This window comes from Eleutherodactylus coqui, chromosome 8 (genome assembly GCF_035609145.1).
Source record: "Eleutherodactylus coqui strain aEleCoq1 chromosome 8, aEleCoq1.hap1, whole genome shotgun sequence".
In the NCBI taxonomy this organism is placed as follows: domain Eukaryota; kingdom Metazoa; phylum Chordata; class Amphibia; order Anura; family Eleutherodactylidae; genus Eleutherodactylus; species Eleutherodactylus coqui.
In genome coordinates, this window is record NC_089844.1 from 188,738,536 (window position 1) to 188,810,023 (window position 71,488).

The following is a 71,488-nucleotide window of genomic DNA, read 5'->3' on the forward strand; positions in this document are numbered from 1 at the left end:
GGGAGCGCAAGCTTATTGCTTTTTCAAACACGGTCTACATCTCTCAGGTGCCGAGTTACAGGACGGTGAAAACAGTGAGTTTGTGTTAGACGCGAATCGTGCTCTGATTCATGCTCTAGGCTGGGAGCGCAAGCTTATTGCTTTTTCAAACACGGTCTACATCTCTCAGGTGCCGAGTTACAGGACGGTGAAAACAGTGAGATTGTGTTAGACGCGAATCGTGCTCTGATTCATGTTCTAGGCTGGGAGCGCAAGCTTATTGCTTTTTCAAACACGGTCTACACCTCTCAAGTGCCGAGTTACAGGACGGTGAAAACAGTGAGTTTGTGTTAGACGCGAATCGTGCTGGGATTCATGCTCTAGGCTGGGAGCGCAAGCTTAATGCTTTTTCAAACACGGTCTACACCTCTCATGTGCCGAGGTACAGGACTTTGAAAACAGTGAGTTTGTGTTAGACGCGAATCGTGCTCTGATTCATGTTTTAGGCTGGGAGCGCAAGCTTATTGCTTTTTCAAACACGGTCTACACCTCTCAAGTGCCGAGTTACAGTACAGTGAAAACAGTGAGTTTGTGTTAGACGCGAATCGTGCTCTGATTCATGCTCTAGGCTGGGAGCGCAAGCTTATTGCTTTTTCAAACACGGTCTACACCTCTCAGGTTCCGAGTTACAGGACGGTGAAAACAGTGAGTTTGTGTTAGACGCGAATCGTGCTCTGATTCATGCTCTAGGCTGGGAGCGCAAGCTTATTGCTTTTTCAAACACGGTCTACACCTCTCAGGTGCCGAGTTACAGGACGGTGAAAACAGTGAGTTTGTGTTAGACGCGAATCGTGCTCTGATTCCTGCTCTAGGCTGGGAGCGCATGCTTATTGCTTTTTCAAACACGGTCTACACCTCTCAGGTGCCGAGGTACAGGACGGTGAAAACAGTGAGTTTGTGTTAGACGCGAATCGTGCTCTGATTCATGCTCTAGGCTGGGAGCGCAAGCTTATTGCTTTTTCAATCACGGTCTACATCTCTCAGGTGCCGAGTTACAGGACGGTGAAAACAGTGAGATTGTGTTAGACGCGAATCGTGCTCTGATTCATGTTCTAGGCTGGGAGCGAAAGCTTATTGCTTTTTCAAACACGGTCTACACCTCTCAAGTGCCGAGTTACAGGACGGTGAAAACAGTGAGTTTGTGTTAGACGCGAATCGTGCTCTGATTCATGCTCTAGGCTGGGAGCGCAAGCTTATTGCTTTTTCAAACACGGTCTACACCTCTCAGGTGCCGAGTTACAGGACGGTGAAAACAGTGAGTTTGTGTTAGACGCGAATCGTGCTCTGATTCATGCTCTAGGCTGGGAGCGCAAGCTTATTGCTTTTTCAAACACGGTCTACATCTCTCAGGTGCCGAGTTACAGGACGGTGAAAACAGTGAGTTTGTGTTAGACGCGAATCGTGCTCTGATTCATGCTCTAGGCTGGGAGCGCAAGCTTATTGCTTTTTCAAACACGGTCTACATCTCTCAGGTGCCGAGTTACAGGACGGTGAAAACAGTGAGATTGTGTTAGACGCGAATCGTGCTCTGATTCATGTTCTAGGCTAGGAGCGCAAGCTTCTTGCTTTTTCAAACACGGTCTACACCTCTCAAGTGCCGAGTTACAGGACGGTGAAAAGAGTGAGTTTGTGTTAGACGCGAATCGTGCTCTGATTCCTGCTCTAGGCTGGGAGTGCATGCTTATTGCTTTTCCAAACACGGTCTACACCTCTCAGGTGCCGAGGTACAGGACGGTGAAAACAGTGAGTTTGTGTTAGACGCGAATCGTGCTCTGATTCATGCTCTAGGCTGGGAGCGCAAGCTTATTGCTTTTTCAATCACGGTCTACATCTCTCAGGTGCTGAGTTACAGGACGGTGAAAACAGTGAGTTTGTGTTAGACGCGAATCGTGCACTGATTCTTGTTCTAGGCTGGGAGCGCAAGCTTATTGCTTTTTCAAACACGGTCTACACCTCTCAGGTGCCGAGTTACAGGACGGTGAAAACAGTGAGTTTGTGTTAGATGCGAATCGTGCTCTGATTCATGTTCTAGGCTGGGAGCGCAAGCTTATTGCTTTTTTAAACACGGTCTACACCTCTCAAGTGCCGAGTTACAGGACGGTGAAAACAGTGAGTTTGTGTTAGACGCGAATCGTGCTCTGATTCATGCTCTAGGCTGGGAGTTCAAGCTTATTGCTTTTTCAAACACGGTCTACACCTCTCAGGTGCCGAAGTACAGGACGGTGAAAACAGTGAGTTTGTGTTAGACGCGAATCGTGCTCTGATTCATGCTCTAGGCTGGGAGCTCAAGCTTATTGCTTTTTCAAACACGGTCTTCATCTCTCAGGTGCCGAGTTACAGGACGGTGAAAACAGTGAGTTTGTGTTAGACGCAAATCGTGCTCTGATTCATGTTTTAGGCTGGGAGCTCAAGCTTATTGCTTTTTCAAACACGGTCTACATCTCTCAGGTGCCGAGTTACAGGACGGTGAAAACAGTGAGTTTGTGTTAGACGCGAATCGTGCTCTGATTCATGTTCTAGGCTGGGAGCTCAAGCTTATTGCTTTTTCAAACACGGTCTACACCTCTCAGGTTCCGAGTTACAGGACGGTGAAAACAGTGAGTTTGTGTTAGACGCAAATCGTGCTCTGATTCATGTTTTAGGCTGGGAGCGCAAGCTTATTGCTTTTTCAAACACGGTCTACACCTCTCAAGTGCCGAGTTACAGGACGGTGAAAACAGTGAGTTTGTGTTAGACGCGAATCGTGCTTTGAATCATGCTCTAGGCTGGGAGCGCAAGCTTATTGCTTTTTCAAACACGGTCTACACCTCTCAGGTTCCGAGTTACAGGACGGTGAAAACAGTGAGTTTGTGTTAGACGCGAATCGTGCTCTGATTCATGCTCTAGGCTGGGAGCGCAAGCTTATTGCTTTTTCAAACACGGTCTACATCTCTCAGGTGCCGAGTTACAGGACGGTGAAAACAGTGAGATTGTGTTAGACGCGAATCGTGCTCTGATTCATGTTCTAGGCTGGGAGCGCAAGCTTATTGCTTTTTCAAACACGGTCTACACCTCTCAAGTGCCGAGTTACAGGACGGTGAAAACAGTGAGTTTGTGTTAGACGCGAATCGTGCTCTGATTCATGCTCTAGGCTGGGAGCGCAAGCTTATTGCTTTTTCAAACACGGTCTACACCTCTCAGGTGCCGAGTTACAGGACGGTGAAAACAGTGAGTTTGTGTTAGACGCGAATCGTGCTCTGATTCATGCTCTAGGCTGGGAGCGCAAGCTTATTGCTTTTTCAATCACGGTCTACATCTCTCAGGTGCCGAGTTACAGGACGGTGAAAACAGTGAGATTGTGTTAGACGCGAATCGTGCTCTGATTCATGTTCTAGGCTGGGAGCGAAAGCTTATTGCTTTTTCAAACACGGTCTACACCTCTCAAGTGCCGAGTTACAGGACGGTGAAAACAGTGAGTTTGTGTTAGACGCGAATCGTGCTCTGATTCATGCTCTAGGCTGGGAGTTCAAGCTTATTGCTTTTTCAAACACGGTCTACACCTCTCAGGTGCCGAAGTACAGGACGGTGAAAACAGTGAGTTTGTGTTAGACGCGAATCGTGCTCTGATTCATGCTCTAGGCTGGGAGCTCAAGCTTATTGCTTTTTCAAACACGGTCTACATCTCTCAGGTGCCGAGTTACAGGACGGTGAAAACAGTGAGTTTGTGTTAGACGCAAATCGTGCTCTGATTCATGTTTTAGGCTGGGAGCTCAAGCTTATTGCTTTTTCAAACACGGTCTACATCTCTCAGGTGCCGAGTTACAGGACGGTGAAAACAGTGAGTTTGTGTTAGACGCAAATCGTGCTCTGATTCATGTTTTAGGCTGGGAGCGCAAGCTTATTGCTTTTTCAAACACGGTCTACACCTCTCAAGTGCCGAGTTACAGGACGGTGAAAACAGTGAGTTTGTGTTAGACGCGAATCGTGCTTTGAATCATGCTCTAGGCTGGGAGCGCAAGCTTATTGCTTTTTCAAACACGGTCTACATCTCTCAGGTGCCGAGTTACAGGACGGTGAAAACAGTGAGTTTGTGTTAGACGCGAATCGTGCTCTGATTCATGTTCTAGGCTGGGAGCTCAAGCTTATTGCTTTGTCAAACACGGTCTACACCTCTCAGGTTCCGAGTTACAGGACGGTGAAAACAGTGAGTTTGTGTTAGACGCGAATCGTGCTCTGATTCATGCTCTAGGCTGGGAGCGCAAGCTTATTGCTTTTTCAAACACGGTCTACATCTCTCAGGTGCCGAGTTACAGGACGGTGAAAACAGTGAGTTTGTCTTAGACGCGAATCGTGCTCTGATTCATGCTCTAGTCTGGGAGCGCAAGCTTATTGCTTTTTCAAACACGGTCTACACCTCTCAGGTTCCGAGTTACAGGACGGTGAAAACAGTGAGTTTGTGTTAGACGCGAATCGTGCTCTGATTCATGTTCTAGGCTGGGAGCGCAAGCTTATTGCTTTTTTAAACACGGTCTACACCTCTCAAGTGCCGAGTTACAGGACGGTGAAAACAGTGAGTTTGTGTTAGACGCGAATCGTGCTCTGATTCATGCTCTAGGCTGGGAGTTCAAGTTTATTGCTTTTTCAAACACGGTCTACACCTCTCAGGTGCCGAGGTACAGGACGGTGAAAACAGTGAGTTTGTGTTAGACGCGAATCGTGCTCTGATTCATGCTCTAGGCTGGGAGCTCAAGCTTATTGCTTTTTCAAACACGGTCTACATCTCTCAGGTGCCGAGTTACAGGACGGTGAAAACAGTGAGTTTGTGTTAGACGCAAATCGTGCTCTGATTCATGTTTTAGGCTGGGAGCGCAAGCTTATTGCTTTTTCAAACACGGTCTACACCTCTCAAGTGCCGAGTTACAGGACGGTGAAAACAGTGAGTTTGTGTTAGACGCGAATCGTGCTTTGAATCATGCTCTAGGCTGGGAGCGCAAGCTTATTGCTTTTTCAAACACGGTCTACATCTCTCAGGTGCCGAGTTACAGGACGGTGAAAACAGTGAGTTTGTGTTAGACGCGAATCGTGCTCTGATTCATGTTCTAGGCTGGGAGATCAAGCTTATTGCTTTTTCAAACACGGTCTACACCTCTCAGGTTCCGAGTTACAGGACGGTGAAAACAGTGAGTTTGTGTTAGACGCGAATCGTGCTCTGATTCATGCTCTAGGGTGGGAGCGCAAGCTTATTGCTTTTTCAAACACGGTCTACATCTCTCAGGTGCCGAGTTACAGGACGGTGAAAACAGTGAGTTTGTGTTAGACGCGAATCGTGCTCTGATTCATGCTCTAGGCTGGGAGCGCAAGCTTATTGCTTTTTCAAACACGGTCTACATCTCTCAGGTGCCGAGTTACAGGACGGTGAAAACAGTGAGATTGTGTTAGACGCGAATCGTGCTCTGATTCATGTTCTAGGCTGGGAGCGCAAGCTTATTGCTTTTTCAAACACGGTCTACACCTCTCAAGTGCCGAGTTACAGGACGGTGAAAACAGTGAGTTTGTGTTAGACGCGAATCGTGCTCTGATTCATGCTCTAGGCTGGGAGCGCAAGCTTATTGCTTTTTCAAACACGGTCTACATCTCTCAGGTGCCGAGTTACAGGACGGTGAAAACAGTGAGTTTGTGTTAGACGCGAATCGTGCTCTGTTTCATGTTCTAGGCTGGGAGCTCAAGCTTATTGCTTTTTCAAACACGGTCTACACCTCTCAGGTTCCGAGTTACAGGACGGTGAAAACAGTGAGTTTGTCTTAGACGCGAATCGTGCTCTGATTCATGCTCTAGGCTGGGAGCGCAAGCTTATTGCTTTTTCAAACACGGTCTACATCTCTCAGGTGCCGAGTTACAGGACGGTGAAAACAGAGAGTTTGTGTTAGACGCAAATCGTGCTCTGATTCATGTTTTAGGCTGGGAGCGCAAGCTTATTGCTTTTTCAAACACGGTCTACACCTCTCAAGTGCCGAGTTACAGGACGGTGAAAACAGTGAGTTTGTGTTAGACGCGAATCGTGCTCTGAATCATGCTCTAGGCTGGGAGCGCAAGCTTATTGCTTTTTCAAACACGGTCTACATCTCTCAGGTGCCGAGTTACAGGACGGTGAAAACAGTGAGTTTGTGTTAGACGCGAATCGTGCTCTGATTCATGTTCTAGGCTGGGAGCTCAAGCTTATTGCTTTTTCAAACACGGTCTACACCTCTCAGGTTCCGAGTTACAGGACGGTGAAAACAGTGAGTTTGTGTTAGACGCAAATCGTGCTCTGATTCATGTTTTAGGCTGGGAGCGCAAGCTTATTGCTTTTTCAAACACGGTCTACACCTCTCAAGTGCCGAGTTACAGGACGGTGAAAACAGTGAGTTTGTGTTAGACGCGAATCGTGCTTTGAATCATGCTCTAGGCTGGGAGCGCAAGCTTATTGCTTTTTCAAACACGGTCTACACCTCTCAGGTTCCGAGTTACAGGACGGTGAAAACAGTGAGTTTGTGTTAGACGCGAATCGTGCTCTGATTCATGCTCTAGGCTGGGAGCGCAAGCTTATTGCTTTTTCAAACACGGTCTACATCTCTCAGGTGCCGAGTTACAGGACGGTGAAAACAGTGAGTTTGTGTTAGACGCGAATCGTGCTCTGATTCATGCTCTAGGCTGGGAGCGCAAGCTTATTGCTTTTTCAAACACGGTCTACATCTCTCAGGTGCCGAGTTACAGGACGGTGAAAACAGTGAGATTGTGTTAGACGCGAATCGTGCTCTGATTCATGTTCTAGGCTGGGAGCGCAAGCTTATTGCTTTTTCAAACACGGTCTACACCTCTCAAGTGCCGAGTTACAGGACGGTGAAAACAGTGAGTTTGTGTTAGACGCGAATCGTGCTCTGATTCATGCTCTAGGCTGGGAGCGCAAGCTTATTGCTTTTTCAAACACGGTCTACACCTCTCAGGTGCCGAGTTACAGGACGGTGAAAACAGTGAGTTTGTGTTAGACGCGAATCGTGCTCTGATTCATGCTCTAGGCTGGGAGCGCAAGCTTATTGCTTTTTCAAACACGGTCTACACCTCTTAGGTGCCGAGTTACAGGACGGTGAAAACAGTGAGTTTGTGTTAGACGCGAATCGTGCTCTGTTTCATGCTCTAGGCTGGGAGCGCAAGCTTATTGCTTTTTCAAACACGGTCTACACCTCTCAGGTGCCGAGGTACAGGACGGTGAAAACAGTGAGTTTGTGTTAGACGCGAATCGTGCTCTGATTCATGCTCTAGGCTGGGAGCGCAAGCTTATTGCTTTTTCAAACACGGTCTACATCTCTCAGGTGCCGAGTTAAAGAAGGGTGAAAACAGTGAGTTTGTGTTAGACGCGAATCGTGCTCTGATTCATGCTCTAGGCTGGGAGCGCAAGCGTAATGCTTTTTCAAACACGGTCTACACCTCTCAGGTGCCGAGGTACAGGACGGTGAAAACAGTGAGTTTGTGTTAGACGCGAATCGTGCTCTGATTCATGCTCTAGGCTGGGAGCGCAAGCTTATTGCTTTTTCAAACACGGTCTACACCTCTCAGGTGCCGAGTTACAGGACGGTGAAAACAGTGAGTTTGTGTTAGACGCGAATCGTGCTGGGATTCATGCTCTAGGCTGGGAGCGCAAGCTTATTGCTTTTTCAAACACGGTCTACACCTCTCAGGTGCCGAGTTACAGGACGGTGAAAACAGTGAGTTTGTGTTAGACGCGAATCGTGCTCTGATTCATGTTCTAGGCTGGGAGCGCAAGCTTATTGCTTTTTTAAACACGGTCTACACCTCTCAAGTGCCGAGTTACAGGACGGTGAAAACAGTGAGTTTGTGTTAGACGCGAATCGTGCTCTGATTCATGCTCTAGGCTGGGAGTTCAAGCTTATTGCTTTTTCAAACACGGTCTACACCTCTCAGGTGCCGAAGTACAGGACGGTGAAAACAGTGAGTTTGTGTTAGACGCGAAACGTGCTCTGATTCATGCTCTAGGCTGGGAGCTCAAGCTTATTGCTTTTTCAAACACGGTCTACACCTCTCAGGTGCCGAGGTACAGGACGGTGAAAACAGTGAGTTTGTGTTAGTCGCGAATCATGCTCTGATTCATGCTCTAGGCTGGGAGCGCAAGCTTATTGCTTTTTCAAACACGGTCTACACCTCTCAGGTGCCGAGTTACAGGACGGTGAAAACAGTGAGTTTGTGTTAGACGCGAATCGTGCTCTGATTCATGCTCTAGGCTGGGAGCGCAAGCTTATTGCTTTTTCAAACACGGTCTACATCTCTCAGGTGCCGAGTTACAGGACGGTGAAAACTGAGTTTGTGTTAGACGCGAATCGTTCTTGGATTCATGCTCTAGGCTGGGAGCTAAAGCTTATTGCTTTTTCAAACACGGTCTACACCTCTCAGGTGCCGAGGTACAGGACGGTGAAAACAGTGAGTTCGTGTTAGACGCGAATCGTGCTCTGATTCATGCTCTAGGCTGGGAGCGCAAGCTTATTGCTTTTTCAAACACGGTCTACATCTCTCAGGTGCCGAGTTAAAAAACGGTGAAAACAGTGAGTTTGTGTTAGACGCGAATCGTGCTTGGATTCATGCTCTAGGCTGGGAGCTAAAGCTTATTGCTTTTTCAAACACGGTCTACACCTCTCAGGTGCCGAGGTACAGGACGGTGAAAACAGTGAGTTTGTGTTAGACGCGAATCGTGCTCTGATTCATGCTCTAGGCTGGGAGCGCAAGCTTATTGCTTTTTCAAACACGGTCTACATCTCTCAGGTGCCGAGTTACAGGACGGTGAAAACAGTGAGTTTGTGTTATACGCGAATCGTGCTGGGACTCATGCTCTAGGCTGGGAGCGCAAGCTTTTTGCTTTTTCAAACACGGTCTACACCTCTCAGGTGCCGAGGTACAGGACGGTGAAAACAGTGAGTTTGTGTTAGACGCGAATCGTGCTCTGATTCATGCTCTAGGCTGGGAGCACAAGCTTATTGCTTTTTCAAACACGGTCTACACCTCTCAGGTGCCGAGTTACAGGACGGTGAAAACAGTGAGTTTGTGTTAGACGCGAATCGTGCTCTGATTCATGCTCTAGGCTGGGAGCGCAAGCTTATTGCTTTTTCAAACACGGTCTACATCTCTCAGGTGCCGAGTTAAAGAACGGTGAAAACAGTGAGTTTGTGTTAGACGCGAATCGTGCTCTGATTCATGCTCTAGGCTGGGAGCGCAAGCGTAATGCTTTTTCAAACACGGTCTACACCTCTCAGGTGCCGAGGTACAGGACGGTGAAAACAGTGAGTTTGTGTTAGACGCGAATCGTGCTCTGATTCATGCTCTAGGCTGGGAGCGCAAGCTTATTGCTTTTTCAAACACGGTCTACACCTCTCAGGTGCCGAGTTACAGGACGGTGAAAACAGTGAGTTTGTGTTAGACGCGAATCGTGCTCGGATTCATGCTCTAGGCTGGGAGCGCAAGCTTATTGCTTTTTCAAACACGGTCTACATCTCTCAGGTGCCGAGTTAAAGAACGGTGAAAACAGTGAGTTTGTGTTAGACGCGAATCGTGCTCTGATTCATGCTCTAGGCTGGGAGCGCAAGCTTATTGCTTTTTCAAACACGGTCTACACCTCTCAGGTGCCGAGTTACAGGACGGTGAAAACAGTGAGTTTGTGTTAGACGCGAATCGTGCTCTGATTCATGTTCTAGGCTGGGAGCGCAAGCTTATTGCTTTTTCAAACACGGTCTACATCTCTCAGGTGCCGAGTTACAGGACGGTGAAAACAGTGAGTTTGTGTTAGACGCAAATCGTGCTCTGATTCATGTTTTAGGCTGGGAGCTCAAGCTTATTGCTTTTTCAAACACGGTCTACATCTCTCAGGTGCCGAGTTACAGGACGGTGAAAACAGTGAGTTTGTGTTAGACGCAAATCGTGCTCTGATTCATGTTTTAGGCTGGGAGCGCAAGCTTATTGCTTTTTCAAACACGGTCTACACCTCTCAAGTGCCGAGTTACAGGACGGTGAAAACAGTGAGTTTGTGTTAGACGCGAATCGTGCTGGGGTTCATGCTCTAGGCTGGGAGCGCAAGCGTAATGCTTTTTCAAACACGGTCTACACCTCTCATGTGCCGAGGTACAGGACGGTGAAAACAGTGAGTTTGTGTTAGACGCGAATCGTGCTCTGTTTCATGTTTTAGGCTGGGAGCGCAAGCTTATTGCTTTTTCAAACACGGTCTACACCTCTCAAGTGCCGAGTTACAGGACAGTGAAAACAGTGAGTTTGTGTTAGACGCGAATCGTGCTCTGAATCATGCTCTAGGCTGGGAGCGCAAGCTTATTGCTTTTTCAAACACGGTCTACACCTCTCAGGTGCCGAGTTACAGGACGGTGAAAACAGTGAGTTTGTGTTAGACGCGAATCGTGCTCTGATTCATGTTCTAGGCTGGGAGCGCAAGCTTATTGCTTTTTCAAACACGGTCTACATCTCTCAGGTGCCGAGTTACAGGACGGTGAAAACAGTGAGTTTGTGTTAGACGCAAATCGTGCTCTGATTCATGTTTTAGGCTGGGAGCTCAAGCTTATTGCTTTTTCAAACACGGTCTACATCTCTCAGGTGCCGAGTTACAGGACGGTGAAAACAGTGAGTTTGTGTTAGACGCAAATCGTGCTCTGATTCATGTTTTAGGCTGGGAGCGCAAGCTTATTGCTTTTTCAAACACGGTCTACACCTCTCAAGTGCCGAGTTATAGGACGGTGAAAACAGTGAGTTTGTGTTAGACGCGAATCGTGCTGGGATTCATGCTCTAGGCTGGGAGCGCAAGCGTAATGCTTTTTCAAACACGGTCTACACCTCTCATGTGCCGAGGTACAGGACGGTGAAAACAGTGAGTTTGTGTTAGACGCGAATCGTGCTCTGTTTCATGTTTTAGGCTGGGAGCGCAAGCTTATTGCTTTTTCAAACACGGTCTACACCTCTCAAGTGCCGAGTTACAGGACAGTGAAAACAGTGAGTTTGTGTTAGACGCGAATCGTGCTCTGATTCATGCTCTAGGCTGGGAGCGCAAGCTTATTGCTTTTTCAAACACGGTCTACACCTCTCAGGTTCCGAGTTACAGGACGGTGAAAAGAGTGAGTTTGTGTTAGACGCGAATCGTGCTCTGATTCCTGCTCTAGGCTGGGAGCGCAAGCTTATTGCTTTTTCAATCACGGTCTACACCTCTCAGGTGCCGAGGTACAGGACGGTGAAAAGAGTGAGTTTGTGTTAGACGCGAATCGTGCTCTGATTCCTGCTCTAGGCTGGGAGCGCAAGCTTATTGCTTTTTCAATCACGGTCTACACCTCTCAGGTGCCGAGGTACAGGACGGTGAAAACAGTGAGTTTGTGTTAGACGCGAATCGTGCTCTGATTCCTGCTCTAGGCTGGGAGCGCAAGCTTATTGCTTTTTCAATCACGGTCTACACCTCTCAGGTGCCGAGGTACAGGACGGTGAAAACAGTGAGTTTGTGTTAGACGCGAATCGTGCTCTGATTCATGCTCTAGGCTGGGAGCGCAAGCTTATTGCTTTTTCAATCACGGTCTACATCTCTCAGGTGCTGAGTTACAGGACGGTGAAAACAGTGAGTTTGTGTTAGACGCGAATCGTGCTCTGATTTTTGTTCTAGGCTGGGAGCGCAAGCTTATTGCTTTTTCAAACACGGTCTACACCTCTCAGGTTCCGAGTTACAGGACGGTGAAAACAGTGAGTTTGTCTTAGACGCGAATCGTGCTCTGATTCATGTTCTAGGCTGGGAGCGCAAGCTTATTGCTTTTTCAAACACGGTCTACATCTCTCAGGTGCCGAGTTACAGGACGGTGAAAACAGTGAGTTTGTGTTAGACGCAAATCGTGCTCTGATTGATGTTTTAGGCTGGGAGTTCAAGCTTATTGCTTTTTCAAACACGGTCTACACCTCTCAAGTGCCGAGTTACAGGACGGTGAAAACAGTGAGTTTGTGTTAGACGCGAATCGTGCTCTGAATCATGTTCTAGGCTGGGAGCTCAAGCTTATTGCTTTTTCAAACACGGTCTACACCTCTCAGGTTCCGAGTTACAGGACGGTGAAAACAGTGAGTTTGTGTTAGACGCAAATCGTGCTCTGATTCATGTTTTAGGCTGGGAGCGCAAGCTTATTACTTTTTCAAACACGGTCTACACCTCTCAAGTGCCGAGTTACAGGACGGTGAAAACAGTGAGTTTGTGTTAGACGCGAATCGTGCTTTGAATCATGTTCTAAGCTGGGAACGCAAGCTTATTGCTTTTTCAAACACGGTCTACACCTCTCAGGTGCCGAGTTACAGGACGGTGAAAAGAGTGAGTTTGTGTTAGACGCGAATCGTGCTCTGATTCCTGCTCTAGGCTGGGAGCGCATGCTTATTGCTTTTTCAAACACGGTCTACACCTCTCAGGTGCCGAGGTAAAGGACGGTGAAAACAGTGAGTTTGTGTTAGACGCGAATCGTGCTCTGATTCATGCTCTAGGCTGGGAGCGCAAGCTTATTGTTTTTTCAATCACGGTCTACATCTCTCAGGTGCTGAGTTACAGGACGGTGAAACAGTGAGTTTGTGTTAGACGCGAATCGTGCTCTGATTCTTGTTCTAGGCTGGGAGCGCAAGTTTATTGCTTTTTCAAACACGGTCTACACCTCTCAGGTGCCGAGTTACAGGACGGTGAAAACAGTGAGTTTGTGTTAGACGCGAATCATGCTCTGATTCATGTTCTAAGCTGGGAGCGCAAGCTTATTGCTTTTTTAAACACGGTCTACACCTCTCAAGTGCCGAGTTACAGGACGGTGAAAACAGTGAGTTTGTGTTAGACGCGAATCGTGCTCTGATTCATGCTCTAGGCTGGGAGTTCAAGCTTATTGCTTTTTCAAACACGGTCTACACCTCTCAGGTGCCGAAGTACAGGACGGTGAAAACAGTGAGTTTGTGTTAGACGCGAATCGTGCTCTGATTCATGCTCTAGGCTGGGAGCTCAAGCTTATTGCTTTTTCAAACACGGTCTACATCTCTCAGGTGCCGAGTTACAGGACGGTGAAAACAGTGAGTTTGTGTTAGACGCAAATCGTGCTCTGTTTCATGTTTTAGGCTGGGAGCGCAAGCTTATTGCTTTTTCAAACACGGTCTACACCTCTCAAGTGCCGAGTTACAGGACAGTGAAAACAGTGAGTTTGTGTTAGACGCGAATCGTGCTCTGATTCATGCTCTAGGCTGGGAGCGCAAGCTTATTGCTTTTTTAAACACGGTCTACACCTCTCAGGTGCCGAGCTACAGGACGGTGAAAACAGTGAGTTTGTGTTAGACGCGAATCGTGCTCTGATTCATGCTCTAGGCTGGGAGCGCAAGCTTATTGCTTTTTCAAACACGGTCTACACCTCTCAGGTGCCGAGTTACAGGACGGTGAAAACAGTGAGTTTGTGTTAGACGCGAATCGTGCTCTGTTTCATGTTTTAGGCTGGGAGCGCAAGCTTATTGCTTTTTCAAACACGGTCTACACCTCTCAAGTGCCGAGTTACAGGACAGTGAAAACAGTGAGTTTGTGTTAGACGCGAATCGTGCTCTGATTCATGCTCTAGGCTGGGAGCGCAAGCTTATTGCTTTTTCAAACACGGTCTACACCTCTCAGGTTCCGAGTTACAGGACGGTGAAAACAGTGAGTTTGTGTTAGACGCGAATCGTGCTCTGATTCATGCTCTAGGCTGGGAGCGCAAGCTTACTGTTTTTTCAAACACGGTCTACACCTCTCAGGTGCCGAGTTACAGGACGGTGAAAAGAGTGAGTTTGTGTTAGACGCGAATCGTGCTCTGATTCCTGCTCTAGGCTGGGAGCGCAAGCTTATTGCTTTTTCAATCACGGTCTACACCTCTCAGGTGCCGAGGTACAGGACGGTGAAAACAGTGAGTTTGTGTTAGACGCGAATCGTGCTCTGATTCATGCTCTAGGCTGGGAGCGCAAGCTTATTGCTTTTTCAATCACGGTCTACATCTCTCAGGTGCTGAGTTACAGGACGGTGAAAACAGTGAGTTTGTGTTAGACGCGAATCGTGCTCTGATTCTTGTTCTAGGCTGGGAGCGCAAGCTTATTGCTTTTTCAAACACGGTCTACACCTCTCAGGTGCCGAGTTACAGGACGGTGAAAACAGTGAGTTTGTGTTAGACGCGAATCGTACTCTGATTCATGTTCTAGGCTGGGAGCGCAAGCTTATTGCTTTTTTAAACACGGTCTACACCTCTCAAGTGCCGAGTTACAGGACGGTGAAAACAGTGAGTTTGTGTTAGACGCGAATCGTGCTCTGATTCATGCTCTAGGCTGGGAGTTCAAGCTTATTGCTTTTTCAAACACGGTCTACACCTCTCAGGTGCCGAAGTACAGGATGGTGAAAACAGTGAGTTTGTGTTAGACGCGAATCGTGCTCTGATTCATGCTCTAGGCTGGGAGCTCAAGCTTATTGCTTTTTCAAACACGGTCTACATCTCTCAGGTGCCGAGTTACAGGACGGTGAAAACAGTGAGTTTGTGTTAGACGCGAATCGTGCTCTGATTCATGCTCTAGGCTGGGAGCGCAAGCTTATTGCTTTTTCAAACACGGTCTACACCTCTCAGGTTCCGAGTTACAGGACGGTGAAAACAGTGAGTTTGTGTTAGACGCGAATCGTGCTCTGATTCATGCTCTAGGCTGGGAGCGCAAGCTTGTTGCTTTTTCAAACACGGTCTACACCTCTCAGGTGCCGAGTTACAGGACGGTGAAAAGAGTGAGTTTGTGTTAGACGCGAATCGTGCTCTGATTCCTGCTCTAGGCTGGGAGCGCATGCTTATTGCTTTTTCAAACACGGTCTACACCTCTCAGGTGCCGAGGTAAAGGACGGTGAAAACAGTGAGTTTGTGTTAGACGCGAATCGTGCTCTGATTCATGCTCTAGGCTGGGAGCGCAAGCTTATTGTTTTTTCAATCACGGTCTACATCTCTCAGGTGCTGAGTTACAGGACGGTGAAAACAGTGAGTTTGTGTTAGACGCGAATCGTGCTCTGATTCTTGTTCTAGGCTGGGAGCGCAAGCTTATTGCTTTTTCAAACACGGTCTACACCTCTCAGGTGCCGAGTTACAGGACGGTGAAAACAGTGAGTTTGTGTTAGACGCGAATCGTGCTCTGATTCATGTTCTAAGCTGGGAGCGCAAGCTTATTGCTTTTTTAAACACGGTCTACACCTCTCAAGTGCCGAGTTACAGGACGGTGAAAACAGTGAGTTTGTGTTAGACGCGAATCGTGCTCTGATTCATGCTCTAGGCTGGGAGTTCAAGCTTATTGCTTTTTCAAACACGGTCTACACCTCTCAGGTGCCGAAGTACAGGACGGTGAAAACAGTGAGTTTGTGTTAGACGCGAATCGTGCTCTGATTCATGCTCTAGGCTGGGAGCTCAAGCTTATTGCTTTTTCAAACACGGTCTACATCTCTCAGGTGCCGAGTTACAGGACGGTGAAAACAGTGAGTTTGTGTTAGACGCAAATCGTGCTCTGATTCATGTTGTAGGCTGGAGCTCAAGCTTATTGCTTTTTCAAACACGGTCTACATCTCTCAGGTGCCGAGTTACAGGACGGTGAAAACAGTGAATTTGTGTTAGACGCAAATCGTGCTCTGATTCATGTTTTAGGCTGGGAGCGCAAGCTTATTGCTTTTTCAAACACGGTCTACACCTCTCAAGTGCCGAGTTACAGGACGGTGAAAACAGTGAGTTTGTGTTAGACGCGAATCGTGCTTTGAATCATGCTCTAGGCTGGGAGCGCAAGCTTATTGCTTTTTCAAACACGGTCTACATCTCTCAGGTGCCGAGTTACAGGACGGTGAAAACAGTGAGTTTGTGTTAGACGCGAATCGTGCTCTGATTCATGTTCTAGGCTGGGAGCTCAAGCTTATTGCTTTTTCAAACACGGTCTACACCTCTCAGGTTCCGAGTTACAGGACGGTGAAAACAGTGAGTTTGTCTTAGACGCGAATCGTGCTCTGATTCATGCTCTAGGCTGGGAGCGCAAGCTTATTGCTTTTTCAAACACGGTCTACATCTCTCAGGTGCCGAGTTACAGGACGGTGAAAACAGTGAGTTTGTGTTAGACGCAAATCGTGCTCTGATTGATGTTTTAGGCTGGGAGCGCAAGCTTATTGCTTTTTCAAACACGGTCTACACCTCTCAAGTGCCGAGTTACAGGACGGTGAAAACAGTGAGTTTGTGTTAGACGCGAATCGTGCTCTGAATCATGTTCTAGGCTGGGAGCTCAAGCTTATTGCTTTTTCAAACACGGTCTACACCTCTCAGGTTCCGAGTTACAGGACGGTGAAAACAGTGAGTTTGTGTTAGACGCAAATCGTGCTCTGATTCATGTTTTAGGCTGGGAGCGCAAGCTTATTACTTTTTCAAACACGGTCTACACCTCTCAAATGCCGAGTTACAGGACGGTGAAAACAGTGAGTTTGTGTTAGACGCGAATCGTGCTTTGAATCATGCTCTAGGCTGGGAGCGCAAGCTTATTGCTTTTTCAAACACGGTCTACATCTCTCAGGTGCCGAGTTACAGGACGGTGAAAACAGTGAGTTTGTGTTAGACGCGAATCGTGCTCTGATTCATGTTCTAGGCTGGGAGCTCAAGCTTATTGCTTTTTCAAACACGGTCTACACCTCTCAGGTTCCGAGTTACAGGACGGTGAAAACAGTGAGTTTGTGTTAGACGCGAATCGTGCTCTGATTCATGCTCTAGGCTGGGAGCTCAAGCTTATTGCTTTTTCAAACACGGTCTACACCTCTCAGGTGCCGAGTTACAGGACGGTGAAAACAGTGAGTTTGTGTTAGACGCGAATCGTGCTGGGATTCATGCCCTAGGCTGGGAGCGCAAGCGTAATGCTTTTTCAAACACGGTCTACATCTCTCAGGTGCCGAGGTACAGGACGGTGAAAACAGTGAGTTTGTGTTAGACGCGAATCGTGCTCTGATTCATGCTCTAGGCTGGGAGCGCAAGCTTATTGCTTTTTCAAACACGGTCTACATCTCTCAGGTGCCGAGTTACAGGACGGTGAAAACTGAGTTTGTGTTAGACGCGAATCGTGCTTGGATTCATGCTCTAGGCTGGGAGCTAAAGCTTATTGCTTTTTCAAACACGGTCTACACCTCTCAGGTGCCGAGGTACAGGACGGTGAAAACAGTGAGTTCGTGTTAGACGCGAATCGTGCTCTGATTCATGCTCTAGGCTGGGAGCGCAAGCTTATTGCTTTTTTAAACACGGTCTACATCTCTCAGGTGCCTTGTTACAGAACGGTGAAAACAGTGAGTTTGTGTTAGACGCGAATCGTGCTGGGATTCATGCTCTCGACTGGGAGCTAAACCTTATTGCTTTTTCAAACACGGTCTACACCTCTCAGGTGCCGAGTTACAGGACGGGGAAAACAGTGAGTTTGTGTTAGACGCGAATCGTGCTTGGATTCATGCTCTAGGCTGGGAGCTAAAGCTTATTGCTTTTTCAAACACGGTCTACACCTCTCAGGTGCCGAGGTACAGGACGGTGAAAACAGTGAGTTTGTGTTAGACGCGAATCGTGCTCTGATTCATGCTCTAGGCTGGGAGCGCAAGCTTATTGCTTTTTCAAACACGGTCTACACCTCTCAGGTGCCGAGTTACAGGACGGTGAAAACAGTGAGTTTGTGTTAGACGCGAATCGTGCTCTGATTCATGTTCTAGGCTGGGAGCGCAAGCTTATTGCTTTTTTAAACACGGTCTACACCTCTCAAGTGCCGAGTTACAGGACGGTGAAAACAGTGAGTTTGTGTTAGACGCGAATCGTGCTCTGATTCATGCTCTAGGCTGGGAGTTCAAGCTTATTGCTTTTTCAAACACGGTCTACACCTCTCAGGTGCCGAAGTACAGGATGGTGAAAACAGTGAGTTTGTGTTAGACGCGAATCGTGCTCTGATTCATGCTCTAGGCTGGGAGCTCAAGCTTATTGCTTTTTCAAACACGGTCTACATCTCTCAGGTGCCGAGTTACAGGACGGTGAAAACAGTGAGTTTGTGTTAGACGCAAATCGTGCTCTGATTCATGCTCTAGGCTGGGAGCGCAAGCTTATTGCTTTTTCAAACACGGTCTACACCTCTCAGGTTCCGAGTTACAGGACGGTGAAAACAGTGAGTTTGTGTTAGACGCGAATCGTGCTCTGATTCATGCTCTAGGCTGGGAGCGCAAGCTTATTGCTTTTTCAAACACGGTCTACACCTCTCAGGTGCCGAGTTACAGGACGGTGAAAAGAGTGAGTTTGTGTTAGACGCGAATCGTGCTCTGATTCCTGCTCTAGGCTGGGAGCGCATGCTTATTGCTTTTTCAAACACGGTCTACACCTCTCAGGTGCCGAGGTAAAGGACGGTGAAAACAGTGAGATTGTGTTAGACGCGAATCGTGCTCTGATTCATGCTCTAGGCTGGGAGCGCAAGCTTATTGTTTTTTCAATCACGGTCTACATCTCTCAGGTGCTGAGTTACAGGACGGTGAAAACAGTGAGTTTGTGTTAGACGCGAATCGTGCTCTGATTCTTGTTCTAGGCTGGGAGCGCAAGCTTATTGCTTTTTCAAACACGGTCTACACCTCTCAGGTGCCGAGTTACAGGACGGTGAAAACAGTGAGTTTGTGTTAGACGCGAATCGTGCTCTGATTCATGTTCTAGGCTGGGAGCGCAAGCTTATTGCTTTTTTAAACACGGTCTACACCTCTCAAGTGCCGAGTTACAGGACGGTGAAAACAGTGAGTTTGTGTTAGACGCGAATCGTGCTCTGATTCATGCTCTAGGCTGGGAGTTCAAGCTTATTGCTTTTTCAAACACGGTCTACACCTCTCAGGTGCCGAAGTACAGGACGGTGAAAACAGTGAGTTTGTGTTAGACGCGAATCGTGCTCTGATTCATGCTCTAGGCTGGGAGCTCAAGCTTATTGCTTTTTCAAACACGGTCTACATCTCTCAGGTGCCGAGTTACAGGACGGTGAAAACAGTGAGTTTGTGTTAGACGCAAATCGTGCTCTGATTCATGTTGTAGGCTGGAGCTCAAGCTTATTGCTTTTTCAAACACGGTCTACATCTCTCAGGTGCCGAGTTACAGGACGGTGAAAACAGTGAATTTGTGTTAGACGCAAATCGTGCTCTGATTCATGTTTTAGGCTGGGAGCGCAAGCTTATTGCTTTTTCAAACACGGTCTACACCTCTCAAGTGCCGAGTTACAGGACGGTGAAAACAGTGAGTTTGTGTTAGACGCGAATCGTGCTTTGAATCATGCTCTAGGCTGGGAGCGCAAGCTTATTGCTTTTTCAAACACGGTCTACATCTCTCAGGTGCCGAGTTACAGGACGGTGAAAACAGTGAGTTTGTGTTAGACGCGAATCGTGCTCTGATTCATGTTCTAGGCTGGGAGCTCAAGCTTATTGCTTTTTCAAACACGGTCTACACCTCTCAGGTTCCGAGTTACAGGACGGTGAAAACAGTGAGTTTGTCTTAGACGCGAATCGTGCTCTGATTCATGCTCTAGGCTGGGAGCGCAAGCTTATTGCTTTTTCAAACACGGTCTACATCTCTCAGGTGCCGAGTTACAGGACGGTGAAAACAGTGAGTTTGTGTTAGACGCAAATCGTGCTCTGATTGATGTTTTAGGCTGGGAGCGCAAGCTTATTGCTTTTTCAAACACGGTCTACACCTCTCAAGTGCCGAGTTACAGGACGGTGAAAACAGTGAGTTTGTGTTAGACGCGAATCGTGCTCTGAATCATGCTCTAGGCTGGGAGCGCAAGCTTATTGCTTTTTCAAACACGGTCTACATCTCTCAGGTGCCGAGTTACAGGACGGTGAAAACAGTGAGTTTGTGTTAGACGCGAATCGTGCTCTGATTCATGTTCTAGGCTGGGAGCTCAAGCTTATTGCTTTTTCAAACACGGTCTACACCTCTCAGGTTCCGAGTTACAGGACGGTGAAAACAGTGAGTTTGTGTTAGACGCAAATCGTGCTCTGATTCATGTTTTAGGCTGGGAGCGCAAGCTTATTGCTTTTTCAAACACGGTCTACACCTCTCAAGTGCCGAGTTACAGGACGGTGAAAACAGTGAGTTTGTGTTAGACGCGAATCGTGCTTTGAATCATGCTCTAGGCTGGGAGCGCAAGCTTATTGCTTTTTCAAACACGGTCTACATCTCTCAGGTGCCGAGTTACAGGACGGTGAAAACAGTGAGTTTGTGTTAGACGCGAATCGTGCTCTGATTCATGTTCTAGGCTGGGAGCTCAAGCTTATTGCTTTTTCAAACACGGTCTACACCTCTCAGGTTCCGAGTTACAGGACGGTGAAAACAGTGAGTTTGTGTTAGACGCGAATCGTGCTCTGATTCATGCTCTAGGCTGGGAGCTCAAGCTTATTGCTTTTTCAAACACGGTCTACACCTCTCAGGTGCCGAGTTACAGGACGGTGAAAACAGTGAGTTTGTGTTAGACGCGAATCGTGCTGGGATTCATGCCCTAGGCTGGGAGCGCAAGCGTAATGCTTTTTCAAACACGGTCTACACCTCTCAGGTGCCGAGGTACAGGACGGTGAAAACAGTGAGTTTGTGTTAGACGCGAATCGTGCTCTGATTCATGCTCTAGGCTGGGAGCGCAAGCTTATTGCTTTTTCAAACACGGTCTACATCTCTCAGGTGCCGAGTTACAGGACGGTGAAAACTGAGTTTGTGTTAGACGCGAATCGTGCTTGGATTCATGCTCTAGGCTGGGAGCTAAAGCTTATTGCTTTTTCAAACACGGTCTACACCTCTCAGGTGCCGAGGTACAGGACGGTGAAAACAGTGAGTTCGTGTTAGACGCGAATCGTGCTCTGATTCATGCTCTAGGCTGGGAGCGCAAGCTTATTGCTTTTTCAAACACGGTCTACATCTCTCAGGTGCCTTGTTACAGAACGGTGAAAACAGTGAGTTTGTGTTAGACGCGAATCGTGCTGGGATTCATGCTCTAGACTGGGAGCTAAACCTTATTGCTTTTTCAAACACGGTCTACACCTCTCAGGTGCCGAGTTACAGGACGGGGAAAACAGTGAGTTTGTGTTAGACGCGAATCGTGCTTGGATTCATGCTCTAGGCTGGGAGCTAAAGCTTATTGCTTTTTCAAACACGGTCTACACCTCTCAGGTGCCGAGGTACAGGACGGTGAAAACAGTGAGTTTGTGTTAGACGCGAATCGTGCTCTGATTCATGCTCTAGGCTGGGAGCGCAAGCTTATTGCTTTTTCAAACACGGTCTACATCTCTCAGGTGCCGAGTTACAGGACGGTGAAAACAGTGAGTTTGTGTTAGACGCGAATCGTGCTCTGATTCATGCTCTAGGCTGGGAGCGCAAGCTTTTTGCTTTTTCAAACACGGTCTACACCTCTCAGGTGCCGAGTTACAGGACGGTGAAAACAGTGAGTTTGTGTTAGACGCGAATCGTGCTCTGATTCATGCTCTAGGCTGGGAGCGCAAGCTTATTGCTTTTTCAAACACGGTCTACATCTCTCAGGTGCCGAGTTAAAGAACGGTGAAAACAGTGAGTTTGTGTTAGACGCGAATCGTGCTCTGATTCATGCTCTAGGCTGGGAGCGCAAGCGTAATGCTTTTTCAAACACGGTCTACACCTCTCAGGTGCCGAGGTACAGGACGGTGAAAACAGTGAGTTTGTGTTAGACGCGAATCGTGCTCTGATTCATGCTCTAGGCTGGGAGCGCAAGCTTATTGCTTTTTCAAACACGGTCTACACCTCTCAGGTGCCGAGTTACAGGACGGTGAAAACAGTGAGTTTGTGTTAGACGCGAATCGTGCTCTGATTCATGCTCTAGGCTGGGAGCGCAAGCTTATTGCTTTTTCAAACACGGTCTACATCTCTCAGGTGCCGAGTTACAGGACGGTGAAAACTGAGTTTGTGTTAGACGCGAATCGTTCTTGGATTCATGCTCTAGGCTGGGAGCTAAAGCTTATTGCTTTTTCAAACACGGTCTACACCTCTCAGGTGCCGAGGTACAGGACGGTGAAAACAGTGAGTTCGTGTTAGACACGAATCGTGCTCTGATTCATGCTCTAGGCTGGGAGCGCAAGCTTATTGCTTTTTCAAACACGGTCTACATCTCTCAGGTGCCGAGTTAAAAAACGGTGAAAACAGTGAGTTTGTGTTAGACGCGAATCGTGCTTGGATTCATGCTCTAGGCTGGGAGCTAAAGCTTATTGCTTTTTCAAACACGGTCTACACCTCTCAGGTGCCGAGGTACAGGACGGTGAAAACAGTGAGTTTGTGTTAGACGCGAATCGTGCTCTGATTCATGCTCTAGGCTGGGAGCGCAAGCTTATTGCTTTTTCAAACACGGTCTACATCTCTCAGGTGCCGAGTTAAAGAACGGTGAAAACAGTGAGTTTGTGTTAGACGCGAATCGTGCTCTGATTCATGCTCTAGGCTGGGAGCGCAAGCGTAATGCTTTTTCAAACACGGTCTACACCTCTCAGGTGCCGAGGTACAGGACGGTGAAAACAGTGAGTTTGTGTTAGACGCGAATCGTGCTCTGATTCATGCTCTAGGCTGGGAGCGCAAGCTTATTGCTTTTTCAAACACGGTCTACACCTCTCAGGTGCCGAGTTACAGGACGGTGAAAACAGTGAGTTTGTGTTAGACGCGAATCGTGCTCTGATTCATGCTCTAGGCTGGGAGCGCAAGCTTATTGCTTTTTCAAACACGGTCTACATCTCTCAGGTGCCGAGTTACAGGACGGTGAAAACTGAGTTTGTGTTAGACGCGAATCGTTCTTGGATTCATGCTCTAGGCTGGGAGCTAAAGCTTATTGCTTTTTCAAACACGGTCTACACCTCTCAGGTGCCGAGGTACAGGACGGTGAAAACAGTGAGTTCGTGTTAGACGCGAATCGTGCTCTGATTCATGCTCTAGGCTGGGAGCGCAAGCTTATTGCTTTTTCAAACACGGTCTACATCTCTCAGGTGCCGAGTTAAAAAACGGTGAAAACAGTGAGTTTGTGTTAGACGCGAATCGTGCTTGGATTCATGCTCTAGGCTGGGAGCTAAAGCTTATTGCTTTTTCAAACACGGTCTACACCTCTCAGGTGCCGAGGTACAGGACGGTGAAAACAGTGAGTTTGTGTTAGATGCGAATCGTGCTCTGATTCATGCTCTAGGCTGGGAGCGCAAGCTTATTGCTTTTTCAAACACGGTCTACATCTCTCAGGTGCCGAGTTACAGGACGGTGAAAACAGTGAGTTTGTGTTATACGCGAATCGTGCTGGGATTCATGCTCTAGGCTGGGAGCGCAAGCTTTTTGCTTTTTCAAACACGGTCTACACCTCTCAGGTGCCGAGGTACAGGACGGTGAAAACAGTGAGTTTGTGTTAGACGCGAATCGTGCTCTGATTCATGCTCTAGGCTGGGAGCACAAGCTTATTGCTTTTTCAAACACGGTCTACACCTCTCAGGTGCCGAGTTACAGGACGGTGAAAACAGTGAGTTTGTGTTAGACGCGAATCGTGCTCTGATTCATGCTCTAGGCTGGGAGCGCAAGCTTATTGCTTTTTCAAACACGGTCTACATCTCTCAGGTGCCGAGTTAAAGAACGGTGAAAACAGTGAGTTTGTGTTAGACGCGAATCGTGCTCTGATTCATGCTCTAGGCTGGGAGCGCAAGCGTAATGCTTTTTCAAACACGGTCTACACCTCTCAGGTGCCGAGGTACAGGACGGTGAAAACAGTGAGTTTGTGTTAGACGCGAATCGTGCTCTGATTCATGCTCTAGGCTGGGAGCGCAAGCTTATTGCTTTTTCAAACACGGTCTACACCTCTCAGGTGCCGAGTTACAGGACGGTGAAAACAGTGAGTTTGTGTTAGACGCGAATCGTGCTGGGATTCATGCTCTAGACTGGGAGCTAAACCTTATTGCTTTTTCAAACACGGTCTACACCTCTCAGGTGCCGAGTTACAGGACGGGGAAACAGTGAGTTTGTGTTAGACGCGAATCGTGCTTGGATTCATGCTCTAGGCTGGGAGCTAAAGCTTATTGCTTTTTCAAACACGGTCTACACCTCTCAGGTGCCGAGGTACAGGACGGTGAAAACAGTGAGTTTGTGTTAGACGCGAATCGTGCTCTGATTCATGCTCTAGGCTGGGAGCACAAGCTTATTGCTTTTTCAAACACGGTCTACACCTCTCAGGTGCCGAGTTACAGGACGGTGAAAACAGTGAGTTTGTGTTAGACGCGAATCGTGCTCTGATTCATGCTCTAGGCTGGGAGCGCAAGCTTATTGCTTTTTCAAACACGGTCTACATCTCTCAGGTGCCGAGTTAAAGAACGGTGAAAACAGTGAGTTTGTGTTAGACGCGAATCGTGCTCTGATTCATGCTCTAGGCTGGGAGCGCAAGCGTAATGCTTTTTCAAACACGGTCTACACCTCTCAGGTGCCGAGGTACAGGACGGTGAAAACAGTGAGTTTGTGTTAGACGCGAATCGTGCTCTGATTCATGCTCTAGGCTGGGAGCGCAAGCTTATTGCTTTTTCAAACACGGTCTACACCTCTCAGGTGCCGAGTTACAGGACGGTGAAAACAGTGAGTTTGTGTTAGACGCGAATCGTGCTGGGATTCATGCTCTAGACTGGGAGCTAAACCTTATTGCTTTTTCAAACACGGTCTACACCTCTCAGGTGCCGAGTTACAGGACGGGGAAAACAGTGAGTTTGTGTTAGACGCGAATCGTGCTTGGATTCATGCTCTAGGCTGGGAGCTAAAGCTTATTGCTTTTTCAAACACGGTCTACACCTCTCAGGTGCCGAGGTACAGGACGGTGAAAACAGTGAGTTTGTGTTAGACGCGAATCGTGCTCTGATTCATGCTCTAGGCTGGGAGCGCAAGCTTATTGCTTTTTCAAACACGGTCTACATCTCTCAGGTGCCGAGTTACAGGACGGTGAAAACAGTGAGTTTGTGTTAGACGCGAATCGTGCTCTGATTCATGCTCTAGGCTGGGAGCGCAAGCTTATTGCTTTTTCAAACACGGTCTACATCTCTCAGGTGCCGAGTTAAAGAACGGTGAAAACAGTGAGTTTGTGTTAGACGCGAATCGTGCTCTGATTCATGCTCTAGGCTGGGAGCGCAAGCGTAATGCTTTTTCAAACACGGTCTACACCTCTCAGGTGCCGAGGTACAGGACGGTGAAAATAGTGAGTTTGTGTTAGACGCGAATCGTGCTCTGATTCATGCTCTAGGCTGGGAGCGCAAGCTTATTGCTTTTTCAAACACGGTCTACACCTCTCAGGTTCCGAGTTACAGGACGGTGAAAACAGTGAGTTTGTGTTAGACGCGAATCGTGCTTGGATTCATGCTCTAGGCTGGGAGCTAAAGCTTATTGCTTTTTCAAACACGGTCTACACCTCTCAGGTGCCGAGGTACAGGACGGTGAAAACAGTGAGTTCGTGTTAGACGCGAATCGTGCTCTGATTCATGCTCTAGGCTGGGAGCGCAAGCTTATTGCTTTTTCAAACACGGTCTACATCTCTCAGGTGCCGAGTTAAAAAACGGTGAAAACAGTGAGTTTGTGTTAGACGCGAATCGTGCTTGGATTCATGCTCTAGGCTGGGAGCTAAAGCTTATTGCTTTTTCAAACACGGTCTACACCTCTCAGGTGCCGAGGTACAGGACGGTGAAAACAGTGAGTTTGTGTTAGACGCGAATCGTGCTCTGATTCATGCTCTAGGCTGGGAGCGCAAGCTTATTGCTTTTTCAAACACGGTCTACATCTCTCAGGTGCCGAGTTACAGGACGGTGAAAACAGTGAGTTTGTGTTATACGCGAATCGTGCTGGGATTCATGCTCTAGGCTGGGAGCGCAAGCTTTTTGCTTTTTCAAACACGGTCTACACCTCTCAGGTGCCGAGGTACAGGACGGTGAAAACAGTGAGTTTGTGTTAGACGCGAATCGTGCTCTGATTCATGCTCTAGGCTGGGAGCACAAGCTTATTGCTTTTTCAAACACGGTCTACACCTCTCAGGTGCCGAGTTACAGGACGGTGAAAACAGTGAGTTTGTGTTAGACGCGAATCGTGCTCTGATTCATGCTCTAGGCTGGGAGCGCAAGCTTATTGCTTTTTCAAACACGGTCTACATCTCTCAGGTGCCGAGTTAAAGAACGGTGAAAACAGTGAGTTTGTGTTAGACGCGAATCGTGCTCTGATTCATGCTCTAGGCTGGGAGCGCAAGCGTAATGCTTTTTCAAACACGGTCTACACCTCTCAGGTGCCGAGGTACAGGACGGTGAAAACAGTGAGTTTGTGTTAGACGCGAATCGTGCTCTGATTCATGCTCTAGGCTGGGAGCGCAAGCTTATTGCTTTTTCAAACACGGTCTACACCTCTCAGGTGCCGAGTTACAGGACGGTGAAAACAGTGAGTTTGTGTTAGACGCGAATCGTGCTCTGATTCATGCTCTAGGCTGGGAGCGCAAGCTTATTGCTTTTTCAAACACGGTCTACACCTCTCAGGTGCCGAGTTACAGGACGGTGAAAACAGAGTTTGTGTTAGACGCGAATCGTGCTCTGATTCATGCTCTAGGCTGGGAGCGCAAGCTTATTGCTTTTTCAAACACGGTCTACATCTCTCTGGTGCCGAGTTACAGAACGGTGAAAACAGTGAGTTTGTGTTAGACGCGAATCGTGCTCTGATTCATGCTCTAGGCTGGGAGCGCAAGCGTAATGCTTTTTCAAACACGGTCTACACCTCTCAGGTGCCGAGGTACAGGACGGTGAAAACAGTGAGTTTGTGTTAGACGCGAATCGTGCTCTGATTCATGCTCTAGGCTGGGAGCGCAAGCTTATTGCTTTTTCAAACACGGTCTACACCTCTCAGGTGCCGAGGTACAGGACGGTGAAAACAGTGAGTTTGTGTTAGACGCGAATCGTGCTCTGATTCATGCTCTAGGCTGGGAGCGCAAGCTTATTGCTTTTTCAAACACGGTCTACATCTCTCAGGTGCCGAGTTAAAGAACGGTGAAAACAGTGAGTTTGTGTTAGACGCGAATCGTGCTCTGATTCATGCTCTAGGCTGGGAGCGCAAGCGTAATGCTTTTTCAAACACGGTCTACACCTCTCAGGTGCCGAGGTACAGGACGGTGAAAACAGTGAGTTTGTGTTAGACGCGAATCGTGCTCTGATTCATGCTCTAGGCTGGGAGCGCAAGCTTATTGCTTTTTCAAACACGGTCTACACCTCTCAGGTGCCGAGTTACAGGACGGTGAAAACAGTGAGTTTGTGTTAGACGCGAATCGTGCTCTGATTCATGCTCTAGGCTGGGAGCGCAAGCTTATTGCTTTTTCAAACACGGTCTACATCTCTCAGGTGCCGAGTTACAGGACGGTGAAAACTGAGTTTGTGTTAGACGCGAATCGTTCTTGGATTCATGCTCTAGGCTGGGAGCTAAAGCTTATTGCTTTTTCAAACACGGTCTACACCTCTCAGGTGCCGAGGTACAGGACGGTGAAAACAGTGAGTTCGTGTTAGACGCGAATCGTGCTCTGATTCATGCTCTAGGCTGGGAGCGCAAGCTTATTGCTTTTTCAAACACGGTCTACATCTCTCAGGTGCCGAGTTAAAAAACGGTGAAAACAGTGAGTTTGTGTTAGACGCGAATCGTGCTTGGATTCATGCTCTAGGCTGGGAGCTAAAGCTTATTGCTTTTTCAAACACGGTCTACACCTCTCAGGTGCCGAGGTACAGGACGGTGAAAACAGTGAGTTTGTGTTAGACGCGAATCGTGCTCTGATTCATGCTCTAGGCTGGGAGCGCAAGCTTATTGCTTTTTCAAACACGGTCTACATCTCTCAGGTGCCGAGTTACAGGACGGTGAAAACAGTGAGTTTGTGTTATACGCGAATCGTGCTGGGATTCATGCTCTAGGCTGGGAGCGCAAGCTTTTTGCTTTTTCAAACACGGTCTACACCTCTCAGGTGCCGAGGTACAGGACGGTGAAAACAGTGAGTTTGTGTTAGACGCGAATCGTGCTCTGATTCATGCTCTAGGCTGGGAGCACAAGCTTATTGCTTTTTCAAACACGGTCTACACCTCTCAGGTGCCGAGTTACAGGACGGTGAAAACAGTGAGTTTGTGTTAGACGCGAATCGTGCTCTGATTCATGCTCTAGGCTGGGAGCGCAAGCTTATTGCTTTTTCAAACACGGTCTACATCTCTCAGGTGCCGAGTTAAAGAACGGTGAAAACAGTGAGTTTGTGTTAGACGCGAATCGTGCTCTGATTCATGCTCTAGGCTGGGAGCGCAAGCGTAATGCTTTTTCAAACACGGTCTACACCTCTCAGGTGCCGAGGTACAGGACGGTGAAAACAGTGAGTTTGTGTTAGACGCGAATCGTGCTCTGATTCATGCTCTAGGCTGGGAGCGCAAGCTTATTGCTTTTTCAAACACGGTCTACATCTCTCAGGTGCCGAGTTACAGGACGGTGAAAACTGAGTTTGTGTTAGACGCGAATCGTTCTTGGATTCATGCTCTAGGCTGGGAGCTAAAGCTTATTGCTTTTTCAAACACGGTCTACACCTCTCAGGTGCCGAGGTACAGGACGGTGAAAACAGTGAGTTCGTGTTAGACGCGAATCGTGCTCTGATTCATGCTCTAGGCTGGGAGCGCAAGCTTATTGCTTTTTCAAACACGGTCTACATCTCTCAGGTGCCGAGTTAAAAAACGGTGAAAACAGTGAGTTTGTGTTAGACGCGAATCGTGCTTGGATTCATGCTCTAGGCTGGGAGCTAAAGCTTATTGCTTTTTCAAACACGGTCTACACCTCTCAGGTGCCGAGGTACAGGACGGTGAAAACAGTGAGTTTGTGTTAGACGCGAATCGTGCTCTGATTCATGCTCTAGGCTGGGAGCGCAAGCTTATTGCTTTTTCAAACACGGTCTACATCTCTCAGGTGCCGAGTTACAGGACGGTGAAAACAGTGAGTTTGTGTTATACGCGAATCGTGCTGGGATTCATGCTCTAGGCTGGGAGCGCAAGCTTTTTGCTTTTTCAAACACGGTCTACACCTCTCAGGTGCCGAGGTACAGGACGGTGAAAACAGTGAGTTTGTGTTAGACGCGAATCGTGCTCTGATTCATGCTCTAGGCTGGGAGCACAAGCTTATTGCTTTTTCAAACACGGTCTACACCTCTCAGGTGCCGAGTTACAGGACGGTGAAAACAGTGAGTTTGTGTTAGACGCGAATCGTGCTCTGATTCATGCTCTAGGCTGGGAGCGCAAGCTTATTGCTTTTTCAAACACGGTCTACATCTCTCAGGTGCCGAGTTAAAGAACGGTGAAAACAGTGAGTTTGTGTTAGACGCGAATCGTGCTCTGATTCATGCTCTAGGCTGGGAGCGCAAGCGTAATGCTTTTTCAAACACGGTCTACACCTCTCAGGTGCCGAGGTACAGGACGGTGAAAACAGTGAGTTTGTGTTAGACGCGAATCGTGCTCTGATTCATGCTCTAGGCTGGGAGCGCAAGCTTATTGCTTTTTCAAACACGGTCTACACCTCTCAGGTGCCGAGTTACAGGACGGTGAAAACAGTGAGTTTGTGTTAGACGCGAATCGTGCTGGGATTCATGCTCTAGACTGGGAGCTAAACCTTATTGCTTTTTCAAACACGGTCTACACCTCTCAGGTGCCGAGTTACAGGACGGGGAAACAGTGAGTTTGTGTTAGACGCGAATCGTGCTTGGATTCATGCTCTAGGCTGGGAGCTAAAGCTTATTGCTTTTTCAAACACGGTCTACACCTCTCAGGTGCCGAGGTACAGGACGGTGAAAACAGTGAGTTTGTGTTAGACGCGAATCGTGCTCTGATTCATGCTCTAGGCTGGGAGCGCAAGCTTATTGCTTTTTCAAACACGGTCTACATCTCTCAGGTGCCGAGTTACAGGACGGTGAAAACAGTGAGTTTGTGTTATACGCGAATCGTGCTGGGATTCATGCTCTAGGCTGGGAGCGCAAGCTTTTTGCTTTTTCAAACACGGTCTACACCTCTCAGGTGCCGAGGTACAGGACGGTGAAAACAGTGAGTTTGTGTTAGACGCGAATCGTGCTCTGATTCATGCTCTAGGCTGGGAGCACAAGCTTATTGCTTTTTCAAACACGGTCTACACCTCTCAGGTGCCGAGTTACAGGACGGTGAAAACAGTGAGTTTGTGTTAGACGCGAATCGTGCTCTGATTCATGCTCTAGGCTGGGAGCGCAAGCTTATTGCTTTTTCAAACACGGTCTACATCTCTCAGGTGCCGAGTTAAAGAACGGTGAAAACAGTGAGTTTGTGTTAGACGCGAATCGTGCTCTGATTCATGCTCTAGGCTGGGAGCGCAAGCGTAATGCTTTTTCAAACACGGTCTACACCTCTCAGGTGCCGAGGTACAGGACGGTGAAAACAGTGAGTTTGTGTTAGACGCGAATCGTGCTCTGATTCATGCTCTAGGCTGGGAGCGCAAGCTTATTGCTTTTTCAAACACGGTCTACATCTCTCAGGTGCCGAGTTACAGGACGGTGAAAACTGAGTTTGTGTTAGACGCGAATCGTTCTTGGATTCATGCTCTAGGCTGGGAGCTAAAGCTTATTGCTTTTTCAAACACGGTCTACACCTCTCAGGTGCCGAGGTACAGGACGGTGAAAACAGTGAGTTCGTGTTAGACGCGAATCGTGCTCTGATTCATGCTCTAGGCTGGGAGCGCAAGCTTATTGCTTTTTCAAACACGGTCTACATCTCTCAGGTGCCGAGTTAAAAAACGGTGAAAACAGTGAGTTTGTGTTAGACGCGAATCGTGCTTGGATTCATGCTCTAGGCTGGGAGCTAAAGCTTATTGCTTTTTCAAACACGGTCTACACCTCTCAGGTGCCGAGGTACAGGACGGTGAAAACAGTGAGTTTGTGTTAGACGCGAATCGTGCTCTGATTCATGCTCTAGGCTGGGAGCGCAAGCTTATTGCTTTTTCAAACACGGTCTACATCTCTCAGGTGCCGAGTTACAGGACGGTGAAAACAGTGAGTTTGTGTTATACGCGAATCGTGCTGGGATTCATGCTCTAGGCTGGGAGCGCAAGCTTTTTGCTTTTTCAAACACGGTCTACACCTCTCAGGTGCCGAGGTACAGGACGGTGAAAACAGTGAGTTTGTGTTAGACGCGAATCGTGCTCTGATTCATGCTCTAGGCTGGGAGCACAAGCTTATTGCTTTTTCAAACACGGTCTACACCTCTCAGGTGCCGAGTTACAGGACGGTGAAAACAGTGAGTTTGTGTTAGACGCGAATCGTGCTCTGATTCATGCTCTAGGCTGGGAGCGCAAGCTTATTGCTTTTTCAAACACGGTCTACATCTCTCAGGTGCCGAGTTACAGGACGGTGAAAACTGAGTTTGTGTTAGACGCGAATCGTTCTTGGATTCATGCTCTAGGCTGGGAGCTAAAGCTTATTGCTTTTTCAAACACGGTCTACACCTCTCAGGTGCCGAGGTACAGGACGGTGAAAACAGTGAGTTCGTGTTAGACGCGAATCGTGCTCTGATTCATGCTCTAGGCTGGGAGCGCAAGCTTATTGCTTTTTCAAACACGGTCTACATCTCTCAGGTGCCGAGTTAAAAAACGGTGAAAACAGTGAGTTTGTGTTAGACGCGAATCGTGCTTGGATTCATGCTCTAGGCTGGGAGCTAAAGCTTATTGCTTTTTCAAACACGGTCTACACCTCTCAGGTGCCGAGGTACAGGACGGTGAAAACAGTGAGTTTGTGTTAGACGCGAATCGTGCTCTGATTCATGCTCTAGGCTGGGAGCGCAAGCTTATTGCTTTTTCAAACACGGTCTACATCTCTCAGGTGCCGAGTTACAGGACGGTGAAAACAGTGAGTTTGTGTTATACGCGAATCGTGCTGGGATTCATGCTCTAGGCTGGGAGCGCAAGCTTTTTGCTTTTTCAAACACGGTCTACACCTCTCAGGTGCCGAGGTACAGGACGGTGAAAACAGTGAGTTTGTGTTAGACGCGAATCGTGCTCTGATTCATGCTCTAGGCTGGGAGCACAAGCTTATTGCTTTTTCAAACACGGTCTACACCTCTCAGGTGCCGAGTTACAGGACGGTGAAAACAGTGAGTTTGTGTTAGACGCGAATCGTGCTCTGATTCATGCTCTAGGCTGGGAGCGCAAGCTTATTGCTTTTTCAAACACGGTCTACATCTCTCAGGTGCCGAGTTAAAGAACGGTGAAAACAGTGAGTTTGTGTTAGACGCGAATCGTGCTCTGATTCATGCTCTAGGCTGGGAGCGCAAGCGTAATGCTTTTTCAAACACGGTCTACACCTCTCAGGTGCCGAGGTACAGGACGGTGAAAACAGTGAGTTTGTGTTAGACGCGAATCGTGCTCTGATTCATGCTCTAGGCTGGGAGCGCAAGCTTATTGCTTTTTCAAACACGGTCTACATCTCTCAGGTGCCGAGTTACAGGACGGTGAAAACTGAGTTTGTGTTAGACGCGAATCGTTCTTGGATTCATGCTCTAGGCTGGGAGCTAAAGCTTATTGCTTTTTCAAACACGGTCTACACCTCTCAGGTGCCGAGGTACAGGACGGTGAAAACAGTGAGTTCGTGTTAGACGCGAATCGTGCTCTGATTCATGCTCTAGGCTGGGAGCGCAAGCTTATTGCTTTTTCAAACACGGTCTACATCTCTCAGGTGCCGAGTTAAAAAACGGTGAAAACAGTGAGTTTGTGTTAGACGCGAATCGTGCTCTGATTCATGCTCTAGGCTGGGAGCGCAAGCTTATTGCTTTTTCAAACACGGTCTACATCTCTCAGGTGCCGAGTTAAAGAACGGTGAAAACAGTGAGTTTGTGTTAGACGCGAATCGTGCTCTGATTCATGCTCTAGGCTGGGAGCGCAAGCGTAATGCTTTTTCAAACACGGTCTACACCTCTCAGGTGCCGAGGTACAGGACGGTGAAAACAGTGAGTTTGTGTTAGACGCGAATCGTGCTCTGATTCATGCTCTAGGCTGGGAGCGCAAGCTTATTGCTTTTTCAAACACGGTCTACATCTCTCAGGTGCCGAGTTACAGGACGGTGAAAACTGAGTTTGTGTTAGACGCGAATCGTTCTTGGATTCATGCTCTAGGCTGGGAGCTAAAGCTTATTGCTTTTTCAAACACGGTCTACACCTCTCAGGTGCCGAGGTACAGGACGGTGAAAACAGTGAGTTCGTGTTAGACGCGAATCGTGCTCTGATTCATGCTCTAGGCTGGGAGCGCAAGCTTATTGCTTTTTCAAACACGGTCTACATCTCTCAGGTGCCGAGTTAAAAAACGGTGAAAACAGTGAGTTTGTGTTAGACGCGAATCGTGCTTGGATTCATGCTCTAGGCTGGGAGCTAAAGCTTATTGCTTTTTCAAACACGGTCTACACCTCTCAGGTGCCGAGGTACAGGACGGTGAAAACAGTGAGTTTGTGTTAGACGCGAATCGTGCTCTGATTCATGCTCTAGGCTGGGAGCGCAAGCTTATTGCTTTTTCAAACACGGTCTACATCTCTCAGGTGCCGAGTTACAGGACGGTGAAAACAGTGAGTTTGTGTTATACGCGAATCGTGCTGGGATTCATGCTCTAGGCTGGGAGCGCAAGCTTTTTGCTTTTTCAAACACGGTCTACACCTCTCAGGTGCCGAGGTACAGGACGGTGAAAACAGTGAGTTTGTGTTAGACGCGAATCGTGCTCTGATTCATGCTCTAGGCTGGGAGCACAAGCTTATTGCTTTTTCAAACACGGTCTACACCTCTCAGGTGCCGAGTTACAGGACGGTGAAAACAGTGAGTTTGTGTTAGACGCGAATCGTGCTCTGATTCATGCTCTAGGCTGGGAGCGCAAGCTTATTGCTTTTTCAAACACGGTCTACATCTCTCAGGTGCCGAGTTACAGGACGGTGAAAACTGAGTTTGTGTTAGACGCGAATCGTTCTTGGATTCATGCTCTAGGCTGGGAGCTAAAGCTTATTGCTTTTTCAAACACGGTCTACACCTCTCAGGTGCCGAGGTACAGGACGGTGAAAACAGTGAGTTCGTGTTAGACGCGAATCGTGCTCTGATTCATGCTCTAGGCTGGGAGCGCAAGCTTATTGCTTTTTCAAACACGGTCTACATCTCTCAGGTGCCGAGTTAAAAAACGGTGAAAACAGTGAGTTTGTGTTAGACGCGAATCGTGCTTGGATTCATGCTCTAGGCTGGGAGCTAAAGCTTATTGCTTTTTCAAACACGGTCTACACCTCTCAGGTGCCGAGGTACAGGACGGTGAAAACAGTGAGTTTGTGTTAGACGCGAATCGTGCTCTGATTCATGCTCTAGGCTGGGAGCGCAAGCTTATTGCTTTTTCAAACACGGTCTACATCTCTCAGGTGCCGAGTTACAGGACGGTGAAAACAGTGAGTTTGTGTTATACGCGAATCGTGCTGGGATTCATGCTCTAGGCTGGGAGCGCAAGCTTTTTGCTTTTTCAAACACGGTCTACACCTCTCAGGTGCCGAGGTACAGGACGGTGAAAACAGTGAGTTTGTGTTAGACGCGAATCGTGCTCTGATTCATGCTCTAGGCTGGGAGCACAAGCTTATTGCTTTTTCAAACACGGTCTACACCTCTCAGGTGCCGAGTTACAGGACGGTGAAAACAGTGAGTTTGTGTTAGACGCGAATCGTGCTCTGATTCATGCTCTAGGCTGGGAGCGCAAGCTTATTGCTTTTTCAAACACGGTCTACATCTCTCAGGTGCCGAGTTAAAGAACGGTGAAAACAGTGAGTTTGTGTTAGACGCGAATCGTGCTCTGATTCATGCTCTAGGCTGGGAGCGCAAGCGTAATGCTTTTTCAAACACGGTCTACACCTCTCAGGTGCCGAGGTACAGGACGGTGAAAACAGTGAGTTTGTGTTAGACGCGAATCGTGCTCTGATTCATGCTCTAGGCTGGGAGCGCAAGCTTATTGCTTTTTCAAACACGGTCTACATCTCTCAGGTGCCGAGTTACAGGACGGTGAAAACTGAGTTTGTGTTAGACGCGAATCGTTCTTGGATTCATGCTCTAGGCTGGGAGCTAAAGCTTATTGCTTTTTCAAACACGGTCTACACCTCTCAGGTGCCGAGGTACAGGACGGTGAAAACAGTGAGTTCGTGTTAGACGCGAATCGTGCTCTGATTCATGCTCTAGGCTGGGAGCGCAAGCTTATTGCTTTTTCAAACACGGTCTACATCTCTCAGGTGCCGAGTTAAAAAACGGTGAAAACAGTGAGTTTGTGTTAGACGCGAATCGTGCTTGGATTCATGCTCTAGGCTGGGAGCGCAAGCTTATTGCTTTTTCAAACACGGTCTACATCTCTCAGGTGCCGAGTTACAGGACGGTGAAAACAGTGAGTTTGTGTTATACGCGAATCGTGCTGGGATTCATGCTCTAGGCTGGGAGCGCAAGCTTTTTGCTTTTTCAAACACGGTCTACACCTCTCAGGTGCCGAGGTACAGGACGGTGAAAACAGTGAGTTTGTGTTAGACGCGAATCGTGCTCTGATTCATGCTCTAGGCTGGGAGCACAAGCTTATTGCTTTTTCAAACACGGTCTACACCTCTCAGGTGCCGAGTTACAGGACGGTGAAAACAGTGAGTTTGTGTTAGACGCGAATCGTGCTCTGATTCATGCTCTAGGCTGGGAGCGCAAGCTTATTGCTTTTTCAAACACGGTCTACATCTCTCAGGTGCCGAGTTAAAGAACGGTGAAAACAGTGAGTTTGTGTTAGACGCGAATCGTGCTCTGATTCATGCTCTAGGCTGGGAGCGCAAGCGTAATGCTTTTTCAAACACGGTCTACACCTCTCAGGTGCCGAGGTACAGGACGGTGAAAACAGTGAGTTTGTGTTAGACGCGAATCGTGCTCTGATTCATGCTCTAGGCTGGGAGCGCAAGCTTATTGCTTTTTCAAACACGGTCTACATCTCTCAGGTGCCGAGTTACAGGACGGTGAAAACTGAGTTTGTGTTAGACGCGAATCGTTCTTGGATTCATGCTCTAGGCTGGGAGCTAAAGCTTATTGCTTTTTCAAACACGGTCTACACCTCTCAGGTGCCGAGGTACAGGACGGTGAAAACAGTGAGTTCGTGTTAGACGCGAATCGTGCTCTGATTCATGCTCTAGGCTGGGAGCGCAAGCTTATTGCTTTTTCAAACACGGTCTACATCTCTCAGGTGCCGAGTTAAAAAACGGTGAAAACAGTGAGTTTGTGTTAGACGCGAATCGTGCTTGGATTCATGCTCTAGGCTGGGAGCTAAAGCTTATTGCTTTTTCAAACACGGTCTACACCTCTCAGGTGCCGAGGTACAGGACGGTGAAAACAGTGAGTTTGTGTTAGACGCGAATCGTGCTCTGATTCATGCTCTAGGCTGGGAGCGCAAGCTTATTGCTTTTTCAAACACGGTCTACATCTCTCAGGTGCCGAGTTACAGGACGGTGAAAACAGTGAGTTTGTGTTATACGCGAATCGTGCTGGGATTCATGCTCTAGGCTGGGAGCGCAAGCTTTTTGCTTTTTCAAACACGGTCTACACCTCTCAGGTGCCGAGGTACAGGACGGTGAAAACAGTGAGTTTGTGTTAGACGCGAATCGTGCTCTGATTCATGCTCTAGGCTGGGAGCACAAGCTTATTGCTTTTTCAAACACGGTCTACACCTCTCAGGTGCCGAGTTACAGGACGGTGAAAACAGTGAGTTTGTGTTAGACGCGAATCGTGCTCTGATTCATGCTCTAGGCTGGGAGCGCAAGCTTATTGCTTTTTCAAACACGGTCTACATCTCTCAGGTGCCGAGTTAAAGAACGGTGAAAACAGTGAGTTTGTGTTAGACGCGAATCGTGCTCTGATTCATGCTCTAGGCTGGGAGCGCAAGCGTAATGCTTTTTCAAACACGGTCTACACCTCTCAGGTGCCGAGGTACAGGACGGTGAAAACAGTGAGTTTGTGTTAGACGCGAATCGTGCTCTGATTCATGCTCTAGGCTGGGAGCGCAAGCTTATTGCTTTTTCAAACACGGTCTACATCTCTCAGGTGCCGAGTTACAGGACGGTGAAAACTGAGTTTGTGTTAGACGCGAATCGTTCTTGGATTCATGCTCTAGGCTGGGAGCTAAAGCTTATTGCTTTTTCAAACACGGTCTACACCTCTCAGGTGCCGAGGTACAGGACGGTGAAAACAGTGAGTTCGTGTTAGACGCGAATCGTGCTCTGATTCATGCTCTAGGCTGGGAGCGCAAGCTTATTGCTTTTTCAAACACGGTCTACATCTCTCAGGTGCCGAGTTAAAAAACGGTGAAAACAGTGAGTTTGTGTTAGACGCGAATCGTGCTTGGATTCATGCTCTAGGCTGGGAGCGCAAGCTTATTGCTTTTTCAAACACGGTCTACATCTCTCAGGTGCCGAGTTACAGGACGGTGAAAACAGTGAGTTTGTGTTATACGCGAATCGTGCTGGGATTCATGCTCTAGGCTGGGAGCGCAAGCTTTTTGCTTTTTCAAACACGGTCTACACCTCTCAGGTGCCGAGGTACAGGACGGTGAAAACAGTGAGTTTGTGTTAGACGCGAATCGTGCTCTGATTCATGCTCTAGGCTGGGAGCACAAGCTTATTGCTTTTTCAAACACGGTCTACACCTCTCAGGTGCCGAGTTACAGGACGGTGAAAACAGTGAGTTTGTGTTAGACGCGAATCGTGCTCTGATTCATGCTCTAGGCTGGGAGCGCAAGCTTATTGCTTTTTCAAACACGGTCTACATCTCTCAGGTGCCGAGTTAAAGAACGGTGAAAACAGTGAGTTTGTGTTAGACGCGAATCGTGCTCTGATTCATGCTCTAGGCTGGGAGCGCAAGCGTAATGCTTTTTCAAACACGGTCTACACCTCTCAGGTGCCGAGGTACAGGACGGTGAAAATAGTGAGTTTGTGTTAGACGCGAATCGTGCTCTGATTCATGCTCTAGGCTGGGAGCGCAAGCTTATTGCTTTTTCAAACACGGTCTACACCTCTCAGGTTCCGAGTTACAGGACGGTGAAAACAGTGAGTTTGTGTTAGACGCGAATCGTGCTTGGATTCATGCTCTAGGCTGGGAGCTAAAGCTTATTGCTTTTTCAAACACGGTCTACACCTCTCAGGTGCCGAGGTACAGGACGGTGAAAACAGTGAGTTCGTGTTAGACGCGAATCGTGCTCTGATTCATGCTCTAGGCTGGGAGCGCAAGCTTATTGCTTTTTCAAACACGGTCTACATCTCTCAGGTGCCGAGTTAAAAAACGGTGAAAACAGTGAGTTTGTGTTAGACGCGAATCGTGCTTGGATTCATGCTCTAGGCTGGGAGCTAAAGCTTATTGCTTTTTCAAACACGGTCTACACCTCTCAGGTGCCGAGGTACAGGACGGTGAAAACAGTGAGTTTGTGTTAGACGCGAATCGTGCTCTGATTCATGCTCTAGGCTGGGAGCGCAAGCTTATTGCTTTTTCAAACACGGTCTACATCTCTCAGGTGCCGAGTTACAGGACGGTGAAAACAGTGAGTTTGTGTTATACGCGAATCGTGCTGGGATTCATGCTCTAGGCTGGGAGCGCAAGCTTTTTGCTTTTTCAAACACGGTCTACACCTCTCAGGTGCCGAGGTACAGGACGGTGAAAACAGTGAGTTTGTGTTAGACGCGAATCGTGCTCTGATTCATGCTCTAGGCTGGGAGCACAAGCTTATTGCTTTTTCAAACACGGTCTACACCTCTCAGGTGCCGAGTTACAGGACGGTGAAAACAGTGAGTTTGTGTTAGACGCGAATCGTGCTCTGATTCATGCTCTAGGCTGGGAGCGCAAGCTTATTGCTTTTTCAAACACGGTCTACATCTCTCAGGTGCCGAGTTAAAGAACGGTGAAAACAGTGAGTTTGTGTTAGACGCGAATCGTGCTCTGATTCATGCTCTAGGCTGGGAGCTAAAGCTTATTGCTTTTTCAAACACGGTCTACACCTCTCAGGTGCCGAGGTACAGGACGGTGAAAACAGTGAGTTCGTGTTAGACGCGAATCGTGCTCTGATTCATGCTCTAGGCTGGGAGCGCAAGCTTATTGCTTTTTCAAACACGGTCTACATCTCTCAGGTGCCGAGTTAAAAAACGGTGAAAACAGTGAGTTTGTGTTAGACGCGAATCGTGCTTGGATTCATGCTCTAGGCTGGGAGCTAAAGCTTATTGCTTTTTCAAACACGGTCTACACCTCTCAGGTGCCGAGGTACAGGACGGTGAAAACAGTGAGTTTGTGTTAGACGCGAATCGTGCTCTGATTCATGCTCTAGGCTGGGAGCGCAAGCTTATTGCTTTTTCAAACACGGTCTACATCTCTCAGGTGCCGAGTTACAGGACGGTGAAAACAGTGAGTTTGTGTTATACGCGAATCGTGCTGGGATTCATGCTCTAGGCTGGGAGCGCAAGCTTTTTGCTTTTTCAAACACGGTCTACACCTCTCAGGTGCCGAGGTACAGGACGGTGAAAACAGTGAATTTGTGTTAGACGCGAATCGTGCTCTGATTCATGCTCTAGGCTGGGAGCACAAGCTTATTGCTTTTTCAAACACGGTCTACACCTCTCAGGTGCCGAGTTACAGGACGGTGAAAACAGTGAGTTTGTGTTAGACGCGAATCGTGCTCTGATTCATGCTCTAGGCTGGGAGCGCAAGCTTATTGCTTTTTCAAACACGGTCTACATCTCTCAGGTGCCGAGTTAAAGAACGGTGAAAACAGTGAGTTTGTGTTAGACGCGAATCGTGCTCTGATTCATGCTCTAGGCTGGGAGCGCAAGCGTAATGCTTTTTCAAACACGGTCTACACCTCTCAGGTGCCGAGGTACAGGACGGTGAAAACAGTGAGTTTGTGTTAGACGCGAATCGTGCTCTGATTCATGCTCTAGGCTGGGAGCGCAAGCTTATTGCTTTTTCAAACACGGTCTACACCTCTCAGGTGCCGAGTTACAGGACGGTGAAAACAGTGAGTTTGTGTTAGACGCGAATCGTGCTGGGATTCATGCTCTAGACTGGGAGCTAAACCTTATTGCTTTTTCAAACACGGTCTACACCTCTCAGGTGCCGAGTTACAGGACGGGGAAAACAGTGAGTTTGTGTTAGACGCGAATCGTGCTTGGATTCATGCTCTAGGCTGGGAGCTAAAGCTTATTGCTTTTTCAAACACGGTCTACACCTCTCAGGTGCCGAGGTACAGGACGGTGAAAACAGTGAGTTTGTGTTAGACGCGAATCGTGCTCTGATTCATGCTCTAGGCTGGGAGCACAAGCTTATTGCTTTTTCAAACACGGTCTACACCTCTCAGGTGCCGAGTTACAGGACGGTGAAAACAGTGAGTTTGTGTTAGACGCGAATCGTGCTCTGATTCATGCTCTAGGCTGGGAGCGCAAGCTTATTGCTTTTTCAAACACGGTCTACATCTCTCAGGTGCCGAGTTAAAGAACGGTGAAAACAGTGAGTTTGTGTTAGACGCGAATCGTGCTCTGATTCATGCTCTAGGCTGGGAGCGCAAGCGTAATGCTTTTTCAAACACGGTCTACACCTCTCAGGTGCCGAGGTACAGGACGGTGAAAACAGTGAGTTTGTGTTAGACGCGAATCGTGCTCTGATTCATGCTCTAGGCTGGGAGCGCAAGCTTATTGCTTTTTCAAACACGGTCTACACCTCTCAGGTGCCGAGTTACAGGACGGTGAAAACAGTGAGTTTGTGTTAGACGCGAATCGTGCTGGGATTCATGCTCTAGACTGGGAGCTAAACCTTATTGCTTTTTCAAACACGGTCTACACCTCTCAGGTGCCGAGTTACAGGACGGGGAAAACAGTGAGTTTGTGTTAGACGCGAATCGTGCTTGGATTCATGCTCTAGGCTGGGAGCTAAAGCTTATTGCTTTTTCAAACACGGTCTACACCTCTCAGGTGCCGAGGTACAGGACGGTGAAAACAGTGAGTTTGTGTTAGACGCGAATCGTGCTCTGATTCATGCTCTAGGCTGGGAGCGCAAGCTTATTGCTTTTTCAAACACGGTCTACATCTCTCAGGTGCCGAGTTACAGGACGGTGAAAACAGTGAGTTTGTGTTAGACGCGAATCGTGCTCTGATTCATGCTCTAGGCTGGGAGCGCAAGCTTTTTGCTTTTTCAAACACGGTCTACACCTCTCAGGTGCCGAGTTACAGGACGGTGAAAACAGTGAGTTTGTGTTAGACGCGAATCGTGCTCTGATTCATGCTCTAGGCTGGGAGCGCAAGCTTATTGCTTTTTCAAACACGGTCTACATCTCTCAGGTGCCGAGTTAAAGAACGGTGAAAACAGTGAGTTTGTGTTAGACGCGAATCGTGCTCTGATTCATGCTCTAGGCTGGGAGCGCAAGCGTAATGCTTTTTCAAACACGGTCTACACCTCTCAGGTGCCGAGGTACAGGACGGTGAAAACAGTGAGTTTGTGTTAGACGCGAATCGTGCTCTGATTCATGCTCTAGGCTGGGAGCGCAAGCTTATTGCTTTTTCAAACACGGTCTACACCTCTCAGGTTCCGAGTTACAGGACGGTGAAAACAGTGAGTTTGTGTTAGACGCGAATCGTGCTTGGATTCATGCTCTAGGCTGGGAGCTAAAGCTTATTGCTTTTTCAAACACGGTCTACACCTCTCAGGTGCCGAGGTACAGGACGGTGAAAACAGTGAGTTCGTGTTAGACGCGAATCGTGCTCTGATTCATGCTCTAGGCTGGGAGCGCAAGCTTATTGCTTTTTCAAACACGGTCTACATCTCTCAGGTGCCGAGTTAAAAAACGGTGAAAACAGTGAGTTTGTGTTAGACGCGAATCGTGCTTGGATTCATGCTCTAGGCTGGGAGCTAAAGCTTATTGCTTTTTCAAACACGGTCTACACCTCTCAGGTGCCGAGGTACAGGACGGTGAAAACAGTGAGTTTGTGTTAGACGCGAATCGTGCTCTGATTCATGCTCTAGGCTGGGAGCACAAGCTTATTGCTTTTTCAAACACGGTCTACACCTCTCAGGTGCCGAGTTACAGGACGGTGAAAACAGTGAGTTTGTGTTAGACGCGAATCGTGCTCTGATTCATGCTCTAGGCTGGGAGCGCAAGCTTATTGCTTTTTCAAACACGGTCTACATCTCTCAGGTGCCGAGTTAAAGAACGGTGAAAACAGTGAGTTTGTGTTAGACGCGAATCGTGCTCTGATTCATGCTCTAGGCTGGGAGCGCAAGCGTAATGCTTTTTCAAACACGGTCTACACCTCTCAGGTGCCGAGGTACAGGACGGTGAAAACAGTGAGTTTGTGTTAGACGCGAATCGTGCTCTGATTCATGCTCTAGGCTGGGAGCGCAAGCTTATTGCTTTTTCAAACACGGTCTACACCTCTCAGGTGCCGAGTTACAGGACGGTGAAAACAGTGAGTTTGTGTTAGACGCGAATCGTGCTGGGATTCATGCTCTAGACTGGGAGCTAAACCTTATTGCTTTTTCAAACACGGTCTACACCTCTCAGGTGCCGAGTTACAGGACGGGGAAAACAGTGAGTTTGTGTTAGACGCGAATCGTGCTTGGATTCATGCTCTAGGCTGGGAGCTAAAGCTTATTGCTTTTTCAAACACGGTCTACACCTCTCAGGTGCCGAGGTACAGGACGGTGAAAACAGTGAGTTTGTGTTAGACGCGAATCGTGCTCTGATTCATGCTCTAGGCTGGGAGCGCAAGCTTATTGCTTTTTCAAACACGGTCTACATCTCTCAGGTGCCGAGTTACAGGACGGTGAAAACAGTGAGTTTGTGTTAGACGCGAATCGTGCTCTGATTCATGCTCTAGGCTGGGAGCGCAAGCTTATTGCTTTTTCAAACACGGTCTACATCTCTCAGGTGCCGAGTTAAAGAACGGTGAAAACAGTGAGTTTGTGTTAGACGCGAATCGTGCTCTGATTCATGCTCTAGGCTGGGAGCGCAAGCGTAATGCTTTTTCAAACACGGTCTACACCTCTCAGGTGCCGAGGTACAGGACGGTGAAAATAGTGAGTTTGTGTTAGACGCGAATCGTGCTCTGATTCATGCTCTAGGCTGGGAGCGCAAGCTTATTGCTTTTTCAAACACGGTCTACACCTCTCAGGTTCCGAGTTACAGGACGGTGAAAACAGTGAGTTTGTGTTAGACGCGAATCGTGCTTGGATTCATGCTCTAGGCTGGGAGCTAAAGCTTATTGCTTTTTCAAACACGGTCTACACCTCTCAGGTGCCGAGGTACAGGACGGTGAAAACAGTGAGTTCGTGTTAGACGCGAATCGTGCTCTGATTCATGCTCTAGGCTGGGAGCGCAAGCTTATTGCTTTTTCAAACACGGTCTACATCTCTCAGGTGCCGAGTTAAAAAACGGTGAAAACAGTGAGTTTGTGTTAGACGCGAATCGTGCTTGGATTCATGCTCTAGGCTGGGAGCTAAAGCTTATTGCTTTTTCAAACACGGTCTACACCTCTCAGGTGCCGAGGTACAGGACGGTGAAAACAGTGAGTTTGTGTTAGACGCGAATCGTGCTCTGATTCATGCTCTAGGCTGGGAGCGCAAGCTTATTGCTTTTTCAAACACGGTCTACATCTCTCAGGTGCCGAGTTACAGGACGGTGAAAACAGTGAGTTTGTGTTATACGCGAATCGTGCTGGGATTCATGCTCTAGGCTGGGAGCGCAAGCTTTTTGCTTTTTCAAACACGGTCTACACCTCTCAGGTGCCGAGGTACAGGACGGTGAAAACAGTGAGTTTGTGTTAGACGCGAATCGTGCTCTGATTCATGCTCTAGGCTGGGAGCACAAGCTTATTGCTTTTTCAAACACGGTCTACACCTCTCAGGTGCCGAGTTACAGGACGGTGAAAACAGTGAGTTTGTGTTAGACGCGAATCGTGCTCTGATTCATGCTCTAGGCTGGGAGCGCAAGCTTATTGCTTTTTCAAACACGGTCTACATCTCTCAGGTGCCGAGTTAAAGAACGGTGAAAACAGTGAGTTTGTGTTAGACGCGAATCGTGCTCTGATTCATGCTCTAGGCTGGGAGCGCAAGCGTAATGCTTTTTCAAACACGGTCTACACCTCTCAGGTGCCGAGGTACAGGACGGTGAAAACAGTGAGTTTGTGTTAGACGCGAATCGTGCTCTGATTCATGCTCTAGGCTGGGAGCGCAAGCTTATTGCTTTTTCAAACACGGTCTACACCTCTCAGGTGCCGAGTTACAGGACGGTGAAAACAGTGAGTTTGTGTTAGACGCGAATCGTGCTCTGATTCATGCTCTAGGCTGGGAGCGCAAGCTTATTGCTTTTTCAAACACGGTCTACACCTCTCAGGTGCCGAGTTACAGGACGGTGAAAACAGAGTTTGTGTTAGACGCGAATCGTGCTCTGATTCATGCTCTAGGCTGGGAGCGCAAGCTTATTGCTTTTTCAAACACGGTCTACATCTCTCTGGTGCCGAGTTACAGAACGGTGAAAACAGTGAGTTTGTGTTAGACGCGAATCGTGCTCTGATTCATGCTCTAGGCTGGGAGCGCAAGCGTAATGCTTTTTCAAACACGGTCTACACCTCTCAGGTGCCGAGGTACAGGACGGTGAAAACAGTGAGTTTGTGTTAGACGCGAATCGTGCTCTGATTCATGCTCTAGGCTGGGAGCGCAAGCTTATTGCTTTTTCAAACACGGTCTACACCTCTCAGGTGCCGAGGTACAGGACGGTGAAAACAGTGAGTTTGTGTTAGACGCGAATCGTGCTCTGATTCATGCTCTAGGCTGGGAGCGCAAGCTTATTGCTTTTTCAAACACGGTCTACATCTCTCAGGTGCCGAGTTAAAGAACGGTGAAAACAGTGAGTTTGTGTTAGACGCGAATCGTGCTCTGATTCATGCTCTAGGCTGGGAGCGCAAGCGTAATGCTTTTTCAAACACGGTCTACACCTCTCAGGTGCCGAGGTACAGGACGGTGAAAACAGTGAGTTTGTGTTAGACGCGAATCGTGCTCTGATTCATGCTCTAGGCTGGGAGCGCAAGCTTATTGCTTTTTCAAACACGGTCTACACCTCTCAGGTGCCGAGTTACAGGACGGTGAAAACAGTGAGTTTGTGTTAGACGCGAATCGTGCTCTGATTCATGCTCTAGGCTGGGAGCGCAAGCTTATTGCTTTTTCAAACACGGTCTACATCTCTCAGGTGCCGAGTTACAGGACGGTGAAAACTGAGTTTGTGTTAGACGCGAATCGTTCTTGGATTCATGCTCTAGGCTGGGAGCTAAAGCTTATTGCTTTTTCAAACACGGTCTACACCTCTCAGGTGCCGAGGTACAGGACGGTGAAAACAGTGAGTTCGTGTTAGACGCGAATCGTGCTCTGATTCATGCTCTAGGCTGGGAGCGCAAGCTTATTGCTTTTTCAAACACGGTCTACATCTCTCAGGTGCCGAGTTAAAAAACGGTGAAAACAGTGAGTTTGTGTTAGACGCGAATCGTGCTTGGATTCATGCTCTAGGCTGGGAGCTAAAGCTTATTGCTTTTTCAAACACGGTCTACACCTCTCAGGTGCCGAGGTACAGGACGGTGAAAACAGTGAGTTTGTGTTAGACGCGAATCGTGCTCTGATTCATGCTCTAGGCTGGGAGCGCAAGCTTATTGCTTTTTCAAACACGGTCTACATCTCTCAGGTGCCGAGTTACAGGACGGTGAAAACAGTGAGTTTGTGTTATACGCGAATCGTGCTGGGATTCATGCTCTAGGCTGGGAGCGCAAGCTTTTTGCTTTTTCAAACACGGTCTACACCTCTCAGGTGCCGAGGTACAGGACGGTGAAAACAGTGAATTTGTGTTAGACGCGAATCGTGCTCTGATTCATGCTCTAGGCTGGGAGCACAAGCTTATTGCTTTTTCAAACACGGTCTACACCTCTCAGGTGCCGAGTTACAGGACGGTGAAAACAGTGAGTTTGTGTTAGACGCGAATCGTGCTCTGATTCATGCTCTAGGCTGGGAGCGCAAGCTTATTGCTTTTTCAAACACGGTCTACATCTCTCAGGTGCCGAGTTAAAGAACGGTGAAAACAGTGAGTTTGTGTTAGACGCGAATCGTGCTCTGATTCATGCTCTAGGCTGGGAGCGCAAGCGTAATGCTTTTTCAAACACGGTCTACACCTCTCAGGTGCCGAGGTACAGGACGGTGAAAACAGTGAGTTTGTGTTAGACGCGAATCGTGCTCTGATTCATGCTCTAGGCTGGGAGCGCAAGCTTATTGCTTTTTCAAACACGGTCTACACCTCTCAGGTGCCGAGTTACAGGACGGTGAAAACAGTGAGTTTGTGTTAGACGCGAATCGTGCTGGGATTCATGCTCTAGACTGGGAGCTAAACCTTATTGCTTTTTCAAACACGGTCTACACCTCTCAGGTGCCGAGTTACAGGACGGGGAAAACAGTGAGTTTGTGTTAGACGCGAATCGTGCTTGGATTCATGCTCTAGGCTGGGAGCTAAAGCTTATTGCTTTTTCAAACACGGTCTACACCTCTCAGGTGCCGAGGTACAGGACGGTGAAAACAGTGAGTTTGTGTTAGACGCGAATCGTGCTCTGATTCATGCTCTAGGCTGGGAGCACAAGCTTATTGCTTTTTCAAACACGGTCTACACCTCTCAGGTGCCGAGTTACAGGACGGTGAAAACAGTGAGTTTGTGTTAGACGCGAATCGTGCTCTGATTCATGCTCTAGGCTGGGAGCGCAAGCTTATTGCTTTTTCAAACACGGTCTACATCTCTCAGGTGCCGAGTTAAAGAACGGTGAAAACAGTGAGTTTGTGTTAGACGCGAATCGTGCTCTGATTCATGCTCTAGGCTGGGAGCGCAAGCGTAATGCTTTTTCAAACACGGTCTACACCTCTCAGGTGCCGAGGTACAGGACGGTGAAAACAGTGAGTTTGTGTTAGACGCGAATCGTGCTCTGATTCATGCTCTAGGCTGGGAGCGCAAGCTTATTGCTTTTTCAAACACGGTCTACACCTCTCAGGTGCCGAGTTACAGGACGGTGAAAACAGTGAGTTTGTGTTAGACGCGAATCGTGCTGGGATTCATGCTCTAGACTGGGAGCTAAACCTTATTGCTTTTTCAAACACGGTCTACACCTCTCAGGTGCCGAGTTACAGGACGGGGAAAACAGTGAGTTTGTGTTAGACGCGAATCGTGCTTGGATTCATGCTCTAGGCTGGGAGCTAAAGCTTATTGCTTTTTCAAACACGGTCTACACCTCTCAGGTGCCGAGGTACAGGACGGTGAAAACAGTGAGTTTGTGTTAGACGCGAATCGTGCTCTGATTCATGCTCTAGGCTGGGAGCGCAAGCTTATTGCTTTTTCAAACACGGTCTACATCTCTCAGGTGCCGAGTTACAGGACGGTGAAAACAGTGAGTTTGTGTTAGACGCGAATCGTGCTCTGATTCATGCTCTAGGCTGGGAGCGCAAGCTTTTTGCTTTTTCAAACACGGTCTACACCTCTCAGGTGCCGAGTTACAGGACGGTGAAAACAGTGAGTTTGTGTTAGACGCGAATCGTGCTCTGATTCATGCTCTAGGCTGGGAGCGCAAGCTTATTGCTTTTTCAAACACGGTCTACATCTCTCAGGTGCCGAGTTAAAGAACGGTGAAAACAGTGAGTTTGTGTTAGACGCGAATCGTGCTCTGATTCATGCTCTAGGCTGGGAGCGCAAGCGTAATGCTTTTTCAAACACGGTCTACACCTCTCAGGTGCCGAGGTACAGGACGGTGAAAACAGTGAGTTTGTGTTAGACGCGAATCGTGCTCTGATTCATGCTCTAGGCTGGGAGCGCAAGCTTATTGCTTTTTCAAACACGGTCTACACCTCTCAGGTTCCGAGTTACAGGACGGTGAAAACAGTGAGTTTGTGTTAGACGCGAATCGTGCTTGGATTCATGCTCTAGGCTGGGAGCTAAAGCTTATTGCTTTTTCAAACACGGTCTACACCTCTCAGGTGCCGAGGTACAGGACGGTGAAAACAGTGAGTTCGTGTTAGACGCGAATCGTGCTCTGATTCATGCTCTAGGCTGGGAGCGCAAGCTTATTGCTTTTTCAAACACGGTCTACATCTCTCAGGTGCCGAGTTAAAAAACGGTGAAAACAGTGAGTTTGTGTTAGACGCGAATCGTGCTTGGATTCATGCTCTAGGCTGGGAGCTAAAGCTTATTGCTTTTTCAAACACGGTCTACACCTCTCAGGTGCCGAGGTACAGGACGGTGAAAACAGTGAGTTTGTGTTAGACGCGAATCGTGCTCTGATTCATGCTCTAGGCTGGGAGCGCAAGCTTATTGCTTTTTCAAACACGGTCTACATCTCTCAGGTGCCGAGTTACAGGACGGTGAAAACAGTGAGTTTGTGTTATACGCGAATCGTGCTGGGATTCATGCTCTAGGCTGGGAGCGCAAGCTTTTTGCTTTTTCAAACACGGTCTACACCTCTCAGGTGCCGAGGTACAGGACGGTGAAAACAGTGAGTTTGTGTTAGACGCGAATCGTGCTCTGATTCATGCTCTAGGCTGGGAGCACAAGCTTATTGCTTTTTCAAACACGGTCTACACCTCTCAGGTGCCGAGTTACAGGACGGTGAAAACAGTGAGTTTGTGTTAGACGCGAATCGTGCTCTGATTCATGCTCTAGGCTGGGAGCGCAAGCTTATTGCTTTTTCAAACACGGTCTACATCTCTCAGGTGCCGAGTTAAAGAACGGTGAAAACAGTGAGTTTGTGTTAGACGCGAATCGTGCTCTGATTCATGCTCTAGGCTGGGAGCGCAAGCGTAATGCTTTTTCAAACACGGTCTACACCTCTCAGGTGCCGAGGTACAGGACGGTGAAAACAGTGAGTTTGTGTTAGACGCGAATCGTGCTCTGATTCATGCTCTAGGCTGGGAGCGCAAGCTTATTGCTTTTTCAAACACGGTCTACACCTCTCAGGTGCCGAGTTACAGGACGGTGAAAACAGTGAGTTTGTGTTAGACGCGAATCGTGCTCGGATTCATGCTCTAGGCTGGGAGCGCAAGCTTATTGCTTTTTCAAACACGGTCTACATCTCTCAGGTGCCGAGTTAAAGAACGGTGAAAACAGTGAGTTTGTGTTAGACGCGAATCGTGCTCTGATTCATGCTCTAGGCTGGGAGCGCAAGCTTATTGCTTTTTCAAACACGGTCTACACCTCTCAGGTGCCGAGTTACAGGACGGTGAAAACAGTGAGTTTGTGTTAGACGCGAATCGTGCTCTGATTCATGCTCTAGGCTGGGAGCGCAAGCTTATTGCTTTTTCAAACACGGTCTACACCTCTCAGGTGCCGAGTTACAGGACGGTGAAAACAGAGTTTGTGTTAGACGCGAATCGTGCTCTGATTCATGCTCTAGGCTGGGAGCGCAAGCTTATTGCTTTTTCAAACACGGTCTACATCTCTCTGGTGCCGAGTTACAGAACGGTGAAAACAGTGAGTTTGTGTTAGACGCGAATCGTGCTCTGATTCATGCTCTAGGCTGGGAGCGCAAGCGTAATGCTTTTTCAAACACGGTCTACACCTCTCAGGTGCCGAGGTACAGGACGGTGAAAACAGTGAGTTTGTGTTAGACGCGAATCGTGCTCTGATTCATGCTCTAGGCTGGGAGCGCAAGCTTATTGCTTTTTCAAACACGGTCTACACCTCTCAGGTGCCGAGTTACAGGACGGTGAAAACAGTGAGTTTGTGTTAGACGCGAATCGTGCTCTGATTCATGCTCTAGGCTGGGAGCGCAAGCTTATTGCTTTTTCAAACACGGTCTACATCTCTCAGGTGCCGAGTTACAGGACGGTGAAAACTGAGTTTGTGTTAGACGCGAATCGTGCTTGGATTCATGCTCTAGGCTGGGAGCTAAAGCTTATTGCTTTTTCAAACACGGTCTACACCTCTCAGGTGCCGAGGTACAGGACGGTGAAAACAGTGAGTTCGTGTTAGACGCGAATCGTGCTCTGATTCCTGCTCTAGGCTGGGAGCGCAAGCTTATTGCTTTTTCAAACACGGTCTACATCTCTCAGGTGCCGAGTTACAGAACGGTGAAAACAGTGAGTTTGTGTTAGACGCGAATCGTGCTTGGATTCATGCTCTAGGCTGGGAGCTAAAGCTTATTGCTTTTTCAAACACGGTCTACACCTCTCAGGTGCCGAGGTACAGGACGGTGAAAACAGTGAGTTTGTGTTAGACGCGAATCGTGCTCTGATTCATGCTCTAGGCTGGGAGCGCAAGCTTATTGCTTTTTCAAACACGGTCTACATCTCTCAGGTGCCGAGTTACAGGACGGTGAAAACTGAGTTTGTGTTAGACGCGAATCGTGCTTGGATTCATGCTCTAGGCTGGGAGCTAAAGCTTATTGCTTTTTCAAACACGGTCTACACCTCTCAGGTGCCGAGGTACAGGACGGTGAAAACAGTGAGTTCGTGTTAGACGCGAATCGTGCTCTGATTCATGCTCTAGGCTGGGAGCGCAAGCTTATTGCTTTTTCAAACACGGTCTACATCTCTCAGGTGCCGAGTTACAGAACGGTGAAAACAGTGAGTTTGTGTTAGACGCGAATCGTGCTGGGATTCATGCTCTAGACTGGGAGCTAAACCTTATTGCTTTTTCAAACACGGTCTACACCTCTCAGGTGCCGAGTTACAGGACGGGGAAAACAGTGAGTTTGTGTTAGACGCGAATCGTGCTTGGATTCATGCTCTAGGCTGGGAGCTAAAGCTTATTGCTTTTTCAAACACGGTCTACACCTCTCAGGTGCCGAGTTACAGGACGGGGAAAACAGTGAGTTTGTGTTAGACGCGAATCGTGCTCTGATTCATGCTCTAGGCTGGGAGCGCAAGCTTATTGCTTTTTCAAACACGGTCTACATCTCTCAGGTGCCGAGTTACAGGACGGTGAAAACAGTGAGTTTGTGTTAGACGCGAATCGTGCTCTGATTCATGCTCTAGGCTGGGAGCGCAAGCTTTTTGCTTTTTCAAACACGGTCTACACCTCTCAGGTGCCGAGTTACAGGACGGTGAAAACAGTGAGTTTGTGTTAGACGCGAATCGTGCTCTGATTCATGCTCTAGGCTGGGAGCGCAAGCTTATTGCTTTTTCAAACACGGTCTACATCTCTCAGGTGCCGAGTTAAAGAACGGTGAAAACAGTGAGTTTGTGTTAGACGCGAATCGTGCTCTGATTCATGCTCTAGGCTGGGAGCGCAAGCGTAATGCTTTTTCAAACACGGTCTACACCTCTCAGGTGCCGAGGTACAGGACGGTGAAAACAGTGAGTTTGTGTTAGACGCGAATCGTGCTCTGATTCATGCTCTAGGCTGGGAGCGCAAGCTTATTGCTTTTTCAAACACGGTCTACACCTCTCAGGTGCCGAGTTACAGGACGGTGAAAACAGTGAGTTTGTGTTAGACGCGAATCGTGCTCTGATTCATGCTCTAGGCTGGGAGCGCAAGCTTATTGCTTTTTCAAACACGGTCTACATCTCTCAGGTGCCGAGTTACAGGACGGTGAAAACTGAGTTTGTGTTAGACGCGAATCGTGCTTGGATTCATGCTCTAGGCTGGGAGCTAAAGCTTATTGCTTTTTCAAACACGGTCTACACCTCTCAGGTGCCGAGGTACAGGACGGTGAAAACAGTGAGTTCGTGTTAGACGCGAATCGTGCTCTGATTCATGCTCTAGGCTGGGAGCGCAAGCTTATTGCTTTTTCAAACACGGTCTACATCTCTCAGGTGCCGAGTTAAAAAACGGTGAAAACAGTGAGTTTGTGTTAGACGCGAATCGTGCTTGGATTCATGCTCTAGGCTGGGAGCTAAAGCTTATTGCTTTTTCAAACACGGTCTACACCTCTCAGGTGCCGAGGTACAGGACGGTGAAAACAGTGAGTTTGTGTTAGACGCGAATCGTGCTCTGATTCATGCTCTAGGCTGGGAGCGCAAGCTTATTGCTTTTTCAAACACGGTCTACATCTCTCAGGTGCCGAGTTACAGGACGGTGAAAACAGTGAGTTTGTGTTATACGCGAATCGTGCTCTGATTCATGCTCTAGGCTGGGAGCGCAAGCTTTTTGCTTTTTCAAACACGGTCTACACCTCTCAGGTGCCGAGGTACAGGACGGTGAAAACAGTGAGTTTGTGTTAGACGCGAATCGTGCTCTGATTCATGCTCTAGGCTGGGAGCACAAGCTTATTGCTTTTTCAAACACGGTCTACACCTCTCAGGTGCCGAGTTACAGGACGGTGAAAACAGTGAGTTTGTGTTAGACGCGAATCGTGCTCTGATTCATGCTCTAGGCTGGGAGCGCAAGCTTATTGCTTTTTCAAACACGGTCTACATCTCTCAGGTGCCGAGTTAAAGAACGGTGAAAACAGTGAGTTTGTGTTAGACGCGAATCGTGCTCTGATTCATGCTCTAGGCTGGGAGCTAAAGCTTATTGCTTTTTCAAACACGGTCTACACCTCTCAGGTGCCGAGGTACAGGACGGTGAAAACAGTGAGTTTGTGTTAGACGCGAATCGTGCTCTGATTCATGCTCTAGGCTGGGAGCGCAAGCTTATTGCTTTTTCAAACACGGTCTACATCTCTCAGGTGCCGAGTTACAGGACGGTGAAAACTGAGTTTGTGTTAGACGCGAATCGTGCTTGGATTCATGCTCTAGGCTGGGAGCTAAAGCTTATTGCTTTTTCAAACACGGTCTACACCTCTCAGGTGCCGAGGTACAGGACGGTGAAAACAGTGAGTTCGTGTTAGACGCGAATCGTGCTCTGATTCATGCTCTAGGCTGGGAGCGCAAGCTTATTGCTTTTTCAAACACGGTCTACATCTCTCAGGTGCCGAGTTACAGAACGGTGAAAACAGTGAGTTTGTGTTAGACGCGAATCGTGCTGGGATTCATGCTCTAGACTGGGAGCTAAACCTTATTGCTTTTTCAAACACGGTCTACACCTCTCAGGTGCCGAGTTACAGGACGGGGAAAACAGTGAGTTTGTGTTAGACGCGAATCGTGCTTGGATTCATGCTCTAGGCTGGGAGCTAAAGCTTATTGCTTTTTCAAACACGGTCTACACCTCTCAGGTGCCGAGGTACAGGACGGTGAAAACAGTGAGTTTGTGTTAGACGCGAATCGTGCTCTGATTCATGCTCTAGGCTGGGAGCGCAAGCTTATTGCTTTTTCAAACACGGTCTACATCTCTCAGGTGCCGAGTTACAGGACGGTGAAAACAGTGAGTTTGTGTTAGACGCGAATCGTGCTCTGATTCATGCTCTAGGCTGGGAGCGCAAGCTTTTTGCTTTTTCAAACACGGTCTACACCTCTCAGGTGCCGAGTTACAGGACGGTGAAAACAGTGAGTTTGTGTTAGACGCGAATCGTGCTCTGATTCATGCTCTAGGCTGGGAGCGCAAGCTTATTGCTTTTTCAAACACGGTCTACATCTCTCAGGTGCCGAGTTAAAGAACGGTGAAAACAGTGAGTTTGTGTTAGACGCGAATCGTGCTCTGATTCATGCTCTAGGCTGGGAGCGCAAGCGTAATGCTTTTTCAAACACGGTCTACACCTCTCAGGTGCCGAGGTACAGGACGGTGAAAACAGTGAGTTTGTGTTAGACGCGAATCGTGCTCTGATTCATGCTCTAGGCTGGGAGCGCAAGCTTATTGCTTTTTCAAACACGGTCTACACCTCTCAGGTGCCGAGTTACAGGACGGTGAAAACAGTGAGTTTGTGTTAGACGCGAATCGTGCTCTGATTCATGCTCTAGGCTGGGAGCGCAAGCTTATTGCTTTTTCAAACACGGTCTACATCTCTCAGGTGCCGAGTTACAGGACGGTGAAAACTGAGTTTGTGTTAGACGCGAATCGTGCTTGGATTCATGCTCTAGGCTGGGAGCTAAAGCTTATTGCTTTTTCAAACACAGTCTACACCTCTCAGGTGCCGAGGTACAGGACGGTGAAAACAGTGAGTTCGTGTTAGACGCGAATCGTGCTCTGATTCATGCTCTAGGCTGGGAGCGCAAGCTTATTGCTTTTTCAAACACGGTCTACATCTCTCAGGTGCCGAGTTAAAAAACGGTGAAAACAGTGAGTTTGTGTTAGACGCGAATCGTGCTTGGATTCATGCTCTAGGCTGGGAGCTAAAGCTTATTGCTTTTTCAAACACGGTCTACACCTCTCAGGTGCCGAGGTACAGGACGGTGAAAACAGTGAGTTTGTGTTAGACGCGAATCGTGCTCTGATTCATGCTCTAGGCTGGGAGCGCAAGCTTATTGCTTTTTCAAACACGGTCTACATCTCTCAGGTGCCGAGTTACAGGACGGTGAAAACAGTGAGTTTGTGTTATACGCGAATCGTGCTCTGATTCATGCTCTAGGCTGGGAGCGCAAGCTTTTTGCTTTTTCAAACACGGTCTACACCTCTCAGGTGCCGAGGTACAGGACGGTGAAAACAGTGAGTTTGTGTTAGACGCGAATCGTGCTCTGATTCATGCTCTAGGCTGGGAGCACAAGCTTATTGCTTTTTCAAACACGGTCTACACCTCTCAGGTGCCGAGTTACAGGACGGTGAAAACAGTGAGTTTGTGTTAGACGCGAATCGTGCTCTGATTCATGCTCTAGGCTGGGAGCGCAAGCTTATTGCTTTTTCAAACACGGTCTACATCTCTCAGGTGCCGAGTTAAAGAACGGTGAAAACAGTGAGTTTGTGTTAGACGCGAATCGTGCTCTGATTCATGCTCTAGGCTGGGAGCTAAAGCTTATTGCTTTTTCAAACACGGTCTACACCTCTCAGGTGCCGAGGTACAGGACGGTGAAAACAGTGAGTTTGTGTTAGACGCGAATCGTGCTCTGATTCATGCTCTAGGCTGGGAGCGCAAGCTTATTGCTTTTTCAAACACGGTCTACATCTCTCAGGTGCCGAGTTACAGGACGGTGAAAACTGAGTTTGTGTTAGACGCGAATCGTGCTTGGATTCATGCTCTAGGCTGGGAGCTAAAGCTTATTGCTTTTTCAAACACGGTCTACACCTCTCAGGTGCCGAGGTACAGGACGGTGAAAACAGTGAGTTCGTGTTAGACGCGAATCGTGCTCTGATTCATGCTCTAGGCTGGGAGCGCAAGCTTATTGCTTTTTCAAACACGGTCTACATCTCTCAGGTGCCGAGTTACAGAACGGTGAAAACAGTGAGTTTGTGTTAGACGCGAATCGTGCTGGGATTCATGCTCTAGACTGGGAGCTAAACCTTATTGCTTTTTCAAACACGGTCTACACCTCTCAGGTGCCGAGTTACAGGACGGGGAAAACAGTGAGTTTGTGTTAGACGCGAATCGTGCTTGGATTCATGCTCTAGGCTGGGAGCTAAAGCTTATTGCTTTTTCAAACACGGTCTACACCTCTCAGGTGCCGAGGTACAGGACGGTGAAAACAGTGAGTTTGTGTTAGACGCGAATCGTGCTCTGATTCATGCTCTAGGCTGGGAGCGCAAGCTTATTGCTTTTTCAAACACGGTCTACATCTCTCAGGTGCCGAGTTACAGGACGGTGAAAACAGTGAGTTTGTGTTAGACGCGAATCGTGCTCTGATTCATGCTCTAGGCTGGGAGCGCAAGCTTTTTGCTTTTTCAAACACGGTCTACACCTCTCAGGTGCCGAGTTACAGGACGGTGAAAACAGTGAGTTTGTGTTAGACGCGAATCGTGCTCTGATTCATGCTCTAGGCTGGGAGCGCAAGCTTATTGCTTTTTCAAACACGGTCTACATCTCTCAGGTGCCGAGTTAAAGAACGGTGAAAACAGTGAGTTTGTGTTAGACGCGAATCGTGCTCTGATTCATGCTCTAGGCTGGGAGCGCAAGCGTAATGCTTTTTCAAACACGGTCTACACCTCTCAGGTGCCGAGGTACAGGACGGTGAAAACAGTGAGTTTGTGTTAGACGCGAATCGTGCTCTGATTCATGCTCTAGGCTGGGAGCGCAAGCTTATTGCTTTTTCAAACACGGTCTACACCTCTCAGGTGCCGAGTTACAGGACGGTGAAAACAGTGAGTTTGTGTTAGACGCGAATCGTGCTCTGATTCATGCTCTAGGCTGGGAGCGCAAGCTTATTGCTTTTTCAAACACGGTCTACATCTCTCAGGTGCCGAGTTACAGGACGGTGAAAACTGAGTTTGTGTTAGACGCGAATCGTGCTTGGATTCATGCTCTAGGCTGGGAGCTAAAGCTTATTGCTTTTTCAAACACGGTCTACACCTCTCAGGTGCCGAGGTACAGGACGGTGAAAACAGTGAGTTCGTGTTAGACGCGAATCGTGCTCTGATTCATGCTCTAGGCTGGGAGCGCAAGCTTATTGCTTTTTCAAACACGGTCTACATCTCTCAGGTGCCGAGTTAAAAAACGGTGAAAACAGTGAGTTTGTGTTAGACGCGAATCGTGCTTGGATTCATGCTCTAGGCTGGGAGCTAAAGCTTATTGCTTTTTCAAACACGGTCTACACCTCTCAGGTGCCGAGGTACAGGACGGTGAAAACAGTGAGTTTGTGTTAGACGCGAATCGTGCTCTGATTCATGCTCTAGGCTGGGAGCGCAAGCTTATTGCTTTTTCAAACACGGTCTACATCTCTCAGGTGCCGAGTTACAGGACGGTGAAAACAGTGAGTTTGTGTTATACGCGAATCGTGCTGGGATTCATGCTCTAGGCTGGGAGCGCAAGCTTTTTGCTTTTTCAAACACGGTCTACACCTCTCAGGTGAGAGGTACAGGACGGTGAAAACAGTGAGTTTGTGTTAGACGCGAATCGTGCTCTGATTCATGCTCTAGGCTGGGAGCGCAAGCTTATTGCTTTTTCAAACACGGTCTACATCTCTCAGGTGCCGAGTTAAAGAACGGTGAAAACAGTGAGTTTGTGTTAGACGCGAATCGTGCTCTGATTCATGCTCTAGGCTGGGAGCGCAAGCGTAATGCTTTTTCAAACACGGTCTACACCTCTCAGGTGCCGAGGTACAGGACGGTGAAAACAGTGAGTTTGTGTTAGACGCGAATCGTGCTCTGATTCATGCTCTAGGCTGGGAGCGCAAGCTTATTGCTTTTTCAAACACGGTCTACACCTCTCAGGTGCCGAGTTACAGGACGGTGAAAACAGTGAGTTTGTGTTAGACGCGAATCGTGCTCTGATTCATGCTCTAGGGTGGGAGCGCAAGCTTATTGCTTTTTCAAACACGGTCTACATCTCTCAGGTGCCGAGTTACAGGACGGTGAAAACTGAGTTTGTGTTAGACGCGAATCGTGCTTGGATTCATGCTCTAGGCTGGGAGCTAAAGCTTATTGCTTTTTCAAACACGGTCTACACCTCTCAGGTGCCGAGGTACAGGACGGTGAAAACAGTGAGTTCGTGTTAGACGCGAATCGTGCTCTGATTCATGCTCTAGGCTGGGAGCGCAAGCTTATTGCTTTTTCAAACACGGTCTACATCTCTCAGGTGCCGAGTTAAAAAACGGTGAAAACAGTGAGTTTGTGTTAGACGCGAATCGTTCTTGGATTCATGCTCTAGGCTGGGAGCTAAAGCTTATTGCTTTTTCAAACACGGTCTACACCTCTCAGGTGCCGAGGTACAGGACGGTGAAAACAGTGAGTTTGTGTTAGACGCGAATCGTGCTCTGATTCATGCTCTAGGCTGGGAGCGCAAGCTTATTGCTTTTTCAAACACGGTCTACATCTCTCAGGTGCCGAGTTACAGGACGGTGAAAACAGTGAGTTTGTGTTATACGCGAATCGTGCTCTGATTCATGCTCTAGGCTGGGAGCGCAAGCTTTTTGCTTTTTCAAACACGGTCTACACCTCTCAGGTGCCGAGGTACAGGACGGTGAAAACAGTGAGTTTGTGTTAGACGCGAATCGTGCTCTGATTCATGCTCTAGGCTGGGAGCTCAAGCTTATTGCTTTTTCAAACACGGTCTACACCTCTCAGGTGCCGAGTTACAGGACGGTGAAAACAGTGAGTTTGTGTTAGACGCGAATCGTGCTCTGATTCATGCTCTAGGCTGGGAGCGCAAGCTTATTGCTTTTTCAAACACGGTCTACATCTCTCAGGTGCCGAGTTAAAGAACGGTAAAAACAGTGAGTTTGTGTTAGACGCGAATCGTGCTCTGATTCATGCTCTAGGCTGGGAGCGCAAGCGTAATGCTTTTTCAAACACGGTCTACACCTCTCAGGTGCCGAGGTACAGGACGGTGAAAACAGTGAGTTTGTGTTAGACGCGAATCGTGCTCTGATTCATGCTCTAGGCTGGGAGCGCAAGCTTATTGCTTTTTCAAACACGGTCTACACCTCTCAGGTGCCGAGTTACAGGACGGTGAAAACAGTGAGTTTGTGTTAGACGCGAATCGTGCTCGGATTCATGCTCTAGGCTGGGAGCGCAAGCTTATTGCTTTTTCAAACACGGTCTACATCTCTCAGGTGCCGAGTTAAAGAACGGTGAAAACAGTGAGTTTGTGTTAGAAGCGAATCGTGCTCTGATTCATGCTCTAGGCTGGGAGCGCAAGCTTATTGCTTTTTCAAACACGGTCTACACCTCTCAGGTGCCGAGTTACAGGACGGTGAAAACAGTGAGTTTGTGTTAGACGCGAATCGTGCTCTGATTCATGCTCTAGGCTGGGAGCGCAAGCTTATTGCTTTTTCAAACACGGTCTACATCTCTCAGGTGCCGAGTTAAAAAACGGTGAAAACAGTGAGTTTGTGTTAGACGCGAATCGTGCTTGGATTCATGCTCTAGGCTGGGAGCTAAAGCTTATTGCTTTTTCAAACACGGTCTACACCTCTCAGGTGCCGAGGTACAGGACGGTGAAAACAGTGAGTTTGTGTTAGACGCGAATCGTGCTCTGATTCATGCTCTAGGCTGGGAGCGCAAGCTTATTGCTTTTTCAAACACGGTCTACATCTCTCAGGTGCCGAGTTACAGGACGGTGAAAACAGTGAGTTTGTGTTATACGCGAATCGTGCTCTGATTCATGCTCTAGGCTGGGAGCGCAAGCTTTTTGCTTTTTCAAACACGGTCTACACCTCTCAGGTGCCGAGGTACAGGACGGTGAAAACAGTGAGTTTGTGTTAGACGCGAATCGTGCTCTGATTCATGCTCTAGGCTGGGAGCACAAGCTTATTGCTTTTTCAAACACGGTCTACACCTCTCAGGTGCCGAGTTACAGGACGGTGAAAACAGTGAGTTTGTGTTAGACGCGAATCGTGCTCTGATTCATGCTCTAGGCTGGGAGCGCAAGCTTATTGCTTTTTCAAACACGGTCTACATCTCTCAGGTGCCGAGTTAAAGAACGGTAAAAACAGTGAGTTTGTGTTAGACGCGAATCGTGCTCTGATTCATGCTCTAGGCTGGGAGCGCAAGCGTAATGCTTTTTCAAACACGGTCTACACCTCTCAGGTGCCGAGGTACAGGACGGTGAAAACAGTGAGTTTGTGTTAGACGCGAATCGTGCTCTGATTCATGCTCTAGGCTGGGAGCGCAAGCTTATTGCTTTTTCAAACACGGTCTACACCTCTCAGGTGCCGAGTTACAGGACGGTGAAAACAGTGAGTTTGTGTTAGACGCGAATCGTGCTCGGATTCATGCTCTAGGCTGGGAGCGCAAGCTTATTGCTTTTTCAAACACGGTCTACATCTCTCAGGTGCCGAGTTAAAGAACGGTGAAAACAGTGAGTTTGTGTTAGAAGCGAATCGTGCTCTGATTCATGCTCTAGGCTGGGAGCGCAAGCTTATTGCTTTTTCAAACACGGTCTACACCTCTCAGGTGCCGAGTTACAGGACGGTGAAAACAGTGAGTTTGTGTTAGACGCGAATCGTGCTCTGATTCATGCTCTAGGCTGGGAGCGCAAGCTTATTGCTTTTTCAAACACGGTCTACACCTCTCAGGTGCCGAGTTACAGGACGGTGAAAACAGTGAGTTTGTGTTAGACGCGAATCATGCTCTGATTCATGCTCTAGGCTGGGAGCGCAAGCTTATTGCTTTTTCAAACACGGTCTACATCTCTCTGGTGCCGAGTTACAGAACGGTGAAAACAGTGAGTTTGTGTTAGACGCGAATCGTGCTCTGATTCATGCTCTAGGCTGGGAGCGCAAGCGTAATGCTTTTTCAAACACGGTCTACACCTCTCAGGTGCCGAGGTACAGGACGGTGAAAACAGTGAGTTTGTGTTAGACGCGAATCGTGCTCTGATTCATGCTCTAGGCTGGGAGCGCAAGCTTATTGCTTTTTCAAACACGGTCTACTCCTCTCAGGTGCCGAGTTACAGGACGGTGAAAACAGTGAGTTTGTGTTAGACGCGAATCGTGCTCTGATTCATGCTCTAGGCTGGGAGCGCAAGCGTAATGCTTTTTCAAACACGGTCTACACCTCTCAGGTGCCGAGGTACAGGACGGTGAAAACAGTGAGTTTGTGTTAGACGCGAATCGTGCTCTGATTCATGCTCTAGGCTGGGAGCGCAAGCTTATTGCTTTTTCAAACACGGTCTACATCTCTCTGGTGCCGAGTTACAGAACGGTGAAAACAGTGAGTTTGTGTTAGACGCGAATCGTGCTCTGATTCATGCTCTAGGCTGGGAGCGCAAGCTTATTGCTTTTTCAAACACGGTCTACACCTCTCAGGTGCCGAGTTACAGGACGGTGAAAACAGTGAGTTTGTGTTAGACGCGAATCGTGCTCTGATTCATGCTCTAGGCTGGGAGCGCAAGCTTATTGCTTTTTCAAACACGGTCTACATCTCTCAGGTGCCGAGTTACAGGACGGTGAAAACTGAGTTTGTGTTAGACGCGAATCGTGCTTGGATTCATGCTCTAGGCTGGGAGCTAAAGCTTATTGCTTTTTCAAACACGGTCTACACCTCTCAGGTGCCGAGGTACAGGACGGTGAAAACAGTGAGTTCGTGTTAGACGCGAATCGTGCTCTGATTCATGCTCTAGGCTGGGAGCGCAAGCTTATTGCTTTTTCAAACACGGTCTACATCTCTCTGGTGCCGAGTTACAGGACGGTGAAAACAGTGAGTTTGTGTTAGACGCGAATCGTGCTTGGATTCATGCTCTAGGCTGGAAGCTAAAGCTTATTGCTTTTTCAAACACGGTCTACACCTCTCAGGTGCCGAGGTACAGGACGGTGAAAACAGTGAGTTTGTGTTAGACGCGAATCGTGCTCTGATTCATGCTCTAGGCTGGGAGCGCAAGCTTATTGCTTTTTCAAACACGGTCTACATCTCTCAGGTGCCGAGTTACAGGACGGTGAAAACAGTGAGTTTGTGTTAGACGCGAATCGTGCTGGGATTCATGCTCTAGGCTGGGAGCGCAAGCTTTTTGCTTTTTCAAACACGGTCTACACCTCTCAGGTGCCGAGGTACAGTACGGTGAAAACAGTGAGTTTGTGTTAGACGCGAATCGTGCTCTGATTCATGCTCTAGGCTGGGAGCGCAAGCGTAATGCTTTTTCAAACACGGTCTACACCTCTCAGGTGCCGAGTTACAGGACGGTGAAAACAGTGAGTTTGTGTTAGACGCGAATCGTGCTCTGTTTCATGCTCTAGGCTGGGAGCGCAAGCTTATTGCTTTTTCAAACACGGTCTACACCTCTCAGGTGCCGAGGTACAGGACGGTGAAAACAGTGAGTTTGTGTTAGACGCGAATCGTGCTCTGATTCATGCTCTAGGCTGGGAGCGCAAGCTTATTGCTTTTTCAAACACGGTCTACATCTCTCAGGTGCCGAGTTAAAGAACGGTGAAAACAGTGAGTTTGTGTTAGACGCGAATCGTGCTCTGATTCATGCTCTAGGCTGGGAGCGCAAGCGTAATGCTTTTTCAAACACGGTCTACACCTCTCAGGTGCCGAGGTACAGGACGGTGAAAACAGTGAGTTTGTGTTAGACGCGAATCGTGCTCTGATTCATGCTCTAGGCTGGGAGCGCAAGCTTATTGCTTTTTCAAACACGGTCTACACCTCTCAGGTGCCGAGTTACAGGACGGTGAAAACAGTGAGTTTGTGTTAGACGCGAATCGTGCTGGGATTCATGCTCTAGGCTGGGAGCGCAAGCTTATTGCTTTTTCAAACACGGTCTACATCTCTCAGGTGCCGAGTTACAGGACGGTGAAAACTGAGTTTGTGTTAGACGCGAATCGTGCTTGGATTCATGCTCTAGGCTGGGAGCTAAAGCTTATTGCTTTTTCAAACACGGTCTACACCTCTCAGGTGCCGAGGTACAGGACGGTGAAAACAGTGAGTTCGTGTTAGACGCGAATCGTGCTCTGATTCCTGCTCTAGGCTGGGAGCGCAAGCTTATTGCTTTTTCAAACACGGTCTACATCTCTCAGGTGCCGAGTTACAGAACGGTGAAAACAGTGAGTTTGTGTTAGACGCGAATCGTGCTTGGATTCATGCTCTAGGCTGGGAGCTAAAGCTTATTGCTTTTTCAAACACGGTCTACACCTCTCAGGTGCCGAGGTACAGGACGGTGAAAACAGTGAGTTTGTCTTAGACGCGAATCGTGCTCTGATTCATGCTCTAGGCTGGGAGCGCAAGCTTATTGCTTTTTCAAACACGGTCTACATCTCTCAGGTGCCGAGTTACAGGACGGTGAAAACTGAGTTTGTGTTAGACGCGAATCGTGCTTGGATTCATGCTCTAGGCTGGGAGCTAAAGCTTATTGCTTTTTCAAACACGGTCTACACCTCTCAGGTGCCGAGTTACAGGACGGTGAAAACAGTGAGTTTGTGTTAGACGCGAATCGTGCTCTGATTCATGCTCTAGGCTGGGAGCGCAAGCTTATTGCTTTTTCAAACACGGTCTACACCTCTCAGGTGCCGAGTTACAGGACGGTGAAAACAGTGAGTTTGTGTTAGACGCGAATCATGCTCTGATTCATGCTCTAGGCTGGGAGCGCAAGCTTATTGCTTTTTCAAACACGGTCTACATCTCTCTGGTGCCGAGTTACAGAACGGTGAAAACAGTGAGTTTGTGTTAGACGCGAATCGTGCTCTGATTCATGCTCTAGGCTGGGAGCGCAAGCGTAATGCTTTTTCAAACACGGTCTACACCTCTCAGGTGCCGAGGTACAGGACGGTGAAAACAGTGAGTTTGTGTTAGACGCGAATCGTGCTCTGATTCATGCTCTAGGCTGGGAGCGCAAGCTTATTGCTTTTTCAAACACGGTCTACTCCTCTCAGGTGCCGAGTTACAGGACGGTGAAAACAGTGAGTTTGTGTTAGACGCGAATCGTGCTCTGATTCATGCTCTAGGCTGGGAGCGCAAGCGTAATGCTTTTTCAAACACGGTCTACACCTCTCAGGTGCCGAGGTACAGGACGGTGAAAACAGTGAGTTTGTGTTAGACGCGAATCGTGCTCTGATTCATGCTCTAGGCTGGGAGCGCAAGCTTATTGCTTTTTCAAACACGGTCTACATCTCTCTGGTGCCGAGTTACAGAACGGTGAAAACAGTGAGTTTGTGTTAGACGCGAATCGTGCTCTGATTCATGCTCTAGGCTGGGAGCGCAAGCTTATTGCTTTTTCAAACACGGTCTACACCTCTCAGGTGCCGAGTTACAGGACGGTGAAAACAGTGAGTTTGTGTTAGACGCGAATCGTGCTCTGATTCATGCTCTAGGCTGGGAGCGCAAGCTTATTGCTTTTTCAAACACGGTCTACATCTCTCAGGTGCCGAGTTACAGGACGGTGAAAACTGAGTTTGTGTTAGACGCGAATCGTGCTTGGATTCATGCTCTAGGCTGGGAGCTAAAGCTTATTGCTTTTTCAAACACGGTCTACACCTCTCAGGTGCCGAGGTACAGGACGGTGAAAACAGTGAGTTCGTGTTAGACGCGAATCGTGCTCTGATTCATGCTCTAGGCTGGGAGCGCAAGCTTATTGCTTTTTCAAACACGGTCTACATCTCTCTGGTGCCGAGTTACAGGACGGTGAAAACAGTGAGTTTGTGTTAGACGCGAATCGTGCTTGGATTCATGCTCTAGGCTGGAAGCTAAAGCTTATTGCTTTTTCAAACACGGTCTACACCTCTCAGGTGCCGAGGTACAGGACGGTGAAAACAGTGAGTTTGTGTTAGACGCGAATCGTGCTCTGATTCATGCTCTAGGCTGGGAGCGCAAGCTTATTGCTTTTTCAAACACGGTCTACATCTCTCAGGTGCCGAGTTACAGGACGGTGAAAACAGTGAGTTTGTGTTAGACGCGAATCGTGCTGGGATTCATGCTCTAGGCTGGGAGCGCAAGCTTTTTGCTTTTTCAAACACGGTCTACACCTCTCAGGTGCCGAGGTACAGTACGGTGAAAACAGTGAGTTTGTGTTAGACGCGAATCGTGCTCTGATTCATGCTCTAGGCTGGGAGCGCAAGCGTAATGCTTTTTCAAACACGGTCTACACCTCTCAGGTGCCGAGTTACAGGACGGTGAAAACAGTGAGTTTGTGTTAGACGCGAATCGTGCTCTGTTTCATGCTCTACGCTGGGAGCGCAAGCTTATTGCTTTTTCAAACACGGTCTACACCTCTCAGGTGCCGAGGTACAGGACGGTGAAAACAGTGAGTTTGTGTTAGACGCGAATCGTGCTCTGATTCATGCTCTAGGCTGGGAGCGCAAGCTTATTGCTTTTTCAAACACGGTCTACATCTCTCAGGTGCCGAGTTAAAGAACGGTGAAAACAGTGAGTTTGTGTTAGACGCGAATCGTGCTCTGATTCATGCTCTAGGCTGGGAGCGCAAGCGTAATGCTTTTTCAAACACGGTCTACACCTCTCAGGTGCCGAGGTACAGGACGGTGAAAACAGTGAGTTTGTGTTAGACACGAATCGTGCTCTGATTCATGCTCTAGGCTGGGAGCGCAAGCTTATTGCTTTTTCAAACACGGTCTACACCTCTCAGGTGCCGAGTTACAGGACGGTGAAAACAGTGAGTTTGTGTTAGACGCGAATCGTGCTGGGATTCATGCTCTAGGCTGGGAGCGCAAGCTTATTGCTTTTTCAAACACGGTCTACATCTCTCAGGTGCCGAGTTACAGGACGGTGAAAACTGAGTTTGTGTTAGACGCGAATCGTGCTTGGATTCATGCTCTAGGCTGGGAGCTAAAGCTTATTGCTTTTTCAAACACGGTCTACACCTCTCAGGTGCCGAGGTACAGGACGGTGAAAACAGTGAGTTCGTGTTAGACGCGAATCGTGCTCTGATTCCTGCTCTAGGCTGGGAGCGCAAGCTTATTGCTTTTTCAAACACGGTCTACATCTCTCAGGTGCCGAGTTACAGAACGGTGAAAACAGTGAGTTTGTGTTAGACGCGAATCGTGCTTCGATTCATGCTCTAGGCTGGGAGCTAAAGCTTATTGCTTTTTCAAACACGGTCTACACCTCTCAGGTGCCGAGGTACAGGACGGTGAAAACAGTGAGTTTTTGTTAGACGCGAATCGTGCTCTGATTCATGCTCTAGGCTGGGAGCGCAAGCTTATTGCTTTTTCAAACACGGTCTACATCTCTCAGGTGCCGAGTTACAGGACGGTGAAAACTGAGTTTGTGTTAGACGCGAATCGTGCTTGGATTCATGCTCTAGGCTGGGAGCTAAAGCTTATTGCTTTTTCAAACACGGTCTACACCTCTCAGGTGCCGAGGTACAGGACGGTGAAAACAGTGAGTTCGTGTTAGACGCGACTCGTGCTCTGATTCATGCTCTAGGCTGGGAGCGCAAGCTTATTGCTTTTTCAAACACGGTCTACATCTCTCAGGTGCCGAGTTACAGAACGGTGAAAACAGTGAGTTTGTGTTAGACGCGAATCGTGCTGGGATTCATGCTCTAGACTGGGAGCTAAACCTTATTGCTTTTTCAAACACGGTCTACACCTCTCAGGTGCCGAGTTACAGGACGGTGAAAACAGTGAGTTTGTGTTAGACGCGAATCGTGCTCTGATTCATGCTCTAGGCAGGGAGCGCAAGCTTAGTGCTTTTTCAAACACGGTCTACACCTCTCAGGTGCCGAGTTACAGGACGGTGAAAACAGTGAGTTTCTGTTAGACGCGAATCGTGCTGGGATTCATGCTCTAGGCTGGGAGCGCAAGCGTAATGCTCTTTCAAACACGGTCTACACCTCTCAGGTGCCGAGTTACAGGACGGTGAAAACTGAGTTTGTGTTAGACGCGAATCGTGCTCTGATTCATGCTCTAGGCTGGGAGCACAAGCTTATTGCTTTTTCAAACACGGTCTACACCTCTCAGGTGCCGAGTTACAGGACGGTGAAAACAGTGAGTTTGTGTTAGACGCGAATCGTGCTCTGATTCATGCTCTAGGCTGGGAGCGCAAGCTTATTGCTTTTTCAAACACGGTCTACACCTCTCAGGTGCCGAGTTACAGGACGGTGAAAACAGTGAGTTTGTGTTAGACGCGAATCGTGCTCTGATTCATGCTCTAGGCGGGGAGCTCAAGCTTATTGCTTTTTTAAACACGGTCTACACCTCTCAGGTGCCGAGTTACAGGACGGTGAAAACAGTGAGTTTGTGTTAGACGCGAATCGTGCTCTGATTCATGCTCTAGGCTGGGAGCGCAAGCTTATTGCTTTTTCAAACACGGTCTACACCTCTCAGGTGCCGAGTTACAGGACGGTGAAAACAGTGAGTTTGTGTTAGACGCGAATCGTGCTCTGATTCATGCTCTAGGCTGGGAGCGCAAGCTTATTGCTTTTTCAAACACGGTCTACACCTCTCAGGTGCCGAGTTACAGGACGGTGAAAACAGTGAGTTTGTGTTAGACGCGAATCGTGCTCTGATTCATGCTCTAGGCGGGGAGCTCAAGCTTATTGCTTTTTCAAACACGGTCTACACCTCTCAGGTGCCGAGTTACAGGACGGTGAAAACAGTGAGTTTGTGTTAGACGCGAATCGTGCTCTGATTCATGCTCTAGGCTGGGAGCGCAAGCTTATTGCTTTTTCAAACACGGTCTACACCTCTCAGGTGCCGAGTTACAGGACGGTGAAAACAGTGAGTTTGTGTTAGACGCGAATCGTGCTCTGATTCATGCTCTAGGCTGGGAGCTCAAGCTTATTGCTTTTTCAAACACGGTCTACACCTCTCAGGTGCCGAGTTACAGGACGGTGAAAACAGTGAGTTTGTGTTAGACGCGAATCGTGCTGGGATTCAAGCCCTAGGCTGGGAGCGCAAGCGTAATGCTTTTTCAAACACGGTCTACACCTCTCACGTGCCGAGTTACAGGACGGTGGAAACAGTGAGTTTGTGTTAGACGCGAATCGTGCTCTGATTCATACTCTAGGCTGGGAGCGCAAGCTTATTGCTTTTTCAAACACGGTCTACACCTCTCGGGTGCCGAGGTACAGGACAATGAAAACAGTGAGTTTGTGTTAGACGCGAATCGTGCTCTGATTCATGTTCTACGCTGGGAGCGCAAGCTTATTGCTTTTTCAAACACGGTCTACACCTCTCAGGTGCCGAGTTACAGGACGGTGAAAACAGTGAGTTTGTGTTAGACGCGAATCGTGCTGGCATTCATGTTTTAGGCTGGGAGCGCAAGCTTATTGCTTTTTCAAACACGGTCTACACCTCTCAGGTGCCGAGTTACAGGACGGTGAAAACAGTGAGTTTGTGTTAGACGCGAATCGTGCTCTGATTCATGCTCTAGGCGGGGAGTTCAAGCTTATTGCTTTTTCAAACACGGTCTACACCTCAGGTGCCGAGTTACAGGACGGTGAAAATAGTGAGTTTGTGTTAGACGCGAATCGTGCTCTGATTCATGCTCTAGGCTGGGAGCGCAAGCTTATTGCTTTTTCAAACACGGTCTACACCTCTCAGGTGCCGAGTTACAGGACGGTGAAAACAGTGAGTTTGTGTTAGACGCGAATCGTGCTGGGATTGATGCTCTAGGCTGGGAGCGCAAGCGTAATGCTTTTCAAACACGGTCTACACCTCTCAGGTGCCGAGGTACAGGACGGTGAAAACAGTGAGTTTGTGTTAGACGCGAATCGTGCACTGATTCATGCTCTAGTCGGGGAGCTCAAGCTTATTGCTCTTTCAAACACGGTCTACACCTCTCAGGTGCCGAGTTACAGGACGGTGAAAACAGTGAGTTTGTGTTAGACGCGAATCGTGCTCTGATTCATGCTCTAGGCAGGGAGCGCAAGCTTATTGCTTTTTCAAACACGGTCTACACCTCTCAGGTGCCGAGTTACAGGACGGTGAAAACAGTGAGTTTCTGTTAGACGCGAATCGTGCTGGGATTCATGCTCTAGGCTGGGAGCGCAAGCGTAATGCTTTTTCAAACACGGTCTACACCTCTCAGGTGCCGAGTTACAGGACGGTGAAAACTGAGTTTGTGTTAGACGCGAATCGTGCTCTGATTCATGCTCTAGGCTGGGAGCGCAAGCTTATTGCTTTTTCAAACACGGTCTACACCTCTCAGGTGCCGAGTTACAGGACGGTGAAAACAGTGAGTTTGTGTTAGACGCGAATCGTGCTCTGATTCATGCTCTAGGCTGGGAGCGCAAGCTTATTGCTTTTTCAAACACGGTCTACACCTCTCAGGTGCCGAGTTACAGGACGGTGAAAACAGTGAGTTTGTGTTAGACGCGAATCGTGCTCTGATTCATGCTCTAGGCGGGGAGCTCAAGCTTATTGCTTTTTTAAACACGGTCTACACCTCTCAGGTGCCGAGTTACAGGACGGTGAAAACAGTGAGTTTGTGTTAGACGCGAATCGTGCTCTGATTCATGCTCTAGGCTGGGAGCGCAAGCTTATTGCTTTTTCAAACACGGTCTACACCTCTCAGGTGCCGAGTTACAGGACGGTGAAAACAGTGAGTTTGTGTTAGACACGAATCGTGCTCTGATTCATGCTCTAGGCTGGGAGCTCAAGCTTATTGCTTTTTCAAACACGGTCTACACCTCTCAGGTGCCGAGTTACAGGACGGTGAAAACAGTGAGTTTGTGTTAGACGCGAATCGTGCTCTGATTCATGCTCTAGGCGGGGAGCTCAAGCTTATTGCTTTTTCAAACACGGTCTACACCTCTCAGGTGCCGAGTTACAGGACGGTGAAAACAGTGAGTTTGTGTTAGACGCAAATCGTGCTCTGATTCATGCTCTAGGCTGGGAGCGCAAGCTTATTGCTTTTTCAAACACGGTCTACACCTCTCAGGTGCCGAGTTACAGGACGGTGAAAACAGTGAGTTTGTGTTAGACGCGAATCGTGCTCTGATTCATGCTCTAGGCTGGGAGCTCAAGCTTATTGCTTTTTCAAACACGGTCTACACCTCTCAGGTGCCGAGTTACAGGACGGTGAAAACAGTGAGTTTGTGTTAGACGCGAATCGTGCTGGGATTCAAGCCCTAGGCTGGGAGCGCAAGCGTAATGCTTTTTCAAACACGGTCTACACCTCTCACGTGCCGAGTTACAGGACGGTGGAAACAGTGAGTTTGTGTTAGACGCGAATCGTGCTCTGATTCATACTCTAGGCTGGGAGCGCAAGCTTATTGCTTTTTCAAACACGGTCTACACCTCTCGGGTGCCGAGGTACAGGACAATGAAAACAGTGAGTTTGTGTTAGACGCGAATCGTGCTCTGATTCATGTTCTACGCTGGGAGCGCAAGCTTATTGCTTTTTCAAACACGGTCTACACCTCTCAGGTGCCGAGTTACAGGACGGTGAAAACAGTGAGTTTGTGTTAGACGCGAATCGTGCTGGGATTCATGTTCTAGGCTGGGAGCGCAAGCTTATTGCTTTTTCAAACACGGTCTACACCTCTCAGGTGCCGAGGTACAGGACGGTGAAAACAGTGAGTTTGTGTTAGACGCGAAGCGTGCTGGGATTCATGCTCTAGGTCGGGAGCGCAAGCGTAATGCTTTTTCAAACACGTTCTACACCTCTCACGTGCCGAGTTACAGGACGGTGAAAACAGTGAGTTTGTGTTAGACGCGAATCGTGCTCTGATTCATGCTCTAGGCTGGGAGCGCAAGCTTATTGCTTTTTCAAACACGGTCTACACCTCTCAGGTGCCGAGTTACAGGACGGTGAAAACAGTGAGTTTGTGTTAGACGCGAATCGTGCTCTGATTCATGCTCTAGGCTGGGAGCTCAAGCTTATTGCTTTTTCAAACACGGTCTACACCTCTCAGGTGCCGAGTTACAGGACGGTGAAAACAGTGAGTTTGTGTTAGACGCGAATCGTGCTGGGATTCAAGCCCTAGGCTGGGAGCGCAAGCGTAATGCTTTTTCAAACACGGTCTACACCTCTCACGTGCCGAGTTACAGGACGGTGGAAACAGTGAGTTTGTGTTAGACGCGAATCGTGCTCTGATTCATACTCTAGGCTGGGAGCGCAAGCTTATTGCTTTTTCAAACACGGTCTACACCTCTCGGGTGCCGAGGTACAGGACAATGAAAACAGTGAGTTTGTGTTAGACGCGAATCGTGCTCTGATTCATGTTCTACGCTGGGAGCGCAAGCTTATTGCTTTTTCAAACACGGTCTACACCTCTCAGGTGCCGAGTTACAGGACGGTGAAAACAGTGAGTTTGTGTTAGACGCGAATCGTGCTGGGATTCATGTTCTAGGCTGGGAGCGCAAGCTTATTGCTTTTTCAAACACGGTCTACACCTCTCAGGTGCCGAGTTACAGGACGGTGAAAACAGTGAGTTTGTGTTAGACGCGAATCGTGCTCTGATTCATGCTCTAGGCGGGGAGTTCAAGCTAATTGCTTTTTCAAACACGGTCTACACCTCTCAGGTGCTGAGTTACAGGACGGTGAAAATAGTGAGTTTGTGTTAGACGCGAATCGTGCTCTGATTCATGCTCTAGGCTGGGAGCGCAAGCTTATTGCTTTTTCAAACACGGTCTACACCTCTCAGGTGCCGAGTTACAGGACGGTGAAAACAGTGAGTTTGTGTTAGACGCGAATCGTGCTCTGATTCATGTTCTTTGCTGGGAGCGCAAGCTTATTGCTTTTTCAAACACGGTCTACACCTCTCAGGTGCCGAGTTACAGGACGGTGAAAACAGTGAGTTTGTGTTAGACGCGAATCGTGCTCTGATTCATGCTCTAGGCAGGGAGCGCAAGCTTATTGCTTTTTCAAACACGGTCTACACCTCTCAGGTGCCGAGTTACAGGACGGTGAAAACAGTGAGTTTCTGTTAGACGCGAATCGTGCTGGGATTCATGCTCTAGGCTGGGAGCGCAAGCGTAATGCTTTTTCAAACACGGTCTACACCTCTCAGGTGCCGAGTTACAGGACGGTGAAAACTG